The sequence below is a fragment of the Felis catus genome, chromosome F1 (assembly GCF_018350175.1).
Source record: "Felis catus isolate Fca126 chromosome F1, F.catus_Fca126_mat1.0, whole genome shotgun sequence".
In the NCBI taxonomy this organism is placed as follows: Eukaryota; Metazoa; Chordata; class Mammalia; order Carnivora; family Felidae; genus Felis; species Felis catus.
In genome coordinates, this window is record NC_058384.1 from 41,689,826 (window position 1) to 41,759,732 (window position 69,907).

General features: G+C 52.4%; 2 protein-coding genes and 1 long non-coding RNA gene across 3 annotated transcripts; 1 reads left to right on the plus strand and 2 right to left on the minus strand.

Annotated features, from left to right (window-relative positions):
• Nucleotides 1-8,438: 8,438 nt before the first annotated feature.
• On the plus strand, nt 8,439-12,626 carry BTG2 (BTG anti-proliferation factor 2). Its single transcript, XM_003999473.6, has 2 exons — nt 8,439-8,727; nt 9,996-12,626. The coding sequence occupies exons 1-2, from the start codon at nt 8,574-8,576 to the stop codon at nt 10,328-10,330; spliced, it is 489 nt and encodes a 162-aa protein (XP_003999522.2). The 5' UTR covers nt 8,439-8,573; the 3' UTR covers nt 10,331-12,626.
• Nucleotides 11,743-21,290, minus strand: LOC109495708. The gene is made up of 3 exons (XR_002739128.2): nt 20,754-21,290; nt 16,421-16,560; nt 11,743-12,749 (listed from the first exon to the last, which is right to left on the minus strand). It is a non-coding gene; the product is annotated as an uncharacterized LOC109495708 (long non-coding RNA).
• Nucleotides 21,291-36,974: 15,684 nt separating this feature from the next.
• FMOD (fibromodulin) lies at nt 36,975-47,896 on the minus strand. The gene is made up of 3 exons (XM_006942878.5): nt 47,739-47,896; nt 44,030-45,017; nt 36,975-38,779 (listed from the first exon to the last, which is right to left on the minus strand). Exons 2-3 carry the CDS (start codon nt 45,006-45,008, stop codon nt 38,628-38,630), a joined length of 1,131 nt encoding a protein of 376 aa, XP_006942940.1. The 5' UTR covers nt 45,009-45,017; nt 47,739-47,896; the 3' UTR covers nt 36,975-38,627.
• Nucleotides 47,897-69,907: the final 22,011 nt, after the last annotated feature.

Below are 69,907 nucleotides of genomic sequence, written 5' to 3' on the forward strand. Positions count from 1 at the left end.
CGTACGTACGTGCTCTTCCTCTCCGACCATCTGCCTCCCGCAGCCTCCCCTCCAGACCCCTTCATCAGGCCCTCTTCCGTCCAGCAGGTTCCCCCATAGCCTCAACCCCTCCGAGCACTTTCCCTACCTCCTGACCTTAACCGAAGCCAGCTATACCTCGAAGGCCCCCTCGGGGGAGTTTATCTCTGCGTCATACCCCACACCCCTCAGGCTCATGCAATGGGGCAGAGTCCTCCCCACTCGGGGCCACTGCTCCCCATGCCCTTCTCGGAGGTCTGCTCTGTCCCCCTGGAACATCAACTTTGCCTTCCTGCTCACGCCTCATTGACCTAAGATCTTGCCCCTGCAAGCCTCCCAGCTTTTCTCTTTACCCCAAACCCCTGCTATGCACCCCCCCCCCCCCCCAGGAAGCTTCAGCATATGCTTGAGCAGCTGAACTCACTCTGGGCCTGGGCTCTCACTCTCCAAACTCCATGTTGCCTAGTGACCGTGTCCTGCTGTCAGCCTCCAACACTCCCTTGAATCTCCAGAGCCTAGCGCCGAGGGGGTACCTGACGGATACTCCCTGAGTGAGTGAATGAATGAAGGAAGCGTGTGTCACAAGACGGGAGTCTGGAAAGTGGAAAGAGCACAGACTGCGTGGGACATTCAGGGTCTGGTCCACGAAGTTACTTCGAGACTTTGGGCATCTTTCCCCATCTTGTGGCCTCCTTTTCTTCATCTGAAGGATGAAATATTTTGTGTAGATGATTTTTTGGAAACCCTGCTTCTGACCATAACAGGAACTACAGTTTCCTGAGTATCTGGGATATGTAGGCATGGGGCGAAGCGCCCAATAACTCCGTGAAGAACTATGTCCCCGTTTTAAAGATGCGAAAGTTGGGGATAAGAGAGATCAAATATTTGCCTTGTCATAAGCTAGTGGGTGGCAGATACGGGATTAGAGTGCAGGCTGGCCAACAAAAGCGAGTATGTCTAAGGGCGCCTGGCTGGCTCAGTTGGTGGAGTATGCCACTCTCGATCTCAGGGTCGTGAGTTCAAGCCCCATGCGGAGCATAGAGCTTACTTAAAAACAAAACAAAACGAAAAAACCAAGTACGTCCCAATGAGTTTCATATCTTGAGATCAAAGAAGTCTCATGTTCAGAAGGGACCACTGTTTGCACCTCTAAGCAAGGCCTCTGGTTATTGAAGTCTCTGAGGTGGCAGGGGGCGGCCTTCAGAAATCTGGCTGGGGATAAAGGCCTGGCTTTCAGCCTTTGCAAGGGGCCTGCTCCCCACCCATTCAGCTCAGCCAACAATCGTGAAGCAGGTGCTGGGGAGGCTGGTTGGGGAGGGGGTCATTGCCAGGGATACGCAGGGATAAAGCAGCTCTTGGTGTCTGAGCAGATACATCGGATAAGTGTGGGCTTGTGCTCTGCGACAGGGCCACAAGCCGCTGCATCATTGCCACTGAGTTCTCGTGACCAGATGCCCGGACCCCTCATCGAACCACTGAATCGGAATCTGAGGGAGAGGCTGCTTCATCTGAATTTTTACCAAGTTCCCCGGGTGATTTGAATGACGGTCCTAGGAAGTCTCATGGTCTAGGGACTTGAATGCCTGATGAGAGGTTTTTAATTAATTCTGTAGGGATTGGGAAACCATCGAAGGTTTTTAAAGCCCCCAAATGACATGATATTATTCAAGGAAAATTAGTTTGGCAAGCAGTCTTCAGCAAGGGTTGAAGTGAGGGGAGCCTGGAAGGCAGGCAAAATACCAGCACTAAGCTATGGCCATGGTCTGGGGGGGACAGAAGGACGGGGGGAGGGAGGGCAATGCCCACAGCAAGGGGTGAAAACAGGAAAGACATTGCTGATGGAGACTTTCTAAGCCTTGGCAACTGATTCTCAGGGGTAGGGGTAAAGAGGTCTGCTGACTAGGGAGAAACAGTAATGCCATTGAGAGAAAAAAAGAAGGGGGGAAGAAAAAAGAGAATTTTCTTGATTTATTACATGTTGAGATTAAAATACCAGAAAAATATTTCAAAGATGCCTGGTTCTCAACCGGAAAAAACAGTTGCTGGGAGCTCCGTTGTAAAGTTGGGGTTAGAGATGACGGTTTGGGATTTCTTCTGTATCAGGAGGCGGTATAATTTTTAAAACTGTATCTCCTCGATAAATGGTCACCGCCGTGCGGCCTCTGCAGGGACGCGGCACAGAGCGGTAGGGGCCCTGGGAACCCGGGGGACACGCTCCCTATCTTAGATGCCAAGTCGGCGCTGAGCAGGAACGTGGGACCAGTGTTCACATATTCAGGTTTTTAAAGAGAAATCATAATTCGAGGGTTTTAAAAAATAGGACGCTTCCGACCAGTTAAATGTTGACACCTAATTTTTTTAAACTTTTTTTTTAAACATTTTTACTTATTTCTGAGAGACAGAGAGAGACGGAGCACGAGGGAGGGAGGGGCAGAGAGAGAGAGAGAGGGAGACACAGAATCCAAAGCAGGCTCCAGGCTCCGAGCTGTCAGCACAGAGCCCGACGCGGGGCTCGAACCCGCGGACCGCGAGATCAAGACCTGAGCTGAAGTCGGACGCTTAACCGCCTGAGCCCCCCCAGGCGACCCAACACCTAATTTTTAAAATACTTAAACGCTATGCAGGCCAGACAATATATCTGTGGTCAGCTCCACCTCAGGGGCTTCCAGGTTGTGGCTTTTAAGCTATACAGGTGGCATTTGGGAGAGAGAGTTGAGCAAATGGGGAAGAAACCCGGGACTGTGCTGTGGGGAACATGAGCCTCCCCAGCCCCGCAGCTCACCTGTGGGTGTGCCCAGGGCTTAGAGAGGCCCTGGGTGTTTTTGCCACTGCAAGTCTAGTGGGCTCCCAGCTTCGTGGCAGCAAATGGAACCCGCACCTGCCATGGCTATTTCTGTTCATCACCTGGAAGTCATGAAGCAGCCGCTGAGGTTCTGATACTTTCCAGATGCCACTTGGGGAAGGAGCCTGCGGCCTTCACCCCACCACCTCCGGTGGCCAGCTCCGCCCTCCCTGTAAAGATGTCCCGCACCTCAGAGTGTCTGAGTCCTGACCGGAGCAGGCATCTTGTTAGCATGTCCTAGATGCTTACCTTCCTATCAGGAAGTTACTCGGTTGCCTAATTTAGGTGGGTGCCTTTTGTACAATCAAATCTTTTTGCTCGGAGTTTCAGAGCAAGTGGAGGAAGGGTTACTTTTTTAGCTTTCCGACTCTTCTCCATCCCTCCAGGGGTTCTCAGAAACTGTCCTCAGGGACTTGGAAATTGTCCAGGCCTGGAGATTAGGAAGCCCTTCGCATACTTATATCTTACCAAGACTTCCTTCAGTCCAGGTGGGTAGTTTTCCACTTAACCCTCAACCCTGATCACTTTTGCATTATCTATTTCCGTTCCTGTTCTCGGTTCACCGTTGGGCTGGGGGAAGGGGTTTCAAGGCAGACCATTTGAAAAGGGCTGAAACCCTCGCTTTCACGCAGGCTTTGTTAACAGGTTTGAAGGACAATGTCATTTTCTTCTGTCTTTGTCGCCTGCTTCTTCTTGCAAAGAATAACCCCCAGACTGGCCGGCCTCGAGTTGCTCTTGAGAGATAACTTTGTGAGAAGCTGGCAGGGGACCCTAAAAGACGTCTGGACATTACCCAGCGACATTGCAGACGGTTGTGAATATGTTTGGCAGTATTTGCGCCCTGATTAGGAAGTGAGGAAGAGGCGTCTCGTCCTCCCTGGGTGGTGTTTCTTATCGGCTCTGGGCAGCAGAGCGGGGCTGTCACCAATGAAGCCTGAAAGGAGGAAAGATCAAATTAGCATCTGTACCAGCCCCGCTCAGACCTACCCCGCCAAATATACTCTCCCCGCCAAAACACACACTCCACCAAAACATCCACACTTCACGAAGTGACGTTCCTCAATATATATATTATCATAAGTGCATTTGAACATCTACGAACACGTATCTGTATTCCCTCCTACCCTCAAGCATCAGAGCACACGACACACTGAAGTATATACTCATTCAAATAGTTATGCTGCCCTCCCTATCCACACTGACACGCGCGCACACACACACACGCACAAACACACACACACACACCTATAAGAACTACACGCTGCACGGGGTGGGAGTGAGCTGATGTCATCCCCCTAGAATACCTCAGCCCAGCCTCTGCCAGCAGATCGGCTTTGCTCAACCTCAGAGTTCCACGTGGGGTCAGGAAACTGAGAGGTAACCTTGGCAATCAAGCCAAGGCCTTGAAGGCCTAACAGGACACTGGGAAAGACAAGAGTCCTCAACAACGATCTGGCTGTTCCTGACTGGGGAATGAGTGGAGAGCAAGGCCTGTGTCAGGACCCCCCCCCCCCAGACAAGCTGAGGCCTGAGGAGAGGGACCCTGTCCTGGTGGGGGGGGGGGGGGGAGGGTGGGATTTGATCTGAGCAGGGCGGGGTGGGATGCTGTGTGTCACTCTACAGTAAGTCACATAGGTGCCCCGTGCAAGTGGGCATCCAGGACCAGGGGAGTCAGTGGGTCGGGATCACATGGCACCGAAGTTTCTTGTCCAGATGAGGCATAGACTGAGGTCCGCCCCCACCCCCCCCACTACCTGCCCACTTGGCAATGGGTGGCGTCACAGGTTAGCACAGTGTATCAGGACATTTCATGTTCAAAATTCAACCCGAGGCCCTTGGGCGGAGAGGAAAGAAATGAATGAAGACGAAGAGGAGGAAGAAGAGGAGAGGGGGGAGGGAGGGACCCGCTGCCTTTATCCTGATGCTCAAATTACACCTGGACCATGCCAAGGAAAGAGAGGCAGCAGGCAACATGCAAAGGGAAGAAGTGAAATCTGGACTCTTGAGCTCGTAAGGATCCTGATCCTAGCAACTGAAGGGCAGCTTTGGAAATTTCAAAAAAAAAAATTGGACAACTGTAATGTATTTGCCCTGATAAGAAGCTGATCGAGGGGGTGCCTGGGTGGCTGAGTGGCTCAGTTGTTAAGCGTCCAACTCTGGGTTTCGGCTCGGGTCATGATCCCGTGGTTTGTGGGAGCAAACCCCTCCTCGGGTTCCTCGCTGAGCGTGAGGCCTTCTTGGGATTCTCTCTCTCTCTCTCTCTCTCTCTCTCTCTCTCTGCCCCTCTCTCCCTCTTACCCCCTCTCTCTCAAAATAAATAAATACACTGGGAAAAAAAAAGGAAACTGAGTGAGAATCCAAATCCTCAGTGATCCTGTGAGTCACCGCACAGTGACTCAGAAACTTTGAATGTGGGATGCCTCAGCCTCCTCTCCCTAGGCTTGTGAGTAGAAAGAAAAGAGACTAGAAAAGTCAGGGGAGCGTCTTCTGGTTCTTACCGATGCCCTACACGAGGTACGTCGTCACCAACGAGGAGGCGAAGACCCATCCTGAGCAACGCAGAACAGTTCGCCTCATGCTGTCGCACCGTCCTCTGGAATGACAGCACTAGAGAGATCAGGGGTCGCCCAGGCCAGAACTGTGCAAGGTCCACCACCAAGGAAGTCAGGGGAACGGGGCAGGGAAGTCAGGGGAACTGACCACGGAACTGGGGACCATTCCCCTGTAACAACCGCCCAGGGACTCCATGGGCCAATGAAAAGCGCACCATATTTGAAGTCAACAGATCTCTCCTGGCTCTGTTGAGAACTAGCTGTGTGACTTGGTGAGTGATACAAAAATCTACACAAGGACAGAGTTCTACTTCCTAAGGAAAAAAAACAAAACACAAAAAACAACCCAAAACAACAAAACAAAACAAAACAAAACAAAAACAGGCGGTCTGTCAAAATGCGCTTTTTTTTTTTTTTTTGCACCAGTTCTAGATAAAAGCAAGGCCCAGAACACCCAGCCCCTGTCGAAGACACACCCAGGAAGATGTTAAGTATTTTCAGATTCAGGTGCCGAACCACCCTGTCTATACTTTGACCCGTTCCCCTGCCTTCCTTGGCGGTGGACCTTGGACAGTTCTGGCCTGGGCGACACCTGGTCTGTCTAGATGTTGCCGCAGAGGCGATCCTGTTTCCATTCCCAGCCCTGTTTTCTGTAACACAGCGTTTTCCTCTCAGCGAGCAGAGGTGAGGGTTTCATTGGGCCCCATCCAGCTTCGGGGAGGAGCTGGCGAGGGGGCCATCTAAAGAGATGTGTTCCAGTGCGTCTTCACGGGCCATAGGAAGCATTGGAGTAGAATATTTGAAATCTAAACTGCCCTGGACAAATGTAGGACAAATGAGTATAGTAACCTGCTTTCAAGCAGCCTGCAGACGGTTGTTGAGATAAGATGTCAACCTCTACAAATACCCCTAATAACACCAAACCACAGATTATGAGTGCCACATAAATGGTATGGATAACATTAATTCTGTAGTGGGAGAATGGTCGGTGCAGGTTTTGAGAGTGGAAGACCAAGCTTCAACTGGGCCTTCGGGAGTGTGGGGGTTTGGGAGAGGTGAGAAGGAGGCAGCGAGGTGTCCAGGGCAGAATGGCATGAGCCACAGTGCGGCAGAGCCGGGAACATTCAGGCACACCTGGAAGGGGGGCTATGTTACAGGGCAGGGCTGGGGATCACGGGCAAAATGCTGGGGGCTCTGGGCTGCAGAGCCTGATGCTTAGAGAACAGCAAGGAGGATGAGCCTAGAGCACAAAGTGGCAGGAACCTGAAAAGGTGGATGGGGCCAAATTCCAAAAGATCTTAATATTAGGCAAAGGAGTCCAGATGAATGGGGGTGGAGGGTGCCTCAGAATGATCTGAGCTAAAGAGCAAGTGAATGCAGACCTGTTGGAATGCAGCCCTACTAACAGCCCGAAGGGTCATTTGGGGATGGCGTTGGACAAGTCTACTGCAGTCATCTAGATATGAAGAAGCAACTGGTCTTGGGGCCAGATCTGAGGAGCCAAGTACAAGAAGTCAGAAGTGAGTGTGAGTTTTCAGGGCGGAGTGCCTGGGGAAGGGAAGGCATCTCTGACAGCCATGGACATCAGGAAGGGAGCTGGAAAAGACCGTGGGCTTAGACTGACACTGAGCTGGTGGCTGGACACCCACGGGGCAGGAGAGAGCAGGTGGGGGGAGGAGCAGGATGAAAGGACACCAGGACAGACTATGCAGATTCGAAAGTCGGTTGCGAAAAAGTAAGCAGAGTGGACGACATGAATAGGGTTTCTGTGAGGAAGGCAAGTGGAGAGAACAGGGAGAGGAGGGAAGGGCCACAGAGAGGGAACAGGGGCAAGAAGGGGTCCAGGCGGACACAGCAGGGGAAGGAGGCTGAGAAGCCTGGTGCCAGGTGCCCCTGAAAAGGAGGAGAAACTGCTTCCTGAGGTGGTCAGCAGGGCCCAGAGTCCAAGGAAAGTGAGAATTTACAGAGGCCACTGGGTTTGACTCATTTAACAAATATATATGGGGCACCCACGTATGCCAGACTTCGGGATGTGGGTTGTAAGTTCTCTGCCCATCCAGTGGACATCTGCCCAGCGCCTGTGACCGGGCCAGGTCCTGACGGTCCTGCATGTGGATCGCGGACACTGAGGCTGGGTTCTTTCCCGCAAGAGCCCATGTTTACAAAAGCTTCAATCCACAAGGAGGAAGGACATGAGGGAGGGCTGGGGGAAGAGGGGAGGAGGAGGAAAAGGGAGTGGCCAGGAAAATGTGTGCAGTTGAGAGCAGACCACTTATTCAAAAATTTTGGCATTCAAAGGAAGGCGAGACTAAAAAAATAACTTGCGGGGACAGAAAAGTCTTGCAACACTGCTCCCACCCTTCCCCCTCAAACAGGTAAGACTTGGATGCTAGCAGGCAAGAGAAAAGGCATCGGTGCAGAGGAAGGGCAGAACATGTTTGGGGGAGACGGGATCATTGCCTAAGTAAATACAAGACTTGGTCCACATTTCCGAAGAGCCGAGAGAAACCTATTTAACAAACAGGGCCAAGCGGTTAAAAGGTGACAAAGCGTCCGAGTGATTGGTTCTGACCGTGGGCGTTGGAAAATGTGGGAGCCAGAAAAGGGGCCGCGTGGGAGACAGAGGTGTTATCAGCGGAGGCTTCTTGGAGGAGGTGGCCGGTGACCTAAATCTGGAAGGACCGGCGGAGAGGAGAGGAGGTCCAGGCATTCTGGCCGCGAACTGGACGCAGCACTCCTCCGCCCAGAGGCTTCGGCCCCTCCCCGGCTCCCCTTTTCTCCCGGCGCCTCCCTCGGCCCGCAAGCCCGGCTCAGGTTCCCAGCACTGACGTCAGCGGGCGATGACCTCAGCGCAGGGGAGGCGGCGGGGGCGGAGGCGGGGGCGGGGGCGGGGGCTAGAGGCCTCGCGGCCCCGGGAGCGCGCGGGGCGGGGCCAGGCGGGCGTCAGGCCACGCCCCCATCCGCTGGCAGTAGCCAATGGGCGCTGGCGCGGGCTCCCCCGCCTCTCGGAATAGTATGAAAGGCGCGTCCCGGGTAAAGTCCCCGCAGAGCCCGAGCAGCGGCCGAGCGCCCAGAGGAAGCTTGAGAAGCGGCACGTCCCACCGGACACTTCCCTCTCGCTGCTCCCCGCCGCTGCCACCGCCTCCTGAGCCGAGCAAGACATGAGCCAGGCCCGCTGGACCGGGAAGAGAACAGACATGCTTCCGGAGATCGCCGCCGCCGTGGGCTTCCTCTCCAGCCTCCTGAGGACCCGGGGCTGCGTGAGCGAGCAGAGACTAAAGGTTTTCAGCGGCGCTCTCCAGGAGGCACTAACAGGTGAGCACACGCCGAGGATCCTGGCGTCCGTCGACCCCTGCCGCTGGGGCTCGGCTCCCCTTCCTGCCTTGGTCGTTTTCCTCTGCTCCCAGAGCAGGGTTCCGCTCACGAGCAGCTCCGGGACTCGGTTTCCTCCAGCTCCCGGCGCAACCCGCAGTCCCCGCAGTCCTCTGGGTCTGCGCTCGGGTCTCGGTCCGTGTCCGCTCCGGTCGGGCGCGTTCGAAGGCGCAGACCCTGGCCCTGGAGTGTGAGCCGAGTCGCGGCTTTTGCCCCGGGAGAGGAGGCACCTGCGGGCCTGAGCGCGAGCTCGTTGCCCTTACTGAGACTCTCCAGGGCGCCACGGACGACCCAGCCTGGCCAGCCAAGGGGTCATTATGGGAGAAGAAGGCGCCATTGAGCCTTAACAACTTGGGAGTCTCGGCCGTGGTTCTTCCGGCAGTGCGGCGCTGCGCTGTGCCCCGGCCGATCGTTGATTCGTTCGAAGTTGGAATCCCGGCCCCCTTTGTATGCTTGGCCCCCCTTAGCCATCTGCCACCCATTATGGTCCCGAGAAAGCCTTGTAGGTCGTAACTGCGCTCTGCTGGCTTGTGTGTTGGGGGCGGGGGCGGTGTGAAACGGGAGGTGGACAAGAGATAAGCAGCCGCTGCCAGACTTATCTCCCAGCGGTTTTCCAGCCGGTTGGCCGACCGTGTTGGGCAGCGATAGCCATCTCCAAACGTGCCCACACAGATCCTGCCTTCTGTGGAGCAACATATGTTTCATCAAAACCAACCCGATTTCGACTCCCTTAGCCGCTGCTCAGGGGCTCTGGCTTTTGAAGGAGGCAGAGGGAACCTCTAGGGCCCAGGGTGGGGGACACAATGAGTCGCTATGGATCTGACAATGGTGGCAGCCTTCCTGGCCTCCAACTTCAGCCAGTAGGTCTCCAGAGGCCCTGTCTGGACATGCCCTCCCCAGTCTCACCCCTCCTCCTTAAACTGGGGTGTGCTAAAAGCACTGGCTACTTGGGACTGCCTCAGAGCTATGGGACTCCCTCCCAACACACAGACACATCCTCCTCCTAGTGGGGGGGGGGGGGGTTCCAGATTCCATACAATTATCTCTGCTACAGCGACAGGAGGGTCTCAGGAAGGTCCTGGAACTCATGAGAAACTACATTGCTTACTTAAAATCTCTGGGTTCCTGCCTCTCCTCCTGTCCCTTCATCCCCTTCCCCCACAGCCCAGCTGCTCTAACCAGGGCATCTCCCTCTTGTTCCGTCTCCACAGAGCACTACAAACACCACTGGTTTCCTGAGAAGCCGTCCAAGGGCTCCGGCTACCGCTGCATCCGAATCAACCACAAGATGGACCCCATCATCAGCAAGGTGGCCAGCCAGATCGGACTCAGCCAGCCCCAGCTGCACCAGCTGCTGCCCAGTGAGCTGACCCTGTGGGTGGACCCCTACGAGGTGTCCTACCGCATTGGGGAGGATGGCTCCATCTGCGTCCTGTACGAGGAGGCCCCGGTGGCAGCCTCCTATGGGCTCCTCACCTGCAAGAACCAAATGATGCTGGGCCGGAGCAGCCCCTCGAAGAACTACGTGATGGCGGTCTCCAGTTAGATCCCCCGCCAGCCCCACTAGGCACTCTACTGTACTCATTCTGTCGTGACAACAGGCCGCTGCATACCTCAACCTGGGGAACTGTATTTTAAATGAAGAGCTATTTATATATATATATATATATTATTTTTTTTAAGAAAAGGGGAGAAAAAAAAAACCAAAAGATTTTTTTTTTAAAGAAAAATCCTTAAAGGGAGCTGCTTGGAAGTGGCCTCCCCAGGTGCCTTCGGAGAGAACTGTTGTGCGCTTGAGTCCGGGAACCAGCGTGTCTGCCTACGGGAGGGGGGAGTACGGAAGGGGGGGGGGGGCTCTGGCTTGAGGTGAGGTGGGAGAAGCTTGGCTGGCACCCCAAGAAGATGGGGGAGGGAGCAAGCAAGGTTAGCAACTGTGAAAGAGAGGTCAGGATCTGCCTTGCGGGGAGAAAGAGGGGCTGAGCTCAAACCTCTCCCTCTCCGGAACGGGACACCTGTATCCCCTGGCCCCTCTCTTACTCAGGGGCATTCAAGCCTAGACTTAAGTTATACTATGTTGCCTAATCGTCTTTCATGTTTCTGATGAGATCCAGGGCAGAGAGGGAAAAGTCCTCTCCTGATTGCTTCTGCCCTAAGCAGCTTTTCTTGAAATCATGACTTGTTTCTGATTCTATGCTCAGGGGCCTGGTAGATGTTGCTTCCCAGCCAGGAAACAAAAGCTTTTTGTTTTGTGGGGGTCGGGGGAGTAAGGCAGGAGTTAGAGGTGATCGGGGTTGGGGCTGCAGGGAACTCTGCACGAAACCTTTGCTTTGCTGTGTGCTGCTCTGTGTGTGAGTATACGTGGTGATGAAGTTGGGGGTGACTTGCAATGGAATTTTGGGACCCAAAGAGTATCCACTGGGGATGTGTTTTTTTGTTTTGTTTTTGTTTGTTTTTTGGGGTTTTTTGGCCAAAACCCTTCTTTCTGGAATCACAGGAACGTCCTGATGCTGCTGCTGCCGCCACTATCCCTTCAAGAGTTGGCTCAAAAGCTACAGGGAACTCTAGGTTCTTTACTACTGCCTTCTTTTTAAAAGCACAACACTCCTCCCTGACTCTCCCGTTCTTCTCCCCTTCTGGTTGGGTCATGGAGCTACCCAGTTTTCCAGAACAAGAGCTCTCGACTCATTGTGCAATATGGCCTCCTGGGTCCCAGGAGAGTCTGAAGGAGCCCCAGCTCTCAGAACCTCCTGGTGCCCTGGAGGGCTTCGGGAACTATCCCTCCGTCCTCGGGACTCTGGCTGGCTGGTCGGCCTCGCAGGTATTCCTTGGCTGAATGGGAGAACTCCCCGAGTTCTGCAGGACTACTTGGTATTCTTGTAGGGCTGACACTAAAAGCCAAAATCCTGGGCATTATTTCCTCCTTGGTGCTCAGAGCACCTGTGGGGAAGTTGCTGTCTCTCAGTACAACCCAGATTTGTCTGTAGACTTGTGCAATATTTACCGTGCTGGGTCGGAGCCAGTGGAAATCTATACTGGGAAGAAATCGCCTTCCTTCGGTTTTTCAGTGACATTAGTGAGGGGGTCCTCCGAAGGCTCTGATTTTCCTAATCTCAAAATCACTTTAGAAGGACGTAGCTAGAGCGTCCAGTCTACCTGGCTACCCTCCTGTCCAGCCCACCAGGCTGTCGCCCCTTAGTGAGGAAACTTTCTTCCCTGCCCGAGGGTCCCCCACTCCACAACCAGTCCCCTTCCCTGAATTTCTTAACCACTCACTTCTGATTCAAAGGTGCTAATTTACCAAACACTGTCCCTACCCAGTCCTGCCAGTCCTGCCTCCTTTTCAACTCTAGACTCCAAGCTGCCTTCCCAGACCCTGCTTCCAGCCTTTATTGCTTTAAAGCTAACTTCAGACCCACAGACCCAAGAACTCATTTTCTGGCCTGTGGGTTGAGACAAAGCTGTGAATCACTGGACGTGGCATTGTTGCATCCTGTCTGCAAACAGATCCCTGCCTTTTTAAAAAAGAAGCAGCCTCATGGTCTCCTGCTTAATCTTTCCTCTCTTCTCTCTCTCTCTCTCTTTCTTCTTCTTATTTTTTTTTTTTTAATGTTCACTTTAAAAAACAGCAAAACACCCAGAGCTGGACTGTTGAGCAGGCCTGTCTCTCCTATTAAGTAAAAAGAAATAATAGTAGCACGTTGGTAAGCTGTTCTGACAGAAAAGACAAAGGTTACTAATTGTATAATAGTGTTTTTATATGGAAGGATGTACAGCTTTATGGACAAATGTACGCGCTTTTTTCTTTTTTTTTTGGTTACTTTAATAAAAATGTAGCAGATGAAGCCGTGTGGTGTAGAGAAGCCAACATCCTCAACTCACTAAGCGTTTTCTTCAGATGCAAATCCTTTCCTCGGTGTCTCATGGTATTTCTCTTCAGTTACACTCAGAAGACCTATAGCAGGTGGCTGGTGTAAAAGAAAAATCTCGTTATGTGACAGAGAGCCAAGAAGTATTCCTTACCTCATTCCTTAGTGCGCGTTCTCACTTCCCCGTGAAAATGCTGGACGGGACGGGGTTCTAGACTGAGCACTCTTTAGCCAGGTCTCACGCATCCTGCCCTCCCTAGGCCTCAGCTGTGTTCCCTTGTTTGTTTGTTCAGCAAGCATGTACCGTCAGTCAGTGCGAGGCATTGAACACAGGACCAATGATTAAGGCTCACAGCCTGAGTCTCAGACTGAGATGGTGAGAAGGGGGCATGGAACCCCTTGCCAGGCCGGGGCAGAATTGTTGGAAAGTTCCCGGCACAGGCTCTCTTGTCATCTCTGGGACTGCCATTTGGTACCCACCATTTTTTTTTTTTTTAAGTTTATTTTTGAGAGAGAGACAGAGTGCGAGCAGGGGAGGGGTAGAGAGAGGGAGACACAGAATCCGAAGCAGGCTCCAGACTCTGAGCTGTCAGCCCAGAGCCCGACGCGGGGCTCCACCTCACCAGCCGCGAGATCATGACTTGAGCCCAAATCAAGAAATCGGACATTTGACGAAGCCACCCAGGTGCCCCAGGACCCACCGTTCATATTAGACAAGAGCAGTTGGGCCTCAGGATCTGGGCCCTGGAACTGAATGTATAATGGACAGCCAAGGCTACCAGTCAGCTAAAGAGCAGCTAAGATTTGACAGCAAAGATTGCTCAACAGCAAAGATTTGAGAGCCAAAGGTTACCAATTTATTACTCCCTTTGTATGGATAGGATATATGAGAGGAAATAAGAACAGTCTTTATCATCCCCGACTCTTGGGTTCGGTCCATGAGGTTTTGACACAGGCTTCCGCACCCCACCCCCCACCTGCTGTCTCAGCAATTTCCGCTGAGGTCACAAGTACATCACTGACCTGGGCTAGTTTTCTTCTTGGCCAGAGGTGGGCTGCACTTAAACCACATTCTAAACACATTGATTCGTGAACAGAACCACCCCTCGCCAATGTACACGCTTCATTTCATGCCTCCATGACCCTCATGAACAAACATGCGGTTTGACCTGGGCGTCCTAGGTGGTCGGTAGGCCAGAGAGGCTGCGTGTGGTGCGTTTGGGAGGATAGCGGAGGCCGGAAATGGGGCTGCGGGAAGCCGGCTCATCTGTATCACAAACAGAATTAGTTACAGGGACACTTGTGTCAAGAGGTCATTTGAAGGAATGGCCCCGTTTTCACTTGTAGCTTCTAGCACAAATGTCCTAGGCACTCATTTGTAAGGACCCGCCTTTTGGGATGTAAGGATGGAGTTAGGGTTGAATTTTTGCCCTTCCTGGTCTGCTATTCTTACCAGCACCTACCTTCTTATTTCCTAAGAGGCTCCACTCATTGGTTTTCATATTGTTTAGTAAAAAGCCTGAAAGGGAGGGTTATCGGAGGCCAAGGGGCCATCATCACCCACCTCTGTCTCCGAGCGGGGGAGACGGCCGCATAGCAGATTGATTTGGGGATTGTTCTCGGCTCCTGGTAGAAAAACAGTCCCTCAATTTACATGGGAGTGTTCTGTGTTGCTTACTTTAGATCTGGCCAATTTCAGTAGTGGTGGGGACTACCCCTTGGCCAGCTGGGGATACAGGGGCTGTAGGCAGGAACAGTTTGAGTAGCAGCTGGTGGTTTTCACGTGTCCCGGGACCGGGCACTGGGTGGTTGGTCCATCCTGCTCCCAGCTTCCCCACTTGGTACACTGCGCCAGCCGGGGAGACCTGGGCTCCGTCAGCTATTTCTGGATGATAACACGCTGTCCAGAGAGTGTAGACGTGGCCTGGGAGCTACAGATTAAGAGCCCATCCCTGTTCCTGATAAGGAGGTTTGGGTGGGGGAGACCTTGATGTTTCAACCAGCAAGCCCAGGGGGAAGAAACGCTCCTCTGTGAGTCTGACATCGGCCCCATAGTGGCCTTCCGGGAGCACAGATAGCGAGGACTCCTGGCTTCCAGGCCAGTACTGGCACTGAGGCCCAGCAGAGCAGGATGCAGTAGAAGTTCTGGGCTGGGAGGGAGAATATATGGGTTGTAGCCCAGGTCCTTCCTAACCAGCTGTGGGAATTTGGCCAAGCCCCTCAATTTTCCTGTCTCAGAAATGAGAGAGTTGCATGAAATGACCTCTGTTCCTTTCTTCAGCTTTTGATTCTAAATCATCTCCATTATCCTGGCAGTCACTGGAGGGCAAATTAGGACAATTATTATCATTATCTTCAATTAGTTGAACTGGAAGGTCATTTGGGTTGGGAAGTGAAGTAAATAGTCTTCCCTTGCTTGAGTCCGACTCCTGCTGGGTAAAGTTTCCATTTCCAAGCCCAGTGGGGCAGGGCTGCAAACGGGTTAGCAGCTCAGGCAGGCCCCGGAGTTAGGCTGCCCGGGGGGTCTGATCTCCTCTCTCCCACCTACTTCCTGTGTGCACTCTGGAACAAGTTACTTCAACCAGGCCTCATTTCCCCATTTGTAAAATAGGACTAAGAATACAACCCATCTTGGAGCACCTGCGTGGCGCACTCAGTTAAGCTCTGACTCTTGATTTCAGCTCAGGTCAGGATCTCATGGTTTGTGAGATCACGCCCCGAACTGGGCTCTGCAGCTGACAGCATGGAGCCTGCTCGGGATTCATTCTCTCAATCTCTCTCTCTCTCTCTCTCTCGCACAATAAATAAATTAATTAAAAAAAAAAGAGTAGAGGGGCGCCTGGGTGGCGCAGTCGGTTAGGCGTCCGACTTCAGCCAGGTCACGATCTCGCGGTCCGTGAGTTCGAGCCCCGCGTCGGGCTCTGGGCTGATGGCTCAGAGCCTGGAGCCTGTTTCCGATTCTGTGTCTCCCTCTCTCTCTGCCCCTCCGCCGTTCATGCTCTGTCTCTCTCTGTCCCAAAAAAAATAAATTAAAAAAAAACAAAAAAACAAAAAAAAAGTTGATAAAAAAAAAGAGTAGAACCCACCTGAAAATGTTAAGGAGGTTGAAATGAGATCTAAACCACTTGGCATAGCGCTTTGCATATTTAAGTATGCAACAAATGAAAATTGTACTTTTAAGTAGAAGGTAATCTGAATTGGTCCTGAGCTGAATAAGGACACTGACATTCTGGTAACTGGGAGGAAACCATTATTTAAGTATTAGTCCCACTAGTGCCTCCGAGAATGGCCGCAGCGAAGAACATCCAAGCAGCCTTCGGCCTCCCCATTGAAAGATGATTTTCAATCCTTTGCTTGAAAGTCTTTACAGTCCAGGGGCACCTGGCTGGCTCAGTCAGTAGAGCATGTGACTCTTGATCTCAGAGTCATGAGTTCAAGCCCCGTGTTGGGTGTGGAGCCTACTCAAAATCAAATCAAAACAAAACCAAGAAAAATTCTTCACAGTCCAAAGAGCCCTTCCCGGCATCACCTAGCCTGTAGTAGGTACTCTGTAGGCACCTGCAGAATGAATGAATGCACTCATGTCTGATCTTGGCCGTTCTGGCTGAAATGTACCATGTGCCCGCCAGACATCCGATCTCATTGGCGGGAGGGGAGCTTTGACCTCTTGGCTCCATGGTCTGCTTGTAAATTAATACCAAACTGGGCTATGTGCCCATTCACAGGCAGAGTGGGTGGGGGACAGATTTTCCAATAACAACCTTGCTTACCTCCTTCCTGCCCACCTGTGGAATCATGCGGAATCACGTTCTCCCTTCCAGGAAGAGAGAGAAACGGGGAAGCTGGGAAGGGCAAGCCTGGTGAGTTCTGGAGAGTTCGGGCTTTTTCTCTGCACCACTTCTTTGCAGAGCTGGTATGAAAAACATTTGAACTCAGTTTAAGAGGCTACCAGGGCCCTGGATAATGATCTTGTACAAACAAGCCTTGCCCAGATGTGTTGCCTGTCCTTTCCCCGGCTTCGAGGGGGGCCCCGTTCCCTGGGTGCCCACCGGCTCCAAGTCATTTTGCTCCCAGCTGAAGTGGGTCTACTAGTCCCCACCCCTGTTCCCATAAGCAAGGGCAGGCCTTATTCACCCCTTGTCCAGCAGACCCGACAGGCTTCCCGGGGCACATCAGATAAGAGGAGGTTATAGCCGGGCAGGTTGGGGCTCCTTTATTTACCAGCACCAGCAGGGAGGGGCCGTTTAGAGTTCGGTGAGTACCAGAGGAGCCAAGGTAGGGCCAGGCTGTCAGTGAAGAAGGACAGCCACACAGAGGCTGTGGTGAACTTGGGGAGTGAGCTCAGGCTTTGTCTGAAAAAGACCCTGTTCCTTAGTGCCAGTTCACTGTCCTCCTGGGAGACCAGTGATATCAGATACTGTGATTTTTTCAAGAGAAACCTGAAATATAGACTTTTATTTCACATCTCCCTAAATTCTAACGACGGCCACTAATTTTTTTTTAAGGGGTAAACTGCTTTTAAGTACTTATTTGCATAGGCTTCCAGTTTGTGACTTATGACGCGCCTTGGACCACCTGGAAATGGGGGTGTAGGGTTTTCTGACCCCACCCCCATACTCGGAGTGAGGCTCTGCATTGAGGACATCGATGGCACACTGTCACCACGGTTGGGATCTCTCGAAGGCACATCCCAGTATGTTCTCGACAGGACAGCGAGCACGCTTGGGGCCTGTGCTTCCCCTCCAAGGATTATACTAGAGGCAACTTGCCCACCCTCAACCGGTGCCCATTAACTCATGCCTGGGACTGCAGCCTCTGGGCCTTTGCTCAATGCTCTGCCCCCTCCCGCCTACCCACTTTTGTCTGGTTAACTCTGGTCTCTCAAGATTCAGACCTCTTCCAGCTTTGCAGTGACACTGTTCCTTCCCATGTTACTCAGTCTTTTCTTCTGTCCTAGTCCTCATAACCCCGATTTTTTTTTTTTTTTACACAAGGATTTTGTTTTTAAGTTTATTTTGAGAGTGAGGGCAGGGAGAGAATCCCAATCAGGCTCTGCACTGTCAGCACAGAGCCCGACGCAGGGCTCAAACCCACAAACCATGAGATCATGATGGGAGCTGAAATCAAGAGTCAGATGCTCAACTCACTGAGTCGCCCAGGCACCCATCCTTATAACGCTGAATTTACAGTAGAATGTAAGCCAGGGACTTTACCTGAGCAGTGTTTGGTGTTGAATAGGTGTTAGTGAATATTGGCCGAACAGATGGGTCTCGAAGTTGCCAAGAGTAGAGGCCAATAGATGAAAGGAATTTAGGTAAGCAGTAGAAGAAAAAAAAAATCAAGTTCATTCAGGGTTTGCCAGTGAGGGGTCCCAGCTCAGAAGAGCTAACCTGTGACTGCACCTTTTTTTTTTTTCTTTCTAAAGCTACTTATTTATTTTGAGAGAGAGAGAGAGAGAGAGAGAGAGAGAACAAGCAGGGGAAGGGCAGAGAGAAAGGGAGCTGTCAGTGCGGAGCCTGACGGAGCCCGACACGGACTCGAACCCACAACCCGTGAGCTCATGACCCATGAGATCATGACCTCAGCCAAAATCAAGAGTCTGACGTTTAACTGACTGAGCCACCCAGGTGCCTCTGTGATTGCACCTTCTTAAGAAAACAGTCCTTTGAATCTTACAGGCTCTTAGGTCTTTAAGCACCTGCTATTGAAACATAAATGTTACTTACAGAGGGGTGGACACATTTTAAATCATAATGTGGGGGAACCTTAGTTATCAATTAACTCCCTAAATGGGTTTACCCAGACGGTAATCACACCTGGAGAGAAGGCTGGGCTGAGTGTGCGGAAGGAATTCTGACCAAGGTAGCTGGAGAGAGAAAATAGACTCTCTGTGATCCTGTCCACAGAAATCCTTCCCAATGTCTACTCTGGAGGTCAGCGGCCTGGTGGTAGAAACACCCACGGGCTTAGGAGTTGGGAAGTAGGAGCCCCAGCTTCGGGTCTGACAATAACTAGTACCTAGTACCTAGACTAGTCCCTCCTCCCTCCTGAGCCTCAGTTTTCTCATCCGTAAAATGAGTCACTTGTGCTAAATCACCTCTCACCATTCTATTTCCATTTCCATACAGGACAGGGGAAATCCCTGATTCTTCTTTTCCATTTAGGCCAGTGCCTAGCCCTGGTCCTGCTCCATCATATGGAAATAACACACAACAGCCTTCTATCTGCCTCCCTACCCCGGCTGGCCGCCAGCAGCCTGGGCAACTACAAACTTCGTTTCCATCAGGCCATTCCTTTCCTGCTGCCTCTCCTGGCCATTCTGAATGTCTAAGATGGGAATACAAGGCGCTCCCGAACTTTCCAACCCCAGACTCCCTGTGCAATGGCCTCACCGTGCCAGGATACCCCACCTTCACAACTCTCTCCTGTTCACTTTTCCTTGCCGCCATGACCACATCTGCAAGACTCCCTACTCCGCCGATTACCATGGCCCCAAACCCCTTGTCAAAGTATTTTGACATGCTTCCTTCTAGGACACGAGCACCTACTGGGTGCCGAACACCAGTGTGGCCAGGCACTCTGCCTCTCTCGCACACACAGCCTCTCTCGCACGATCTCCATGAGCACACTCTGAGAGATGGTCACCTCAAGCTCGTAGATGAAGGAAGCAAAGCACCAGTGACTGGAGGGGGAGGTGGTGGAAACAGATTTAAAATCTGGATGTGTCTGTCTCCAGAGTCCACGCTTTTTCCTTCCCCTGTTGCCTCCTCAGGATGCCTTCCCTAAATAATTCCACTTGCGTTCTTTAAAAACATTCTGACCTCAAGGCTTTTCAATGTTTGTACATATGGTTTAAAACTGCTTACCCCCTCATACGACATGCCTTATTCCAGCGCCTCTTAAATGATGTATACACATCATTTATCACTGTTTACGTGTTCATAACAAACACAGTCAGCACATCTTCACGTGTCACTTTTGGTCGATGTCTGGAGGCTCTGCAAGCTCGCGTCCCCTCTCCCACGATTACCACACACGCCTCCACAGAAGGATCCCTTGCCTTCTGTTTTTTACACCCTCGTGTGCTGCCCACGACTTGGCGTGCGACAGTCTGATGCGAGTATGCTGGCTGTTGAATGAAAAGCTATGGTTGAGTAACTGTGGTGTACCCGCAAGAGGCTGTGGGGCAAGTGCCCTCCTCTCCTGGCCCCCTTCCAATCTTCCCACTCCAGACCCAGAAAGGAAAGTGCCCTATCGGGGGGTTTCCTAAGAGGCGGTGAGGGAGCCCTGTGGGCTGCTGCTGGTACATACATACAAAGTTTCCAGCACATGGTTTATGCACCCCCAGACATGCTCTTGGGCGGATGCTGATGGTAGGGTGTCATTGACTCTCCTCAGTCAAGTCTGTTCCACCCAGAACCACAACCACTTGAAGTACTAAACGACAAGTAAGCAGATGTGGATGTAGATCTAGATAAATAAGTTTGGAAATAAATGGAGACTTCTCTTCGGAATAGACTTTGACATAACATGGGCGGCTACCTTGGTTAAGGATTCTGTCTTCACTCCTGGACATTGGGTTTAAATTTACATCGTCTAGGGGCGCCTGGGCGGCTCAGTCGGTTAAGCATCGGGTTCTTGATCTTGGCTCAGGTCATGATCTCCTGGTTTGTGAGATCGCCGTGAGATCTGACAGCGCAGAGCCTGCTTGGGATTCTGTCTCTCCCTCTCTCTGTCTGCCCCTGCCCCGCGCACAGGTGCAAGCTCTCTCTCTTGCTCTCTCTCAAAATAAATAAATAAACTTAAGTAAGTAAATAAATTAGCAAGTTTACTTGCTCCAAAGAGGATCAGACTCTCTGGCTGAGAATGAGGAGGGCCACAGAAGGGAGGAGAGGGGCAGAGGGAAAGCCCTCTGAGCAGTCTTTTCTTTACGGGTATTTGTGCCCTTGTGCTAAGAAAGCTGGCACAGGAAGGGATGATCCCTTTACTGGAGGCCCGGAGGGAGGGTGCCAGGGATGGTGCATTTGAGCAACTCAGCGACTAGGTCTCGGCAGCTGGCGGGGGGCCAAGAGAAATGCGATTAAGCCCCGGGCGCCCACCCACCAGCCTAATTCCTCCTGCAAACCCTTTCTTCTTTCCTGCGGAGGTCCCCTTGCCAGCTGCCCTCTCCTCCAGGTGTTTCCTGTGCGCTCTTTGTTTGCTGGCTGGGTGGCTGCAGGCGGGAGAGGAGTCTGTTTTGGCCTCCCGTTAGCCAATGGCAGCCGGCCTGGGGGGGGCCCGGGCGCTCCTGTATCTGGGGAGAACCGACCGCAAGCGGCAGCTTCCTCCCAACACCTGCCTTTCTGAGAGTCTGTAAACAGTGACAGGCCCAGGAAGGCTTCCTCGGCGGAGCAGGGCAGGGACTTCTGTTGGGTCAGAACAAAGGGGGTCATTGCACAAATGAAATGTCCAGAAGCTCTCCACCCCAGAGGACGGGTCAAGGCTTACAATGTGGGTCACCCCAGGAACCTCAGGGCAAAGGCCCCGTTGCCCTGGACTCTAATTCCTACAGGTAAGGGGCAGAGTTGAGCTCAAACCCAGGACTGGCTGAATAAACCGAGGAGAAACAACAAGAAAAATGAAGGCAAAACTGGACCCAGGACTTCTAATTCTTCCTGTCACCCAGTGACACCCAGGCCACCAGTGTCCTGGTCTTCTGGATTCGAGGGACTTCTACACCAAGCCCCAGTTCACAGTGCAGATAGTCAAAAAATATTCTTATATTTTTTGGAGTGGAATCTCACTCCTACACATTTTTTTTTTTTAATGTTTATTCATTTTTGAGAGAGAGAGACAGAGCATGAGCAGGGGAGGGGCGGAGAGAGAGGAAGACACAGAATCCAAAGCAGGCTGCAGGCTCCGAGCCATCAGCACAGAGCCTGACATGAGGCTCGAACCCATGAGATCATAACCTGAGCAGAAGGGGGACGCTTAACCGGCAGAGCTCCCAGGCGCCCCATGTTTATGTATCGCATTTCAAATGGAACATAAGGCCCTAGAGATCACCTGTGATATTGCTCACCATCTCCCAGAGCATCTGGAGGTGCCTGGGTATGAATTTGACAGCAAGAGAGCTGGGGGACCAGGTAGTGTAGGCTAGACGCGCCAGCGACCAACCCCTCCTCTGCCTTTTGTGTCTTTCCCGTTGGAGAGCTCTCGATCCAGTAGAGACAGACCAGCCAAATGCATTGCTTCACCCCTGCTGCAAAACACAGGAACTCCTTGTATCCATTGTGACCCACTTCCTCTCTCACCCGGCCCTGTCAGGGCGGAGGCCCAGGCCCCAGTGGCTTCTCTTGTTTGCACAAAAGGAAAATCATCTACCTGTCATCGTCACTGCTTGACCGACAGACTTCTCCCATGTCACCTCCCGGGGGTGGAGGGGAACGGAACACTGACGGTGTTGTGGGGTGAGATTCAAAGACACAAGGGCGGAACAGGATGTAGGAGCGCTTGTTAGAATTGTAGTGCTATCTGAATGTGGGGGATTAAAGTGGATCAATCGCGGCCTTGGAGTCCAGGGTCTGAAGTCTAGCACAGGGCCAGCTGCACACGACACCTTGCAAGACCTTTTTTCTGGTCCAGTTTTCTGTCTGCCCTTTTATGCCCGGAGATGGATACTTGTGAGGAGCACCGGGTTGGGGGAAGGCAGAGATGAGGATATAGGGTTTTTGGCCTCAGGGCGTTGCCAGTCCAAAGGAGGTGATGGGATAATTGCACCTGAGAGAACAGAAAATACTGACGGCATGGATTAAATACAAACAAATGGAAATTACACAGAAGGATACATTACACATAGGTTAGTGCCCAGATGGTTGTTAGACAAATGGAAGTGATCAAAGATGGGTGAGGTTAGTTTGAGCAAGGGTTGGGAAAGAGAGATGTTTTGAGAAATGTCTTTACTATCTTATGCCAGAGAGAAAAAACCCAGACCAGCTGAGCAGAGTCACCTTGGCCAACACAAACAACAGGAGGTCAGGTGGGTGGATGGAAGAGAGGGCATGAAGCCAGGTAGGAGGGGAGTCCAGAGCTCTGCTCTCTACCTCCTGCCCCCCAACCCAGCCCCCTAGCACCACCAGCTCAGCCTTTCTGCAGAAAATGCAACTTGGGGGTGGGGGGCGTCAGGTTAGCCCAGAGGCAAGCCTATGGCCTTGGAATCATAACTTTGCATATGCTACACCTTTTTTATTGTTTTAAGACACAAGGGAGGGGCACCTGGGTGGCTCAGTCGGTTAAGTGTCCAACTTCAGCTCAGGTAATGATCTCGAGGTCCGTGAGTTCGAGCTCTGCATCGGGCTCTGTGCTGACAGCGCAGAGCCTGGAGCCTGCTTCGGATTCTGTGTCTCCCTCTCTCTCTGGCCCTCCCCCACTCATGCTCTATCTCTCTCTCTCTCTGTCAAAAATAAATAAACATTAAAAAAATTAAAAAAAAAAAAAAGACACAGGGGATCTTCCCTTTTATTCTGTATTTATTGAGATCTCTTAGCCCCTTAACCTAGAGTTCCCAATCAGGCTGGGCTGAAATTGGAAGGCAGAGAGAGAAGGGAGACAATAATCGGAGATTCAGGAGACTGGTGGGGGGAGAGGGGAGGGGAAGCAGGGGGAACCTCCAACCTTATTGCGTAAAAAAAGATCTTTCCCTGCCTTAGACCTTTCTGCTTTCAGTTGCCTCACAGAAGAATAGATATGAAGTACTTCGAAAACGTTCAAAGTGCCAAGCCCACTCTACCTCTTGGGGGGCATGGGTGTGGGGACATGCAGAGTAAAGCCTCATAGATGCCCAGCCTCTTCTGTTTGTAGAGCGTGGGCTTGCATATCTGCTTATTCTCCACAGTGTTGGAGGCAGGGGCAGCCGGGCCAGTCCCTTTACCCCCAGTTGACGGAGAGGAAACTGGGATTCCGTCAGCCCAGAATTACCCACCAACCAGAGGGTGAGCTGAGACCAGAGCCGGGTCCCCTGATTCCTGGTCCACTCCTCTCCACTAGCCTCTGACGTTTGAAGGCACGTGTGGATTATTTTGATGGGATCCCATTCTAGAACAACTCAAACTTGATCATCAATGGCCGAGGACCCAGATCCCCCTGTTCTCCACCTCTCTCCAAAGCCTTGGGTTTTCCTTTTAACTCTGTTTCTGAAGAGTCGAAACAATGCCCAGGAGGGGGATTTGGCCTAATGAAAGCCTCAAAGTGCACAGCCCCAAACTACCATGGCAGAGCATTGCTGCCCCAAAGTGACGTCTCCCTTCCCAGGGCCCCTGGTTCCGCACAGAATGGGCCAGAAGCTGAGGAGGAGCATGGGGGCAGAGCCTCCCCGAAGGAGGACAGATGGGCAGGCTGGCCCCAGCGCCAGGGCTTTGAACAACCTTTTTGTTTTCCAGCCAAACATCCAGTCTCAGTCCCCCCCACCTCCCGCTCCCCTGGCAGCCCCCGCCCCATCCCCCCCCCCCCCACCAACTTGTGTATTTGGGCTGGAGCTGATGTGCTCTGGAGGGAGGAGGGCTGTTCTTTATGACTGGGAGCCGATGAAAGAAGGCTGGCAACTGTTGCCATCTGTCTCGTGGGGACGTCACCAGGGAGGTTCTCGCCCATTCACTCCTTCACGCACCACTGGGCTTGGGCCTTTTGTTTGGTTGGCTGGCGGTGGGGGGGCTTCTGCTGGGCAGTGAAGGGAGGCAGCGGGGGAGAGAAGCAGCTTCTTTGTGTCTGGACCAAACTTTCAGTGACTCACTAAGATAATTTGCATGAGGACTATGCCCAAGCCCCAAACCACTCAAGTGATCGACAGCCTCCAGCCTGCTCCCCCTGCCACACCCCTCCCCCCCCCCCATTTTCTGCCTACAGTTCCCCAGGGTGGGAGGGAGTGGCCCCAGCTCCTCTGCAGGGATGAGGAGCTCGAAAAGCCATTGGGGTCCTCTCTCTCCACTCTCTGTCCCCAACCCTTTCCCAGTTCAATGTGGGTCTGGTGTCTTCCTCCTTCCCCACCCCCAACGGATCCCTTAGAGCTCCTCGCTTTTTGTTTGGTTCCTGTGGCCTGGGCCTGGCAGGCGGAGGGGCCAAAGCAGGAGAAAAGGCCCATTAGCTGCCCGGCAGCTGAGAGCAGGACAAGAAAGGACCTGAATAGAGGCGGTGGGGTTGGCAGCCCTCCAGCCCAGCTCCTGGTCTTTGAATAACACCCCAGGCCAGGGGCTGGGATCCGAGTGGGGGAGGCTTTGGGGCATTTAATTATTTAAAGGTCTCAATAAAAGAGTTAAGTCCCTGGGGAAGGGGGAGGCTAGGCAGATGGTGTGCCCAAGGAGCTGGGAAGCGGGTGCGGGGTGGGTGAAGGTGGGGGTGGGGGAGGTGCGGAGTGCTGAGCAAGAGGTCAGGGCTAAGGGAGTAAAGAGAAGGAGGGACAGAAGGGGGTCAGGGATCTCTCTCCAGACACAAGTAGTGCCCAGCAAGTAGCCTTTCCCTACACCAGGTGGGAGCAGGGGCTCAGCCTCTCCTCCCTGAACTCTTGCCCGCCACTCCCCAGCCTCAGAGTTCATGTCTGCCCTAAGCGGGGTCCCTTCGGAAACATACAACAAAACTGTGAAGTGTGGGGGATCACCCCTTCACCTCTCTTCTGGCACGTAAGGATGCTTCAGAATGACCCAACGATGGTGATCAGGACTGGGCAGGTGGGTGGGAGGATTTCTCTCTGTCTCTCTTGCTTTGTTTTGTGGTAAAACTCCTATAACATACAATCCGCCAGCTTACCCGGTTTCATTTTCTATGGCGAGGCCGTACCGCGAGTCCGTGGAAGTATTGAGAAGGCAGATGATTGGAGTTCCTGCTCTCGGGGGCACATGCTGCTTCAGAAGGCAACCCGTTCTGGCCTTTTTCTCTGACCACATTGCAGCAAGGGCAGCGTGGTGAAGGAGCAAGTTCAGATGGGGTCCCTCGGTGGAAACATACCAGCTAGGTTCAAATCTGGCTCTGCCATTTATTAGCCCTGTGACCACAGGCAAGGTACGCCCCGTCTCAATGCCTCAGTTTTCTCACCTTTGAGATGAACATAAAATACAGTTCGCATTGAGTGTTGTTGAGGGAATTCACAGGTGTGAAGGGCTTAGACGAGGGTCTGGCTTAGTAAGTACACAGTGTTATTAAGTATTATTAGCCCCCTCACCAGCCCAGGACGCATTTATACAGGCTGCACGTTGGGAACCGAGACGAATGGGGAGTCTGGGAATTGGGTACGAGGCCAAAGGAGAATTTGGCGTGGGCATCAATTTGCTTCCACCTTTTCTCCCATTAGTAATGAGCTATGGTTGGAAATGTGGTCTTCACTGTTCCTAAGATCATAGAGCTGCTCAGGTAACCCCCTTTCCCACCTGCACCCCTCTTCCACCTTCACCAGGCTGGGCCAACAGTTCGGGTCCTCAGGCTCTGAGACCCTCGGGTCCAGACCCTCGCTGTGTGCCAGTTTAGGCATTATTGGTAGCCTCATTTTACCCGTGGAATAACCAATCCAAAAGGTTAGGGCACTTCTGCCTCCTGGGTTCCCCCCCCCCCCCCCCGTGTCTCTCCTTAGCCCCTCACAGGCCGCAAGGTCACCAGGCATGAGGTGGTCACTTGGTCACTGTAGGGCACAGATTGCAAGACAATATCTTTGTTAGCCCGTCTTCAGGTCTCAGTCTGGCCCTAACCGTGTCAGGTGGGGTTTGTTTTCCGCATCTTCCAGCGGAGGCAGTTCTCTCGTCCTCAACTCCTTTGGGGGACAGTGGAGATGCCCTTCAAGCCGGGGACAGCGGAGGATTCCACCCCGGGCGGCCTGGAATCGGACCTGCCCAGCGAGGGTGGAGACGCCAGGAGGAGGGAGAGAGGGCAGGCCTCGGGTGTGAGGGCAGGCAGGTGTCTGGCTCCCTCCCTTCTCGATGTGGGTCGAGGGAGGAGCCCTGGGCCACCCACCCACGTCCCTCAGTCCCCACGGAGCAGCTGGCTGAGACCTTGAAGCTCGACCAAACGCGCTCACTTCTGCTGTCTCCTCTCGGCTGGGGCGCCGCAGCCTCCTCCGGCTCGGGGAAGCCCCACCTTGGCAACAAGCTGCTGATTGGCTGGCCTGGGAGCAGAGCGGGCCAATCAAAGTCCTGCCTGACGCTAGAGGTGCGGCCGAGAATTTTTTTTTTTTTAAGTGGGGGTAGGGGCGGGGGCGCTAGGTAGTTGCGGAGCGCAGTTGCTCAGCAGGTTGGCTGCGGAGAATGAGGCCATTCAGAAAGCGGGGGGGGGGGGGGGGGGGGGGGGGGGGAGGAGGCAGAGGGCGGGGCCCTGGCGTGGCGGCTGCTGTGCCGGGAGCCCCTCCCGCCCGCCACCTGCTGACCGAGTGCCTCGGGTCCCTAAAGGTTGGGTGATGTCCCCATTTCGCAGCCTGTCTGCGGGGCCGGCCCAGCCATTCTTGAGCAAGTCTAGAGATTCTGGGTTTCGGAACCTCTAGTCCTTCCCGGTTCTCTTTCCAAAGGCCCTGTGGATTTGGGCATTTATTTCCCCAACTTTGTTACTCGGGTCCTCTTCGTTTTCTTCCTGTATGTCTGTGCACGCTCACGCCTTCTTCTGCATTACTAATCGCCTACCCTCCAAAACTAAGTTGACCATCACTCTATTATACTGTACCTATTGGCACCAGCCTCAGATTCTCTGATCCAATATATATTTTCTGAGGACACATTGTAAGTTTTGTAAGAGAAAAGTATCTTGAATAACGGTTCCCACACCCCAACACACGCCAACATACACAAATATATAGACGCAAGGGACCTAGCGTGGTAGGTAGCATAGAGATTAAGGCTAAAGACTGGTGGACCAGGGTTCGACTTCAGCCTCTTCCACTTACTGGCTGGGTGATCTTGAGCAGTTACTCAACCTCTCTGAATCTCAGTTCCTTCTATGAAAAATACTACTAATAAAAGCACCTGCCTCCTAGCATTATTGTGACACAATACCTGGGACACAAATGCTTACTAAATGATGCTATATCAGGTATTGATAACAAAGGAATGAGTTTTCCTTTCCCACATTGAATATCAGCCCTCCATTATTTGTTTGGCTGCTATGGAGAACTCCAGATTCTAGAGAAATTTAAGATTCCTATCCATCAAGCAATATAAGACGCAGACTAAAACTTAGTATAGGCTCAAAGCCCCCAACCTATCATGGGTCCTGCTTTTAGCTCGTGGATTTTTACCAAGGGAGAGATGTTTTGGGAAGATGGGATTCCTCTTTTCCTCAAGGAGTTTTCTTCCAAGTCCCCTCTCCCAAAAAATGTTTACAAAAGCAGCATCTTAGGATTTACAATGTCATTTTAATAAAATTTTTTTCAACGTTTATTTATTTTTGGGACAGAGAGAGACAGAGCATGAACGGGCGAGGGGCAGAGAGAGAGGGAGACACAGAATCAGAAGCAGGCTCCAGGCTCTGAGCCATCAGCCCAGAGCCTGACGCGGGGCTCGAACTCATGGACCGCGAGATCGTGACCTGGCTGAAGTCGGACGCTTAACCGACTGCGCCACCCAGGTGCCCCTACAATGTCATTTTAATAGGATTTGACATTGTCTTTTTTTTTTGCATGGACTCATGGAGTGACCTACCTCATCTCTCCATATACCTACCTTAGCACCAAATCGTGATTGTTTTTCTCACACCTCTCTCCTGGAGCCACCCAGAGACCCAGGTCTTCCTCAGACTTGGCCTCCCCACCCCCCAATATTACACACTGGCACATGGATTTTCTTCGGTGAACACAGAGACTAGGATTCGGTGCTCACAGACCCCTGGCAACCATCTAGTTCTATCACCTGCTGGGCCCTGTTGATATCTGAAGTGGGCCTTTGTTGATGCTTTGTATTGTTAAAAAGAAAAGCAATGGTGTGTGGGAGGCACCTCAGTGGCGCAGGGTGATGGGGACAGGAGGAGGGCAAGGGGCACACAGCACCTGACAGACAGTTCAATGGAAGGTAATAGACCTGGGTTTCAGTGTTGGGTCTATGCCACCAGGGGCAAAGCAATCAAAGGGGGTAGGTCTCAATTACCCTGTCTGTAAAATGGAGTGAATCATACGTGTCTCCTTACGGGGGAGATATTTTAGGAAAAGAACTGAAGTCATACAATTGAAAGCACTTTATATTTTTAGCAAAGAAAAACAGGTGTGTGTGTGTGTAGGTGGGTGGGTGGGTAATGGGCAATTAAATCCATTTCATGCCACTGTTTTCACCCCCAAAAGAATATAATCCAACAGATGTTATTTAAAAATTTTGAGGGGCGCCTGGGTGGCTCAGTCGGTTAGGTGTCCGACTTCAGCTCAGGTCATGATCTCGCGGTTCACGAGTTCGAGCCCCGCGTCGGGCTCTGTGCTGCCAGCTCAGAGCCTGGAGCCTGCTTCCGATTCTGTGTCTCCCTCTCTCTCTGACCCTCCCCCCGTTCATGCTCTGTCTCTCTCGGTCTCAAAAATAAATAAAAACCGTTAAAAAAAATTAAAAAAAAAAATTGAAACCAGCTCTGTGCTAACTCTTGTGAGCTATGTGGAGGAATCATATGACATGGTCTCTACCTTTAAAGAATTTACAATCTAACCAGGTTGCTCAGCTAACACACACGAAACATTGACGAGGCGCGGTGCGCTGACTGTGGGTTTGTAACGATGTTTCACAACCATCCTATTCAAGGCGATGAGGAAAAGATTATCTGGTGATGTGACAATGGACCCAATAGACGGGTGTGCCCCTCTTGGACCAGCACAACCACCGGCCTCCTACTGTTGCCTTTCTGTCCTTGCTGGGGCACAGGGGTCTTCCAAACCATCCTCACAGCTGTCTTCACCAGGGCTCATGAGTCATGGCCTGATGCCTTGTGACTTGGGCTTGAGGAGATGCCAGTGCCTTCCCCGGGGGTCTCCTCTCCTCATCCCTTTCCACGGTGCCCTTCACCTACAGTCACTGACACCTCCACCTCGTACCCTTTCCCCCGCCGCTGGCTACAAATGCCATCACGACTACAGTAACTGCAGCAGATGCTCTAGGGTGGCCCTGGGTGGGTCACTGCGGTGCTGTCGTCCCCATCCCGTCTGTGCTGGCCGAGAGAGGCCACCTCCCTTGCCCCTTCCACAGGAAGAAGAAGGGCGCTAGCGTATCCCTTCTAATTTCTGCATTTGCCCCAGGTGGATTAGAAAAGACGCGAGGAGCTCCCCCTTCCCCCCCAGCACGGAGCGCTGTGTCCCCTTCGGGGACTGCCCCCGGCCTAGGGTGGGGGAGCCAATTTGCAATGGGGGTAAAGGACCAGTTTCATTGGTCATGCTTAGCCTGCAGATCCCGGCTCCAAATTCTCCAGTGCTGGGCCAGCAAATTTAGCTCCTTTTCTTTTTTGGGGATTGCCAAAAAAGGCTCAGCCTAACTTCTGAGAAGGAATAGGTTGGTGTGATTGCTATCAGCTTTGAAAAAAAAAAAAAAAAAAGGGAAATGCTAATTAAAATAAAAATCACTACCGAGTCTCACCCATCAGACTGTCAAAATTACTCAAGTCTGAAGCAATATTTGGCAGTGTGGGGTGTGGGGACCGGGGGCTGTCAGGCCCCCTCGGTGCCACTGGGGAGAGCAGGTTGACGACATCTAGCAGAGGTAAACTGCTCATATGTCACAGCTCAGCAGTTCCCTCCTGGGCGTAGGTACCAGTGGTTCTTCGTTGGTGGTGCTTTTTGCCCCCCCCCCCCCCAGGGAATATCTGGAGACATTTTAAATTGCTTTGTTTTCTATTTATACCAACCCAGAAATATGTTCCCCCTTCTTTTCCTCTGTTGTTCGGTGCATCTGCGATGCTCACCTGGGACTATTTTTGCTGTGGGCAGGATGTCATCCACAGGACGTGGTCTGTGGGCAGGCCTTGGGTCTGTGGTGCCTGGGTCTCAGTGCCTGTCTGGTATTCCATCCCCAAGCCCCTGGAAACATCTGTCTGACATCCTCTGGGAAGCTTTTAGGGAAGTCCCCTGTAGATGAAATTATGGATTGAATAGCGTACCTCCAAACTCATATCTGTTCAGACCCTTAGAAAATGACCTTATTTGGAAACATGAAATTAGTTAAGGATCGGGATGAGATCATTATGAATGAAATCCGGTGACCTCTATCCTTATAAGGAGAGGAGAAGACACAGAGATACAGAGAGGGACATGTGAGGACAGAGGGAGGCAGAGACTGGAGTGACGTGGCCACAAGCCAAGAACACAGGAGCCGCCAGAAGCTGGAAGAGGCCAGGAAGGATGCTCCCCTAAAGCCTTCAGAGGAAGCATGGCCCTCGTGGCACCTTGATTTTGGACTTCTGGCCTCCAGAAATGCAAAAGGATGAATAATTTTTAAAAAAAATTTGTTTCACACCACCTAGTTTGTAGAACTTGCTACGGCAGCCCTGGGAGACTAATTCGATGGGTTCTGCAGATTGGGAAACAGACTCAGAGCAGTGCTGGCCAGAAGGAGATATTTCCAGAGTAAGAGGAAGGAGGTGTTGGCATGCGGGGGTCCTACGGTGTATGAGAATACCCTACTCGCATGTTGGTGTCTGTTCCCCAGCTCCACGGAGGCGTGGAGGCAGGTGTGGGGACCGGGGCACCTCACAAAGCTCCTCCCCCAGATTTCCCAAAGGGTGACTCTGCCATTTGGCCCCTCAGCATGTGAGCCCGTCATTTCTTATGGGTCACTCTCCCCCATGTGAGACAGCCTGCCTCCCGCTGTCGAACATGAGGTGCCCATGTTGCCCGGTCTCTTGCCCGGTCTCGCGTACTGGTAGGGCACCAGCACATAATGGTTCTGCCAGTTTAGCCTTGAGTTGAGAGTTAGTGGCACGCAAAAGCCGGGGCCTCGTGGAGGGTGACAGAGTGGTGGCAGCCCCTGCCATTTTCCACACGCAGGAGCGACAATGGCTCCCCTGAAGCATCCGTCATCCACTTTGGATGGCCTTGGTGGAGCGAGCTCCAGGGTCTGTGCCCTGCAGGCGGGGGGGGGGGGGGGGGGGGCTGTGGCGCCTTCATGGGCCTGACCTTGGGCCTTGTTTCTGGCTGCATGCCCTTCAAGCCTGCTTCTAGAATCGTCTATCAGCTACCTGATGTGCCACCCTCTTTAAACAGACAAGCAAGCAAGCGAACACGTGAATGAATGAGTTCCTTTCCTGCTTAACTCAGCTCAATTCAATTGCTCTCGGGCGCAAGCTAAGAATTGGGACTGAGACACCCAGGCCGTCAGGCAGTCTGTCTTAGGATCTGACCCTTACGTGGTTCTTGTTGATTGCATGCCTTAAACTTCCCTGGACACAAATGTTCTAAAATATCCTGTTTTATGGTCCCACAAAGACATACATATTTAGTGGAATGTGTTAGTTTTGGGTTCAGAAAATGTGATCCTTGAAGCCAGTGAGGATTGCGTTCTCATATGCCCAAGGTGTCTATAGGCCGAGAGCCTCCGCGTGTGAGGCTGGGCCAGGAAACACCCCCTGACACCCTGAAACCAGGCTGAAGCCACCAGGGCTGTGCTGAGCCCTCTCCCATTCGCCACCATGTCGCCTCCCTGTCTTCCTGAGTCACTTTTACTCCTGGGCTGCTGGTGTCCCTGTCACCCTGACCGCATAAAGCTCATTCTGTTTTGGGACTTGGGTTTTGTGGCTCCTTCCTTGGGATCGCTTTCCCCACACCTTCCTATACAAACTGCCCTTGTTGGCCCTCGTATCTGACTCAGGTCTGCCCCAGAACCGCCTGACAAAGCCTGGCGGGCATCTGTTACTGTCCCAGCCCGACGGCCCCGTAGGACACAAGTGGAGGAGGTGTGGGGACTATTGGACTAGAGTGTTTCCTGCTGGTGGGCTTTCTAAGAGCGATCGACACTAACCCCACCTGCTTTCTGATGCTTTTGCTCATGTAGGTAGGTCCTCTTCCCTCCTCCTGGGAGTCTGGCCCGTTTCCTGTTATTATTTCCACAACCGGGTCAAGTGTAATTCTGTTCTTTCTCCTTGGAGCATAGCTGGTGACCGAACACACAGGTAGGCCTGCTCATTAACGTTAGCATCCGCAGTTCCTGCCGGACCCCAGCATGACTGGGGTCCTTTTGTCCATTTCGGCCTTTCTGGGCCACGTGGGGCCACAGGCAACCAAGGAAGGACCCGCCTTCAGTCTCCCGTGTCAGTCCTTCTCAAACCACCTGTGGCCTGTCCCCCAGGGGGTTGTCTAGTTTCCAGGAAGGATGGCTTCCCTGGAAACTCAGGCTGCCACGGGATCGATCAATGCGTTTGCTTTCTTTGGGCGCTGCATGGTGGCCCGGGGCACCCCGAGTCTCAGCCAGTGGTGGGAGCCATGTCTGCCGGCTTCCATTTGTCTGTTTGAGGCAGAGGACTTTCTGGGAGAGTCTGAGAAGCTCTACCCAAGACGCCGAATCCCCTGATGACACACGTTCAGCTGTGGACCCTCCAGCAGACTGCTCGCGCAGGGGATGGCGGGGCTGGTGAAGAAAGGAGAGCTTCCAGGCCCCCCTGGGGGGAGAGGGTGTTTGGGGCTCCTCCCCTGGCTTTCCTGGCCACTCAGCCCTCATCATTTCCTCCTCTTTTTTTTTTAAAAAACGAAGAGACATTTTGTCCATATACCTCATTCGACACTTACAGCCAACTGCTTCAAGCGTTGTCAAATTAGCTGTCTTTTAAATGGCCAAGACAGGGGCACCTGGGTGGCTCAGCCGGTTGAGTGTCCGACTTCAGCTCAGGTCATGATCTCACCGCTCATGAGTTCGAGCCCCACATCCGGCTCTGTGCTGACAGCTCAGAGCCTGGAGCCTGCTTCGGATTCTGTGCCTCCCTCTCTCTCTGCCCCTCCCCAGCTCATGTTCTGTCTCCCTCTCTCCCTCTCAAAAATAAACAAAAATGTTAAGCAAAATTATTAAAAAATGGCTAAGGTGAAACACAGGTCAGTTATTACTATCTTCACCAAACTCCTCAGCAAGTATCAGGAGAGCTTTATACTCATAGTTTTATATGCGAAATACACTACTCACTTTTGCTGTATGTTTTGCATACAATAAACATTTGTCGAGTGATGGAGCCGTCCTTCTGGAGAGAAAAGACCACGATTTGCCTTCTTTTCTTGTGTTTCTTCTATCATCCACCTTTTTGCCTCTTTCCATGGCTTAACTTAGTCTGGGATCTTGGATGAGAAAATACTGTATCTTGATTTTTTTTTTTCGTGGTGAATGATTTTTTTTTATTTTTTATTTTTATTTATTTATTTTTTCAATATATGAAGTTTATTGTGAAATTGGTTTCCATACAACACCCAGTGCTCATCCCAAAAGGTGCCCTCCTCAATACCCATCCCCCACCCTCCCCTCCCTCCCACCCCCCATCAACCCTCAGTTTGTTCTCAGTTTTTGAGTCTCTTATGCTTTGGCTCTCTTCCACTCTAACCTCTTTTTTTTCCTTCCCCTCCCCCATAGGTTTTTGTTAAGTTTCTCAGGATCCCACCTAAGAGTGAAACCATATGGTATCTGTCTTTCTCTGTATGGCTTATTTCACTTAGCATCACACTCTCCAGTTCCATCCACGTTGCTACAAAGGGCCATATTTCATTCTTTCTCATGGCCACGTAGTACTCCATTGTGTATATAAACCACAATTTCTTTATCCATTCATCAGTTGATGGACATTTAGGCTCTTTCCATAATTTGGCTATTGGTGAGAGTGCTGCTATAAACATCGGGGTTGTATCTTGATTTTTCACACAGGTAACTGAAATTTAGCATTCTCTCCAATTACAAAGGTAACAAACCACTGCAGTATTTATGGTACCTGAGGTTCCGTTGCCAACTGAAATCACAGAAATTTTTATATCATATTATAATTATTGAAAATACTTCACAATGCTATTTGTGCCCATTAGTCCTTCCCTAGGACCGTGATTAGACTTATTGCTGGATCCTGTCATTTGCCACATTGAAAACAAACATACATACTATGTAAAGATGTACATATTTTACACTTTGATAACTATTTAAAAATGCAACTGGTTTCCTTTGGAATCCTGCCTATTTTAAGTCTTTAAGGAAGAGGTCCATAGTTTCACCAGCCCGCCAAAGGGTTCCACAGTACACGAAGGTCGAGACTTGTTGTTTACACAGTGCCTTCTGTGCCTTGATTTTTCGTCAGTGTCCAGAGGGCTGGTGGATCAGAGCAGGTGGCCAGAAAGTGGAGCGGACTAAACCTTTAAAGGTTTTAGAAAATGCTCTGACGGTGCAAAGTGAGATGCTGCCCACTAGTGGCTGGAAGTCGGAACTGCGAGACGGAATATAACGCAGGACCTTAGGGGGTGTGGGGTTGTGGATAAGCTTCCTGGTACAGTACTTGGGGGTGAAATAAGAGAATAGAGGCAGCGGATGATTTTGCTCCCGCCCTTATATCCCTGTCGCTTGAAACCCTCGCCCTCGTTCTCTGCTCCAGCCACCTTCGCCGTCTTTCAGTGACTCAGAAGCTTCCTCCCGCTTAGGAAGTTGGCACCTGCTGTTACCTCCGCTGCACGGCCCCTCCCACCTCGTCATCTGGATAACCGCGCTCTCCCTCCGTGTCTACGATCTGGCCCTGAACTGCCAGTCTGGGTCAGCCTCCTTGATAATCTCCATTTAAACCTGTGCTCATGCCCTTCACAGCCCTTTCTCAGTTTGTAACTACATAGTCCCCCTGCAATTTGTGTGTGTGCCATGTTGATCATCGAATTAGAGGGTAAAGACCCCGAGGCAGGGGCTGCCCGCTTTTGTACCCTCGGCGCCTGCCCAGGGATACTCATTTATTGATGAAGAGTACATTTTAATTGGAAAAGTCATAAAGGGACGGTGAAAGCTAGCAGAATGGATTTAGGTAAGTAAAAAACTCTAGTCAGACGGCTTTCCTCCGTCTATGGCACCCTGTGGACCACCAAGGGCCCTCGGCATTCCTAGCAGACCTGCTTACACCAGTGACATGGAGACGTCAGGTCGACCACAGTAGAAACAGTATAGCAAAACTGACGGGCCAAAGATCAGATCCTGGCCTCCATACTTCCTTCTGGGGTTGAGCTCAGCTTCTGGGTGCCTCGGTTTCCCCAACTGTAAAATAGCAAAAATAATAGCACCTATGGCACAGAATGGTTAGGAATGCTAATGAGGTAACGTAAGTAAAGAACTGAGCACATAATAAGTACCCACCAAATGGTACCAACCCAAAGGAAAACCACATGAGCCTGATGGATTGCCCCCTCTTGCCACCCTCTTGAGAAGCGCTGGATTTAGAAACCAGGGGCAACTTGCAGCAGGGCAGGGCCTGGCTCCTGATTCTTCCCCCTGCTCTGTCTTGGGTGGGGTGTTCACGGAGCCTGCTTAGGAAGCAAAACGAGAGGCAGAAGATTCTTCCTTGTAGCTTGGCTGGATCTCTGGCCACGTGTCTGTTTCACACGGCGTATCTGTCCGGCACTAAGGTGCGCCCAACTTGCTGCTCCTGGAGAGAGGCCTGTGGTTGACGTTAGGATTTGCTCCCGATCTTTCCCACCCTCCCATTCCTGCCTAACTCTTACTTCAGAGACGACTAATCAAGTTCGTTTACTCTGGCGTAAGTGGAGGTGTGACATTTGAAACAGTCTTGGCATAGAATTTCACAAAATAGATTAATGAGCATGTTCGGTGAGTAACATATTCAGCTCAAGAGATATCAGTTGCGGTTATTTCCCTATTATAAAACAGTGGGTTGTCCCCAAAGCGCCAGGCTAGTTGGCCGTCCTTACTTATGTAACATCTGCTAAGCATCTGGCGGCCGAAGGTTTATTTTCCTCTTTCAGGACCAACTGGGCTGTGCGGGTTTGAGTACCCTCAGTTCCGGAAGTTGCCACTAGAGGGCGGCAGCAGCCAAGACAACTACACTCAGGATCCGCCAGACCCAGAATTAATCCCCCAGCAAGGAGGGAAGACGGTGAAAGCAAGAAAAAATGTTAACAAGGATGACTGAAAACAAACCCAGGTGTTCTTTCTCTCTTGGGGACCAAATGGAAGGAAACGGGTAGCTAGCGGGGTTGAAGTTCGACTCAAAGAAGAACTTCCAGAACACCAAGTTTGCTAACGAGAAATTTTTTACAGGTGACTTTTTTTTTTTTTAACCCCTTCGCCACATCTGTGGAAGCAGAATAGAGGGGACAGTGGGCTCTTCCAGTCCAAGGCCTATGTGACCCCCGCAGGTTCCCTTAAAGTAACCCTTCTGTGTGTGTGCCGTAAATGACTCCATTCCGGCAGATGCAATCATAAAATAACTTTATTGGTCAGGTTAACCACCACTCATGCGTTTCCTGTAATAAGGATCCTTTATAGAGGCATGATGGTGTTCACATGCAGACGCTTTCTGAAGGGCCTGGGGGCAGGGGCAGCCTTGCCCCCTCACATCAGAGCTCCTTTGTTGAAATGAGCTGGTTTGGCTTTTGTGGATTTTGGAGTCTGGAGCCAAGAATCAGAATCCAGGGCTCCTCCCCTTCACTTCTCAGGGAAGCTGCTTCAAAGCACACACAGTATCAGGGATGTAATGGCATCTGGACAGGGGCCAGTTCGGCCGGTTCGGCCCCAGGCAACATCACCTTTCAGACATGGGGAGAATGAATTGCTCTCCAGCGAAGCTATAAAGCAACAGCCATCTTCAGGAATGAGGGTGTAGCTCAGAGATGTGACAGCAGAGGGTTTCATCCTCAGCACAAGCCAGATTTGGCTGCCTGGCCCGGGCTTCACAGACCCAACGAGCATCTCCAGCCGGAGCTTCCACTACGAGCTGTGGTCTCAGGACAAATCAATGCGTACAGCTGAACCACAGCCTCCACCTGTGGGCTAGCCAGGCAAGTTCAGGGCTGCCTGGACTCTGTTTCTCCCATCAGGGTGTAGACCTTTCTGCCTGGACAAGAGAGGGAGAAACTACCTTTCTCGTGCTTTGAGAACCATATGCCTTTGAGGACGAAGACCCAAGTTGGGAGCTGCTGGGAATATAGAGGGTTCTGGGCAAGGGCGAAACCCCAGGGGGCTGCTTCCTTAGTTCGGCCGATTCGGGACGTTTGCCCCCATTATGGATGCTGATGTAAGCACAGGCTGTTCTTTCCTGTTCGGAAGTCTGATCCACCTTCAAAGAACTGCCCAGCTGCTAAAATATAGCCCCACCCATTTATCAAAGCCTAAGGTTGCTTGTCTCCTCCCGCATCAGTCCCTGAATATTGTCATCATGCTGGTGACCTCCAATCTGGTGGCTTCCAAGGAGTGGAGTTAGGGACGGTGTAGAGGTGACTCCCAGTTTCCTTCCACCTCCAGACACTAGTGTGAGTTCTCTGCATAGGCCACCGGGCAGATGCCCGCACACCTTGGGCTCGCATGCCTCTGCCTAAGGCACAGAACAGGTGTCTGTGGAGCAAGGCTGAGTGGATGAGGTGGACGAGGGAGGAGGCAGTTGGGCAGAGAGGTATATTCCGAGGAGCACTGAGTGGGAGCCCGGAGTAACCACACCGTCAGCCTGGCACGCAGGAGAGTGGTCAAGCGTTGCTCACAGAGAGAGCCAGGGATTGTGGGGAAAGCACGCTATGTGCCGTTGCCCGAGTGACTTTTAGAGTCCATGGCACCAGATCATTGGGAAGAACTTAGAATAGTGAGGTTTCTGGGGTTGGGACTTCCACGGATTACTTCCTCTGCCACCACATCTGTCCTGGAAAAGAGAGCTGCGGCCGTGTCCCTCAGTAAAAGGCTGCCTGTCCCCTGATCCCACCTGACCCTGCCTACAGGGAAGAAGACTACAGAGGGAGCCCATGGAGTTCTGTCACATGGTCTGTCCCAGACCTTCCAGCAAAAGCCAAACCAAACCATCAAGCCAAATGCAGTGGGGCGCGGGGGGCTTCGGCCCCGTGCCCCGTGCAGGGGCCACTCAGATCTCGATGAGGCTGGCAAGGCGCAGGCAGAGGGGCGCGTCCACGGGCATTGCGCTGCGCTTGATCTCGTTTCCGTCCAGGCGAAGCACCTGCAGCTTGGAGAAGTTCATGACGTCCACCACGGTGCAGAAGCTGCTGATGGAGAACTCTGCGGGGACAAGAGGGGCGGGGGGGGGGCGGGAGAAGCCGGGATCAGGGACCAGGATCCGCAGGGAAGCGTGTCGGCCCCGGTGAAGCTGCTGCAACCCTTCCGAGGGGAGGATGAGACTTGGCTGGGTGGGGGGCAGCGTCTTCCGCGATCGAAGTCATACCGACTGGGACCGCTAGGGGGCAGCGCCGGGGCCACAGTGGGGGTCTCCGCCTGTGTCTGTCACTCCGCTTCCCAACCACCCCTGATCCTCGCATCACTTTGCAGACCCCGGAACGTCCTGGAGTGTCCTTCCAGCGAGGACGCGATCTTTTCCCGCCTGTAAGCGGCAGGGGGAACCAGAAGGTAGTCAAAGATCAGCTTTAGCAGTTTTGAACGACTTGATTGCCTTTGGAGAGGGAGGGCTTTGCTGAATTGCTGCGAAGGAAGACTGGGGAAATGGAGGGACCTAAATCTGGAACATCTCCTGACACTTTGCAGATAGAGTGGCAGGAAATTAAAGAGAGAAAGCCCGGGCAGGGAGACAACTGTCTTCGCGTGCCGGAGCTTTGAGGGGGTGCACCTCTTCCTTCCCGGGACTGCCAAAGGAATGATGAGCAAGGCCTTGAGGTCTAGGAAGGCGGAAATCCATAGACGAATCCGGCTGCCATGGACCTCAAAAGTCAAATAAACAATTCCCTTGCCTCCTGCAGTTAATATATGGCTCACCCCCGCCCCTTCTTTTAATCTCAAAAGAAGTCCCCCTGTTTTGAAGATATCCTCCCCTCCCCCCCCAAAAATCCCCACACAATCTTAACAGATACAATAGTTCTCTTTGGTTTTAACATAAATCCGTCTGTTTTGCCTCTGGCTGTCCTTTTGGACAAATCAGCCACCTCTGTCTCACGTCTACCGAGTTAGGATCTTGAAGGGAGAAAGCCAGGAACTCGACTGAATCTCCAGCAGGGGTGGCAAAGTCACCACAAAGAGCTGCTGGAGCCTCCACTGGTGGCAGTGTGTTGTCTGAGGGCCTCTGGAGGCGGCTCCTGTCGCAGGGGGTCCTGGTGAAGTTGCCTGTCGGAGCCCGGTAGGATCTATCTCGAGGGCTGTGACATTGGGACCCAGGGCTTGCTTTTGCTTCTGCCAGAGGCATTCCTCAGCTCGTGGGGCGGCTGGAGGAGCTGGGAGGAGGCTTTTCTGACTCTCTTCCTGGGGGTGGCCATGGAGGTCCTCAGGGAGGGTGTGATCACGGGTAGGAAAGGGAAGGTTGCAGGGAAGACAGCGTGGGGAGCTTAAATAGGCTGGTGAGCAAAGTGTTTTTCAATGAGCGCGAACAGTTGTTTCCAGTCTCTCTTAAGAACTGACCAAGAGGAGATGGGGCGAGGCTGCAGCCCATTAACTGGTTCAGCAAATATAAGACAGGAAATCCAGCCCCAAAGAATAATGGAGCTCTGGACTAGAAGGAGGGGGGAGGATAGGAGGCGTCCTTCTATGGACAGCATTCCGTGGGGCGGGGTGGGGAGGGAGCGTGGGGATGATGGAGATCTTTTGGATGCTTTTGGATGTCTCCATTCTGGTCCCGGGAAGTAGATTACATGGCCTCTGAGGGGGCAGGTTGGGGGCAGAGCCTCGGCCAGGGGCTGCATCTATGGTGGCCACAGAGAAGGGTAGAGTGGGGTGGGCTGCGGGGAAGTCAGGTGGGTCGGCTTATGGATCACTTCCAACTCCACTGCACTAGATGGGGTCTCTACCCCAGCCTCGGGCCCTCCGACCATCTGCTAAAACCCTGGCTCCCTGAGCATGTGTATACATAGGGGGGATACTGGGGCGCCTGGGTGGCTCAGTCGGTTGAGCGTCCGACTTCCGCTCAGGTCATGATCTCACAGCTTGTGAGTTCGAGCCCCATGTCAGGCTCTGTGCTGACAGCTCAGAGCCTGGAGCCTGCTTCAACTTCTGTCTCTCTCTCTCTCTCTGCCCCTAACCCACTAGCATCCTGTCTCTGTCTCTCTCAAAAATAAATAAACATTAAAAAATTATTTTAAAAATAAAAAAAAATAGGGGGGTACTTAGGGGCTTCCAGGCACACCATGCACATCGATTCTGTCCACGCAGCGGACGCCCTGTGCCCCCCCCGTTTGTCTTCCCCAAGCTCAGGAATAGGACAGAGCTTCTGCCTGGAGACTCTGGAGGACATTTTCCAGGCCAGATTAAATACTGACATAAGTCTTTCCAAATTCCTCCTGGGGTACCCGCCCAGCTCCACAGATCCCACAGCTCCCGAATAACATTCCGAGCTGTGTTCCCTGGCGGTTGCCAGGCTGGAAAAACTGAGGGGGTTGCTAATGGAGGAGGGAAGGGGAGGGAGGGGACTGGCCTGATTCCCCTGCACACCCTTTAGTTCCTGCCCTTCTTTTAGCTCCTCCCCCAGAGGGTGGCTTCCACCCCACCTTCACCACCCCCCCACCAGGTGGCACGTTGGCCCTGGGAGAGGGGCCCCAGCTGGGGGACTGGGCCTTCCTGCTGGTGGTCTGAATCTGAGAGACACTCCTCACATTCTCAGCCAGAGACACCTGACTCTAGGTCCTTGGATGCTGAAGGCCGGCGCTCAGGGTGACCACTACGCCATCTGGGTGACCCCAAGAGATGGCTACTCCTTCTCTGAAAAGACCTCTGTGTCCCCATCTTCGCAATGCAAAAAGTGAAACAAACAGGGCCCCCCGGGGTGGGGGGGAGAGGGGGCGAGGTTCAGTCGGTTAAGCCTCAGACTCTTGATTTCAGCTCAGGTCACGATCTCACGGTTTGTGGGTTCGAGGGCCACCTCGGGCGCTCCACGCTGACAGTGCGGAGCCTGCTTGGGGTTCTCACCTCTCTCCCTCTGTCTCTGCCCCTCTGTGGCTTGTGTGTGCTCTCTCTCTCAAAATAAATAAATATGTTCTTTTTTTTCAAGTAAAACGAAACAAAAACTCTGCCTGTCAACTTCAAAGTGGCAACGAGAGGAGAAAGGTAGGAATAGTTCCCGTGCGTTGCCTCTCGGTTACGTGCCAGGCCCTGGGCAAGCACTTCACATGTATTAATTCACTAAGAAAAATTAAATGCAGGAGTTGGTGTTATTTTGCCTTAAAAGGAGACTGGAAGAGACCAAAATGATAACTAGATAAGGGAATTTGGCTTAGATTACATGAGAAGGTGGGGGGGGGGGGCGCCTGGGTGGCCGAGTCGGTTGAACATCCGACATTGGGTCAGGTCACGATCTCACGGTTCATGCAGTCTAGCCCCGCATCAGGATCTGTGCTGGCAGCTCAGAGCTTGGAGCCTGCTTTGAATTCTGTCTCCCTCTCTCTCTCTGCCCCCTCCCCCACTTACCCTCTGTCTCTGTCTCTCTCTCCCTCCCTCTCTCAAAAATAAACATTAAAAAAATGACAAGAGAAGGGATTTGGGAGAGACACTGAACATTTTTAGGTGGTTTGGCTTAATGGAGAACTTTCTGGCAAAGCCTTGGGACGCTTAACGGAAATGATTCTATCTTCTGCAGAGCTTCTGGAAGGGGCGGGCCACCCTGTATTTGAGTGGCAGATGTGCTCCCCACGAAGGCGGAGGGCGACAGGATGTTGTGATAGAGCCCTGCCCTCCCCAGCTTTTTCTGACTGTATAGAGTCAGGCAATAGCTGATGGGTTCCCTCCCGTGACAGCTACTCTTTGATGTCACAATTTCAGGGTCAAACACAGCACGTAATGTGACGGTTCTGGTGTGACAATCCTCCTGGATGTGGAGTAGGGTGGCAGGTGACTTCTGGGTGGGATGACGGACAGCCACGAGCCAATGGCAGACCCTTTGCGGCACGCGACATCTCAGAGACGTCTCCGAGGACTGCCCCGCTTGGGAAGGAGAAGACGTCCCCCCCAAAAGAAAGACTTTACATAATAAAACAGTTTGGGAGCCCGTGATGGTGTCTTGCCCTTCAGACCAGAGGATCAGACACCTCTCACCTTGCCCGCCCCACTGTCGGCCTCTGGGGCCAGGTGCCTGTCTCGCTCAGAGGGCTGTGCAGCGCGCGAACGTCTTGCCAAATGACTGATCTGTTCCCTGAGCACAGCGAGAGAAAGGACGGGAGGGAGGATTTGAAGTCTCCGTCCTCATCAGTGTTTTGAGGGTGCCATGTGCTCACAGCAGGCTCCACTTCAGAGCCCTTTGCCAGTGGTCCTTAATGAGTCCTTTCCCAGAGACGGGGGGGACCTTGCTGCCTGAGGAAGGGAGGTTAAATGCTGGCTCAGTACCTTCCAGCTGGGATTAAAACATCAGAGGCCCCCGGGTAACGTAAGCACATTCGGAACACAAGATCCTGAGACGGAGCTGAAAAGCAACTAGATGATTCTCTCCGAAATGAATATTTTAGTCCTGAGAGGCAAAGAGGCAGGCTTTTCGATTCCTTGAGGCATCCGCTGGGAAGTGCTTGGAAAACAAGAGGCCCGTGTCCTTGCCCACCACCCCGGGGCCTTGTGGTGATAGGGCTCCCATTACCCCGGGGACCTCTGCCCTACCACCGGGGGCTCCTTGTACTCCAGGGAGAAGGGACCAGAACAAGTACCGCATTCAGCTCTGAGAGGCTGCACATTCTTGTCCAACAGCTGTTAGGTTTAAAAAATAAATAAACAGCCAAAACACAAGAGTGACTATAGAGGCAGGAGTAGAGCATGTGGAAACAGAGCGCTCATCCTCTTCTGGCTCAGGAAATAAGTACAAACTCCATGGTTTCTGAACAGCCCGCCTTCCTCCCGAGACGGACCCTAGAAACCCCACTTAGATCCGCCTGTCTAGGAACTGCTTTCATCCCGACCTCTGCAAGCTCACCCCTCACTGCCCCTCAACATGCCAGCCCTTCCTCTCAGACACCCAGATTTCCTGGCTGTCCCCTGCAGGTGGCCTGTTAAGTGGCTGGCCCCTTTGTGGCACTCCACTTCCCAGAATGGCTTGGTCCCGTTCCTCCAGCCCACGCTCGCCTCTCTCTCCAGTCTTAGATGGAAGCTTACCCCTACTGGGAAGTCTTCCTCCAAGCCAACCCACGCCCCCAAGGAATTTTCCAGCACTGCTGTGTAGTCTAGGGGCCATTTTGTCCCCCTTGTACGGGGGTATAGCTTGGACTGCAGGCTGCTTCATTCGTGACCTTTGTCTCCCCTACTTCTGCGTCTTTTGCGTTGCTACTGGCACCCAGGACAGGGGTTTTCTAACGGAACAGACAGCCGCTCCCCACCCCCCCTTTGTCAGCGTCTCACCATTGATCCTATTGCCTTGGAGGTAGAGATTCTCCAGGTTGGTGTTGACCGGGGGGATCTTCTGCAGCTGGTTGTAGGAGAGGTCAAGCTCAAGGAGGCTGCTGGAATTGAAGGTGTTCGAGGCCAGGCCATTGTTGGTGAGACTGTTATGGGACAGCCGCACATAGAGCAGCTTGGGTGACCCCCGGAAGTAGCTGTCAGGGACGGAATAGACGTTGTTGTGCTCCAGGTACAGTTGCTCGAGGGCTGAGGGCAGTCCATCGGGCACCTTCCGCAGGTGGTTGTAACTCAGGTCCAGCAAGATCAGTGACCGGAGGCCCCTCATCGCACTGCCCACTTCCTGGATCTCGTTGTGTTGGAGGTACAAGGCCGTGAGGTTCTCCAGCCCCTCCAGAGCGTTGTTGGGGACCCTGGAGATCTGGTTGTGGTCGAGATGGAGCTCCCTCAGGGATCGGGGCAGCGGGCCGGGCATCCGGGTCAGATTGTTGTGGTCCAGGTACAGCCTCTCCAGGTGCCTCAGCTTGGAGAAGATCTTCCTGCCCACCTTATCGCTGGTGATCTGGTTGCCATGGAGAGCAATCCAGAGCAGCCCCGTGGCGTTGTCGAAGACACCTTCCTGGATGGACGAGATCTGGTTGTTCTGAAAGTAGACGTACTTCATGCGGGACGGGACGAACGGCAGGTACTTGAGGTTGCGGTTGTCACAGTACATGGCTGTGGGGAAGTTGGGGGGGCAGTCGCACTCCTGGGGGCAGTCGCGGGGCTCCGGAGGGGGCGGAGAGCCGTAGGCATAGGCTGGACCTTCCTCCACCCCATAGGGGTAGGGCTCATAGGGCTCGTAAGGGTAAGGGTCATAGGGATCGTAGTAGGTGGACTGCTGGCTGCGGAGGTAGTGGAACCACCAGTGGGGGTCTTCGTCATACTGGGCCCGGGAGAGGGAGCAGAGCCCTGCCAGCAGCAGGAGGGAGGCCCACTGCATTTTGTCTCTCTGGAAGAGGGGAGAGAGAACAGAGCGAGCAGGCATGAGTGAGACAGTAGGGAGGCAGGACGACGGGTCGGGAGGGGGCTGGGGGCTGGGGAGCCTTGGGCTGGGAGCTGTGCAGATTTCACGGGGAGCCCCGTTCTCACTTCCTGCGTGCCTCCCCTCCCCCAGTGCCGACTCCGCACACGCGGTCCGGCTCGACCGTGGCCACCTGGGGGAGCTGGGTCCGTTTTACGGAGTCACAGAAACAGAGCCTTCAAGATTAGAAGGAACTTGAATGGGGGGGGGGGGCACTGTATTTTTTTCTAGGGGCAGGTCCTTAGGAGCCTCTAGCGACCTGAAGGTTCTGGTGACAGAGCTGGAGAGCCCACGGCAATCATCCCTGTGGGGGTGGGGGTGGGGGTGGGGGTGGGGGTGGGGGTGGTGGGTGCTCTTCAGGCGCGAATTCGTATTCAGTCTGCATTTCTCGGGGATATGATATTTTCCAAGAGTCCAAGGAAAAAACCCTCTGGTTCCTTCCATGTCTCTGGGAAACCTCCAGAAGCAGCTTGAGACCTCCAAGGGGAAGGTCTGAATTACTTCTGGAAGATCTTTTGGTCTCTTGGGCAGGCTGGGGGTTTCGGGTTTCCAGTCTTGGGGGAGGGGCGTGGCCCCCCTGCAGTCACCGCAAGGTTTGGGCTACCCTCCAAAGCGCCAGTGTCTGGAACAGTCTGCTGGGTGAGGAAACTCTCCGGTGGGCAGTTTGTGGCTACACACGCAGGCCGGCTGGCACAGGTCTTCATGTAACACAACAGCCACAGTCCCCTCCAGACGGGGGACCCTGACGCCAGGTATGGCACTTGTCTTCCGGTGTGTGGGGTCTGGGTCTGTCTACCCGATGTGGTCTGTGCTGTCTGGTAGAGTGTTAGCCCCCCCTCACGCTCCACCATGGACATTATGCTAGAGCCACGTGAGGCCCAGAGAAATGAATGAGGAACACTGAAAAATGGAATCGTAATTGAAGACACTTGAGTGTACCCGAGAGAACGTGGCTTTGGAATGGGATTCTGGCCTCCCTTCTCCCACCCTAAGCTACCTGTGATGCCATCTGGATCACCAGCCTCCTACTAGGCCCCCACTGTGCCAGGCAGCCTGTTGCCTTGAGCCTGTGAGCCAGTGAGATGAGAACAGGGCAGGCTTGGAGAGAAAGGTGGGTTTGGTGCATGCTGGGAGGGAAGCTGAAGGTATGGGGGGACCAGGGGCTGGCATATCAGGCCTGGGCACCCTGCTCTGAATACCTATAGCCAAGGCACCAGCTAGCCCTGGCCAGCAGTGGGAACCTTCTGGAGCTGTGAGTGTCACCCTTGTTCCGAGGAACCTTAGAATCTTTCTTGGTCCCGGAAGGGTCACATATGTCCCTCACATTGCCGTTGTGCCTCCTGGGACGGGCAACTGCACACAGGAGAAAGAAAGGAATCTAAAAGTCAGCATCAAATCCAACGAACTGATGGGAAAAGACCCTGACTGCGGCACTCAGTCTAGTCACCTTCTGCCACCGTTCCTCCCGGGCCCCCGAGCTCTCTGTTTCCTGGAAGTGATTCCCTTAGGCCCTCTTCATTCCATTAGCCTCTGGGCTGCAGAGGAGAGGCACCTGGCTCATCCTCAAGCGGCCTCAGGCCTCAGACAAAGAGCCCACAGTGTTTCTGAGAAGCCAACCCAACTGCCCACTGCCTGGGCACGCTGGCTGGGCCCTGGATCTGGCCAGGAGGGAAGACGGATGGAGTGGCCCACTGCCAATGGCGCATTTTTCCATGCACAGCCCTGGGCTGCTGCAGGACCAAGGTGGCACAGTGAGCCTCTGTCTCCATGTCTCCTTCCAGACCGGGCATCTTGGCAGACAAGAGCCACCTTCCTCCTCAAGACCCAGCTTTCCAGGGGCTGTGCATCCTACCCACGTCGGCCTCTCCTTAGGAGCCATGAGTGCTAAGAGGGCTGGATGGGAAACTTCTGCCTCTCCTCTCTTCCGAGTCTTAGCAGTGTTCCTCCAGGGTCGTATGCTTTTCAATCCCCCTGCCCACCCTAATGGTAGAGACCCTCCTGTGCTCAGAGATTTGTGAGGTGGAAAGTTTCTGGGATTGGGGCTCCATGAGTTGTGGGAGGCTGACTCAGGAGTTTGTGCTATTCTTTTATGCCTCTACAGCCTTTCCCTCCTATCAGGATCCAGGAAGTCAGACCAGAAGTCATCCCCTCAGCTGGGTTGGACCCTCCCTCACAGTTCCCTGAACATGGTCAATTCTCAACTCTTCTCTTTATTCCCTCCCTTTCCCCCCAGCAACACACACACACACACACACACACACACACACTCACACTCACACTCACACTCCCTCCATCCTTCCCCTATAACAGCACTTAGGTACCACAACTTGCCGACAGGACAGACTGGAGGGCTGAGTGGTGGATGATGAGTGCTGGCTTCCCTAGATACCTAGGTCCTCTACTTTTTCATGCCTGAGAAATGGAGTCCCCCTCTCCCCCCAACAACCAGAAAGAAACCGTAGGACAGAGTAACATGTTCCCTCTCCTCCTCCTTTGCCCCTCTCGGCATCCTGGGGTCACGGCCCAGATGGGAGAATGAGGAATGGTTCCTCCCTGCCAGCCCCTGTCCCCACACGCCAGCCCCTTTCCTTGATTCCTGTTATGGAACCACAAGGGACCAAAAAACTGAAGTAAAATGACTAAACTTACCTCCAGTTGAACCTTGCAGAGAGTGACCACGTCCCTCTGTCTGGCCTCCTTGGGTTGGAGAACGTGTGAGAGAGAGAGAGAGAGAAGACAGAATGTCTACTGAGAGTGTGCGGGTCTGTGCCAGGCCAGGGTCCCGCCCCCAAATTCCTAATCAAATATTGTGAAGAGAGGGACTGAGGAGGCCGGATCCTGGCTTTTTCGGCTCTGCTGCAGGGGCGGAGCTCACACTCAACCAGGCAAAATTCTTCTGTCCGCCTGACGTTATAAAAACCACCTCTTTCCACTCACTTATCTTCCCTAAAGCATTGGCAGCTCTGAGTCTCTTTCTGCTGAATGAGTTAGTGGCGCCTTAGAAGGTATTTGTACAGTCTCTTACCAAGTGCCTGGATTTCTCATTAAACCCACAGGCCAGATGCAGGGCTGGGGAGGGCAGGGATTTGGGAAGAGGCATCTTCACGCTTTTAGCAACCCATGTGTCCCCCCAGAGAGCCAGGACTACTTAGCCTTCTTGGCTCCCCCTCCACGCAGGTGGTCAGATGAGGGCGTTAACGGCGCATGACACAGGACGGCTGGCTCTGGCTCTAGTTCCATCCCTTACCAGTGTAGACTCGTCTGGGCGGCAAGTATTCCCTCCTCCATCGGAATTAACGGAAAGGAAGGGGATCTCACGTTGGTTGATCACTTATTGTGCGCTAGCATCGCGCACTGTCCTTTAATTGCCTGGCAACCTTTCTGCTTGCCGTCTCTGTGAGTTTGACTAGTCTAGAACCTCGCATCGGTGCAGTCGTCCGGTGTTCGTCTTTTTGCGGCCGGCTTGTTTCGCTTAGCACGGTGTTCTTAAAATTCCTCTGTTGTGGGGTGTGCCAGAGTCTCCTTCCTACCGCATTCGACTGTGCGTATTCGCCGCATTTTGGTTACCCAGCGATGGACACTTGGGTTGCTTCTGCCTCTGGGCTCTCGTAAATAACACTGCAATGAACATGAGGGGACAAATATCTTTTTGAGACCCTGCTTTTGATAATTTTGGACAGATGCTCAGAAATGGAATTGCTGGGGGCGCCTGGGTGGCGCAGTCGGTTGAGCGTCCGACTTCAGCCCGGGTCACGATCTCGCGGTCCGGGAGTTCGAGCCCCGCGTCGGGCTCTGGGCTGACGGCTCGGAGCCTGGAGCCTGTTTCCGATTCTGTGTCTCCCTCCCTCTCTCTGCCCCTCCCCCGTTCATGCTCTGTCTCTCTCTGTCCCAAAAATAAATAAACGTTGAAAAAAAAAATTAAAAAAAAAATAAATGGAATTGCTGGGTCACATGGTCATTCTGCTTTTGAGTTTTTAAGCCACCCTACTATTTCCCATAGTAGACGAGAACACCAACAGTGTGCAAGGGTTCGAGTTTGAGACGCTCCTGATGTCAAAAAAAAAAAAAAATGCATACCGATTGAGAAAGCCTCAGATTTGAATTAGAAGACTTTCGGGGGGGGGGGGGGTCAAGGCAGATGTGACTTCTGGTTGCTCCCATCGGTCTGAACCGTGGAGGCCATCGGGAAGGTCTTTGTCAGGAACCCACTCTTCTCAAGACTTGTGAAGAGTCTTTTAAAAGATTAAACGTAACGAACGGTTGCTGACCACCTGCTTTAAGCTAGGTGGTTTCCTTATGTTATTGCCTTTAATGATCACAGGGGGTATGTTGTTTTGGAAAAGGAGGTGTGGGGATGTGGTGTGCCTAGCTAGAGAGTGGTGAAACAAGGATTTGAACCTTGATCTGCCTGATTCTAAAGCCCACAGACTTTCCCACATCCCAAGGCCAGAGGACTGATGGCGTGGAGGGTGCGATCACTGCCCTACTGTCCCAGTCGGACTCAGTGACTCTGGAGCCCAGCTAATTATAGTGGCCCAATCTGCTGGAATCTGGAGACAGGGGAGGATAACAATGAGAGGGGGCTGGGATACAGAGCATCTCTTCTGGAGCCCACACATATTTCATTTCAGTTTAACAAATATGAGCATGTACTCCACGGCCGGCGTGGTCTTAACTGTTGGGCACACATAGAAGGTTCCCATATAATGCCTACTCACAAGAAAGCAGGAGCCTGTGTGGCAAACTCTGATCTCGTGAGTGAGGCAGAGTGGCCTTAATATGAAGATGGTTTTCAATAATGCATGGATAAGCTTCTCATCAGTTTTGAGTCCAGAAAGCAGACCCTGGTTTTGACAACAGGGCCCAAGAGACACTTCTTAGAGGGGCCTAGACAGCCGGGCACATTCGCCCACTGGGCACAGATGGTTATTGTTTTAAACTGCAGCATGATGAACAATACTGCATTTGCTAACAGTGAAAGTCAGGGGAGCCTGGGGACCAACCACTGACTGGGATCCTTCCCAACAAATCTCCACCCAAAAAGGCAGTATCTCCATGTGTTGTGTGGACCATTTCTAAAGCTGTGAGATTTGCACCAAGTCTTTAGTTATCTGTCCTGTTCCAAGGTGGGCTTGGGAGGAAGACAGAAGAGAGGATGACTGGGACCAGGTCAGGAGGCAGGTTCCAGGGGCCCAGCCACTGTTCAAAAGTTCCTTTGTCAATGGGCTCTAATCTCCATTTGGACTACCTCTGCTCTGTTTGCCTGGGTCCTGGATCTAGGCCCTCGGAGCTTGGCTTCAATATGGGAAACCAAGTAGGGGATACTGATGTCCTCTAGATTGCCGAGGGAGTCCACATGTGAAAAGGGTTCATTTGGGACACTGGTGCTCTCTGGGAGGCGTCGAGCCAGCCCTAGCCAGTCACCAAACTGCAAGCAAACTAAAAAGAGAGGCTCTGTTATTCAGTTATGTAACCCCTAGCTCCAGCTGGGCACACAACGTCTGGTGCTTAGTAGGTAATCAGCAAAGGGTTATGGAATGAATTGTATTTTTGGCTCCCTACAGTCTGCCTGTCTTCAGTACCCAGCGCAGGGTGGAATAAACAGCACCAACAAGGCCAGGAAAACCGTTTGGCCTTCGGACCTATTTGACTTTCCAGGGGTTCAAGCCACTGCTATTTCCTCTCTACCCAGAAGAGTACAGGTTAAGCCACAACCGCTAGGCAAAGCTGATTGTCTCTGATGTTGGACCCACCCTGTCTGGAAGGGATGAAATGTGTTCTGATTCAAATCCCTGTCCGCAAAGACACCGTGATGCTTCAGTGGCCACCACCCCCTTCCTCTTCCTCCATAAGACCCAGTACCCCTTGTTTTTATAACATAGCCTCTGATCCCCAACAATCAGGGGATGGAGGGATACGGCTGGAAATCCACCCAAACAGAATTAGTGAGTTGAATATAAAGAGGTCAGTGGAAAGATGATCATGGTGGTACAATCCAGACTCCACTGCTGCCCCATCCCGAAAGCTCTTGACGCCAGAGAGGGATTGTTTACTAGTCTGATGTTTTGATGGAAAGTCTAGGCTACACTGGCACCCAATAGGAGTGTTCCGAAGTTTCCAGTGCAGATGTTTCTCTTTATTCCCTTAGTATTGAGGGGTCATTAGAAGTCCTCACCATGGACAGTCTCCTCTTTCCAGAAGGATGAGACAAAGATATTGGAGCTGGAAAGACTCGTTTTCTTTCAAATGGAGTTGAGGGCTTCAGAATTTTCTTCTAATAAGCTCCTTAAAATAAGACAGAGAACGTTTCTCTTTTAATGGATAGCATCCCTTATTTTTACCGTGTATTTACTACACGCTTGGTGTTGTTAATCTGATGATGATATGATGGATTTCAGGAGATCGCCTTCTAGAAAGTATGAATGCATTTGAATTGGGAAATCAGGGTTGGCTCAGGGAGAAAAACCTAAATGAGGAAGGAGGCAGACGAGATAACCTAAAATCTGAAGTCTGGAGGTGACTCCGTGTATGACATACTTCTTGTTCTGCAAATGAGCTAAGAATTAATGATGTTCCTCGGGCTGTACTGGGGAAGAGAACCAATATACGACAGACCAGTTCCAAGGATGCTGGCACTTGCTACAATTACCTGACTTTGGTAAGACCAGGACTCGATATTAGCTCTAAAATACCAGCTACCATTTCTGAGATCCTCACCACAACCCCATCCAGTAGGTATTATCATACTTTATGTTTACAGATAAGGAAACGGAAGTTCAGAATGTCTCACAGTTCGTGAGATCAAACCTCACGTCAGGCTCTGCACTGACAGCACAGAACCTGCTTGGGATTCTCTCTCTCCCTCTCTGCCCCTCCCCTGCTTGTGCTTGCATGCGCTCTCTCTCTCTCTCTCTCTCTCTCTCTCTCTCTCTCTCTCTCAAAATAAATAAATAAACATAAGAAATAAATAGCAGTCACCTTTGGTTATTTTAGTAGATTGCAAGTTCCCTGGGGAGGGAGGCAATGTCATTAGTTAGCATAATGTTTGGCCAAGTACCTGGCACTTATTAGGCCCTTTCTAAACATTGGTTGAATAAATGGAAGGCGTGAAAGCTGGATTTTGCCGAAAGGTAGTAAATCTACTTTCATAACTTAAACCAATCAGAGAGAAGCTAGCCAAGGATAGAGGCGGGACTTTTGGTGGCTGGCAATTTCACCCCTCCTCCCCCAGCCTGCCAAGGAAGAACGAGAAAGGCGCCTGCAAGGTCAGTGTAGAACTGCAGATCTGGAGAAATATCTTTGGTGGGAGTGGGGAGGGTGGGGGCGGAAGGTCAGGATTTAAGAGCCAAGTACAGAGCAGCTCAGAAGTGGAGATGTCTGGCTCCTTCTCAGACAGAGTTTAAGAGTCAAATTTAGGGTGGAGAGGGGGTAGAACAAGAATACTACCTAAGGAGTAGCATCATTCTGAATCCCTTTGGGCTGAGGAAAGAGATCGGTTCCTACCTGAGGATGGACAGGGCTAATTCCTCAAAGCAAGAACCAGTGACATGGGGCCATGCAAAGGTTTAAGGACTCAGATCTATTTCTACTGGAGTTCAGAGAATAATGGAGAATAATGATCCTTAGTAATGTGTGCGATGTCTTGAACTCTGGTCCATTCTATTGTCTGCTTACCTCTGTATGGTCCCTGTAGTAAAGTAATAGTTTAACAATGAAATAAAAAAATAAATAAGGAAAACTCCTTAAAAACAAAAAGAAGTGGGGCGCCTGGGTGGCTCAGTCAGTTGAGTGTCTGGCTTCGGCTCAGGTCACGATCTCGCGGTCTGTGAGTTCGGGCCCTGCGTTGGGCTCTGTGCTGACAGCTCAGAGCCTGAAGCCTGCTTCGGATTCTGTGTCCCCCTCTCTCTCTGCCCCTCCCGCACTCATGCTCTGTCTCTCTCTGTCTCAGAAATAAATAAACATTAAAAAAAATTTAAATATAAAAAAAAACAAAAAACAAAAAACAAAAGAAGTTTAGGAAAGGTAATGTCTTGTCATTGTCTTGGAAAAGGCATGGATTTTGAGTCAGACGGAATGGCTTTGAATCTCAGGAATTTAGAGTGTGTTCCTTAATTTCCTTGGTCTTCGGGTTCCTTATCTATAGAATGGGAATGATTAACACCTAGCTCATTAGGGTGTTAAAGCAATTGTAAGGGTCTAGGAAAGCACCTGACACGTGGGAGACACTTAGAAAAATGGCACTTCCTTTCCTCACCTTGGGCATTTGTCCAGGAACTGGTTGGGGTCGGGTTATAGAAAGGAAGACTTTATGTCCTGATCTATTGGCAAGGTTGGAGAGAAGGTGATTTTAGTAGGACTTGGGTGATGGCAGCTTGGAAGGAAAACAGACGAAATATCTGACACTTGTAAGGAAAATAGAGAACTGGAGGTTAGCAGCCCCGCAGAGTCTGGGATTCTGGCAGTACAGCTCTCCATTTGAGGGGACCGGTGCTTAACCCTAGCTGCACAGGGGGAGCCAGTGGGGCCGCTTTGGAGAGCACCCAGGCCGAGGCCCCACTCCAGATGACTGAAATAGGATCTGTGCAGATGGGGCCCAGCATCTTTTCATTGATTAATTGATGGTTTTCTCGTGTAGCCAGGTTTGAGAGTGCTATCTGGAGGCAGGGAGATCGACATGATGACCTCTAAAATAGAGGCCGCCGCTGAAGCATCTGTCTCTGAAAAGAGGGGCTTTCCAAACTTTTCTTTATGAGGTATCCAGAAAAGGAGAGAAGAATGAAAGCATGCCCTCCGGTGATCATCCTCCAAGGGCATCATCCAAAGTTGCCCCTCAAGCTGAAATCTCACATTTGATGTTAGAAAGTCATGCAAATTTTGCATTTTGTTCCATGAGACATTCATGTTTATTTCAACAGCAATCCCCCTCCTCCCCGTGAAAACTCCTTGGGTGAAGACGGTGCTGTAGATACATCATGCATCTCCAGGGGCTCTGCGGACCCCGGCAATGGCAAATTGAACAGCCATTCACCTTGGCTGGCGAGCTCCCTGGTCACTGGAGGGACAGCTCGGGGAGCCGCCCCTATGCATCCTGGAGATGCCCCCTGGCTGTGGAATTCACCAGGGGCAGGAAGAGATAGCCCCGCTCCCTCTGTCTGTGGCTGGATCACGAGGAGGGGACACTATTGCTTCTTCGCCACTTTTGCTGTTGGAGAAACTGCCAAATGGGTCCCGGCCAGGCGTCTTGGTAAGCTTTGCAAAGAAATAAATTCCCTTTCTCATCCCCAGGAGGCTATATTTCTAAGGGAGTTTGCAAGAATAGAAATTGTTTTGATCTTCAATCAAGATACAGAAAGATTCACTCCCTCCCCCTACCTCCCACTTCTTTGATCCCCAACCACGTTAAGTAACACACCCCTCGTGGGAGAATTTGCTCCTCCCCCACCTCCCTGCCAATAGCCATCCTCACAAGGCAGCAAGGCTCTCTGGTTCTCTGACCTCACCCCCTGAGGCATTTCTGCCAGGCCCTCGAGGTTTCCTTCCCACCAGCCCCTCTCTCCTGATCCATTGCCCTCTCTTCCTCCAACTCTCCGTTTCAACAAAGGAGCATCTTCCGCGAGCCAACGTGTTTTGCTTTGAGGGGATAACTGGGGTATGGGGCACCGGATTAGAAGAGACTGCCTTCTTTCCGGAGCACCAGAGAAAAGAAGAAGGGACTGATATTTTTTAGGGTTCTAGGCTAGGCTCTTCTACATACATCATTTAAGCTTCGTAAAACCCTGAAGCACAGTTACGATTACTTCCATTGAACACAGAAGGCAGACTGAGGCTCGAAGAGGTAAACTAAGACTTGAACACAAGCCCAGCCTGTGGCGTACTGTGCGAATGAGAGGTCGACTAGGTGAGCGGATGAGTGAGGAGATCAAGGCAACTGGGAAGCAAAATCTCACTTCTTCTGGCTGTCATCTGCCCAAGGGTCACCAGGAATTGCTGTTGTCAGAGACACCCCGCCCCTTGGAGAAACATACGGATGGAGATTCTCTGGGCTTCTCGAACGCAATGCCAACTCCTCACCGTCCTCGTTTCTCTTGCTGTGGAGGGTCTCCCGCCGAAGGCAGACAAGGGCGACGGTGAAGGAGCTCAGCATTTGCCCCCCAAACCTGTATTACAACCCACGTTTGTCCAAAGCGGTCTTCTGGACCCACCTGGGAGTATTAGAAAAAAAGCTCTCAGAAGGCCCCAACTCTGGAAGATCAACTTCTGGGGTCTCTGCCCCGGAGTTGGGGATGGGACGTCACCTGACGTTCCGCAGCAGGCCCAACTCACTCACCCCGTCTGCCCTTCTCCCGAGCCAGGCTTCCATGAGAACCAAGCCTGAAGGGTATGGAGGTGACTGGGCTTTCTTTCTTTCTTTCTTTCTTTCTTTCTTCCTTTCTTCCTTTCTTCCTTTCTTTCTTCCTTTCTTCCTTTCTTTCTTTCTCTGTACTCTTGCCTAGTTTTCTCCGGCTTTGGCCCTGGTTTGCACTGACGTTGCTGAAGGAACAGCTCCCCCACAATCCCGCACCCATGCTTGAGGCATTGTGGGTATTCCGTAAGGTTTGCTGAATTGCGTTGAGTTGACAGCTGCCAGACGGGGCAGCTTTGCCTCCACAGGAGGAAGGGGAGGGAAGCGGTGCGGGGAGGAGGGAAGCCGGAGGAGGCTGCCGAGGTAGGAGGCTTGGTCTTTAGGTGGCTGCTGTGGGTTGGTTGCCCGAGAGGCGCTGGCATCACCAATTACTGGGATTTGACGTGAGCAGGTGCCTTTCTTTGGCAGGGAATGAAGACTGGAAAGGTTAGGAGCCGGGAGATGGTCTCGCCTGGTCATACTGCTGTTCCTAGAGCCCCGTGTCAGCGACCCCCGGCCTGGGAGCCCGTCGGAGGCTCAGAGCCGTGCGGAGGGGTCATCAGGCGGCATTTTTAGGGAGTGGAAAAGGCGACTGGGGCTCAGACACAAAGTTGATGCTTTAAGTAGCATCCTCTCCTCTGCTGTGCGGCGGTCTTTTCTGATTTACCGCAGCAGGAGGTGGGGGGGGGGGGAGCGGTGTGTGTGTAGAGGGCCGGCTGGTTGCAGGTAAAGGAAATTCAGATTCTGTTGTTTTTTGTCCGAAAAGCGCTGACCCCCTTCTGCGTTATTCTCCCGCCTTTGTTGAGCGTCAGTTCTCGCCGGTCATGGGTGTGGGTGTGCGTGCATGCACTGGGGAGGGTGATGGGTGCAAACGGTTTGATGGGCGTGTGCCGGCCCCCTCTCCCTTCCCACAAAACCTTACTCAGGCTGCTGTCTGCACCCCGATGGAGGGCCAAACATGTGGAAGCTCTCAGGCTGGGCACAGTCTTCCGGGCTGCCATTGGCTTCCCCTGAAGTGCCAGTACCTCCCAGGCCCAGGGGAAATGCAAGGAAACACTAAGGAGCCATTACCCAAGGCTTCCAGCATCCGGGATTTCAGTGGGCTTGGCTACCACGAACAGGGAGCTTTGAGTGGCGCCGGCTGGGCCCCTGGAAGCGCCCATGCTAACTGCAGCACCGACTGGGGGCCAAGGAGCCCAGCGGCACAAACTCACTTCCACTCTACACTCTACATTCAGAGAGATCACCTGGCTCCAGTCCCGTAGGGTCATTAGGGACGTGGCCTCGGGGCAGCAGCTCATCCAGAGGTTGGTGACCCGGGGCCTGCTGGGCCTCCACATCCTCTGGGGGTCAGAGTGGGGGATGGATGGAGGAGAGCTGGGGGCCCCGCCTGCTTGACCGTCTAAGAAAGGAGCTTTTTCCCGGTGAGCTCACAGCACCCGAGACCGTTCTCTCCCCACCACACACGATACTGCTCTGTCCACCCAGCCCTTCTGGGATCTTCATGCAAAATAATAAACCCAGGACGATCGGCAGAGGAGGTCTGGGTGCCGACGCGGAGGGCAGTCCCTCCTTCCCTATGGTGCACATCTAGCCCCACCACGCCCTCTGGCCTCTGCCTCTCTGGAGATGATCCCCAAGGAGAGCAGAGCCCTTTTAGTGCTTGGAGATCAGCCCGGAAAGAGGCACTAGGTGGGTGTGGGGCGTTGTTCATCAGCTAAAAGCAAGTCCTGCCTGCGCATTGCATTATGGCTGCTACCCCCGCAGCCTCCCACGACGCACCGGCCTGCCGCCACTCGCTATTGTCTCTGTCTCAGCTTTTGGTCACCGCTCTGTATGGGGAGGGCTCGGTGCTAATAGGAACCCATTGTATTTGCTGATAATTCCCCGCCACCCGAGATGGGTGCGTGGGGAGCTGTGGGCACACTCCTCCCTACAGAAGAAGGAATGCCGTCTCCACGCGGGAAGCGTGTACCCTGTGGAACACCGCAGCCCACAGCCGATCGGGGCGTGCATGGATCACATACGCCTGTGCAGTTTGGCGACCACACTGACCCGGGAGGTTGAATCCAACCACATGCAGAGAAGCGTGGCTACATTGTGCTTTAGAGGAGAGCCAGGGCAAGCTGCCTTTATCCCTTCTCATTTTAGAGGAGTAAAGCTAGCCAGAGGTCACGTACACCAACGACTTCACACACGGCCGTGACTTCCATATTTATGTATGGATATGTCTTAGTAGATGAAAGTCACATGATACACAATTAGCCATTTTAATTTTTTTAATGTTTATTTATCTTTGAGAGAGAGAGAGAGAGAGAGAGAATGGGGGAGGGGCAGAGAGAGAGGGAGACACAGAATCTGAAGGAGGCTCCAGGCTCTGAGCTGTCAGCACAGAGCCCGACACGGGGCTCAAACTCACCAACCGTGAGATTATGACCTGAGCCGAAGTCGGACTCTCAACCGACTGAGCCACCCGGGCGCCCCCACGATTAGCCATTTTTAAGCGTACAATTCAGCGTCATTCGGCGCATTCCCAGCTGTGCCGCCACCAGCCCTCTCTGGTCTCAAAAGACTTTTGTCACCGCAGAAGAACACCCTTTACCCATGAAGAAATCACTCCCCATCGTCCCCATCTCCCGTTCCCTGGCAACCATGCATCTGCTCCCTATCTCTAAGGATTTGCCTATTCTGAGTATTTCATACAGAAGAAATAATACAATATGTGATTCTATGTCTGGCCTCTTTTGCTTAGCATGATGTCTTCCAGGTACATCCATGTTGTAGCACGCATCTGGTCTCCATTTCTTTTTATGGCTGAATAATATTGCATTGTGTGAACGTACCACATTCTGTTTACCCATCCACCCAATGGTGGACGTTTGGGTTGTTTCCACCTTTTGGCTTGTTGTGAATAGCATGAAGTGCTGTGAACATTTGTGCGTAAGTATTTGGTTTCAATTCTTTGGAGTTTATCCCTAGGAGTGGAATTGCTGGGTCATATGGTAATTCTATGTTTCAGTTTTTAAGGAAATACGTTTTTTGAATGCTTATTTATTTTTGAGGGGAGGGGGAGAGAGAGGGCAGAGAGAGAGAGAGAATCCCAAGCAGGTTCTGTGCTAATAGCACAGATGTGGGGCTTGAACCCGTGAACTGTCAGATCATGACCTGAGCCGAAATCAGGAGTCAGATGCTCAACTGACTGAGCCCCCCGGCGCCCCAGGAAATACATTTTTATTTGATCCTTACAGCATCCCTGTGTGCTAGATAGGGTAGATATTAGAGAGAATGCATATTAAATATCTAGCTCATTACCCTGCGCATAATATGGGCTCAGTAAATTGAAACATGTTATTATGATGACCAGATGTGGAAACTGAGGCTCAGAGAGTGGAAGTGACTTGCTCAAGCACGCTCTAAGTAGTAGGATCAGAATGAAACCGGGCGTTTCCAGTTTCTAGTCTATAGAGCCAATGTCTTGGAGCAGATTTCAGAATCCAGGCCACCGTTTTGCCCAGAAAACAACCCCAGTGGGTACAAATATCCCCATGGGTGCAGAGACTGCCTCCCCCGCCCCGGCCCAACACCCCCCATCCCCGGCCCAAGCAGAGAGAGCCCTTCCAGTCGGCTCTCCCAACCCGCCGCACCGTCCTGCCTTCTCCTGGTGCCAGGCCTGACAGCAGATAGAGAGTGGCACTGATGGTAACGGACAGCTGGCTGAGCAGTCACTTCCCCTGAGCTCCTGTTGTCTCTAGGAGCCCCTCATGGCTGCCTGCATTGAGCCACCCCCTCAGGCAGCCCGGCGGGGGGGGGGGGGGGGGGAATGTGTGACCCAGAGGCTTGTCCTCTGCAGAAAGATCCAACTGCTTGTCGCTTCTCATCTGGGAGCTCGACTGGACATCTCGTGTCTGCACTGCTGTTAACTCACTACCAACCCCGGAGGGCCTCAACCGGTGCCCTTGCTTCAGAGGGCTTGACCTGCAGCCCAGAAGACTTAAGTGACTTTCCAGAAGTCAGGCAAGGGAATAACAGCTCAGTTTCCTGGCTGACGCTTTCTGACTGGCCCCTAGTCTCTTGCTCTCCCCTGTTCCTGCCCTGCTCTGGGATACCGAGAGCCGGAGCCCAGGATCCCGGAAGAGAGAGAGAGGTCACAAACTCAGGCCAAGGAGCGGCGTGGTTTACCTCTGCCTCTGGGCAAGATTAGGCCCAAATCCTGAGGATCAGAGTGACTCCGGCCATTTTATAGCAGAGACATCTCTGACGGGAGGAGGGAGGGAGAAGTGGCTGCGGACAGCCAGTCCTGGGAGACTTGGTCATTGTTTTGTTTCTTTAACCCATCCACTCTCCCAGCCCTGGGGCCTATCCTGCTGCCCTCCCTCCTCCCTCCCCTCTTGTTAAAAGTCTGTGGTTTGACTCCTTCAAAGAAGTGGCTGCCACTCCCAGGTTTTATGGTTCTGAAAATGTCAAGACCAGTTAGGAGTTGTGTGTGTGTGTGTTTTTTCTTCTGAAGAGAAGGACGGAGAAGAACCCTAGAGAGGCATGGCTGCAGGGAAATGCTGAGCCTCAGGTCTGGAGGACTTTCCTAGGACAGAGGCTTCTGACCTTTTACTATAGCCTCCATTGATTCTTAATGACACAAATGTCAGAATGGAATGTGTGGTCTCGTGAAGAGAGAGCGCAGGGCCTGGCAAAGGACAGCGGTTACCTGGGGGAGGAGGGAAGGAAGAGAGATTGGTGGGGGACGCCTGGGAGGTGGACAGTGTTCTAGTCCTTGACCTAGATGCTGGTCACGTGGGGGTTGTTTTCCTCGAGCTTTACATTTGTGTTTTGTGCATTTTTATGTATGTGTCTTGTAATACGTTGCAATAAAAAAGTTTAAGGATAAAGAATCCCGGCCGAAGAGGCGGGATATTTGGGTTCAATCTTGTCTCTTCCCCTTGTTTGCCGTGACATCATAGGATGATCTGTTCGATCTCTCTGGCCCTCGGTCTCCACGTCTATAAAATGGGGTCAACAGAACAAAACTCTCAGGCAGGCTGTGCGGACGGAGTGAAAACTTGGATATTGTTGGCTGATGAGAGAGCGTGGGGCAAGCTGAGGGCAAAATACAGGCTGGCAACCCCCGCCCCCACAACCAGATGGAACATGTGTGGTATTCCTCGGACACTCCGGGCTACCCAGGAACAAAGGAAAGGTGCTTGCCATGGTGACGTGGGAAACTAAGGCAAATGAAAAATTAAATTCCCTTACTGCCTGTAGCCCACTGACGAGTCCTTGACACAGGCAGAGTGACCTCCCTCTAGGAGCTCATCTGCCTCGATGATGACACTTTGCTGGGGGCAAAAGAGAACCTTAGCTTAGCGTCATCCCAACCTTGAGGATCCTGTAAGTCTGCTTCCTTTATCTCAACTCCCCCAAGATCTATGTGGCAATCATACTCCAAGCTTATGGCCCCCCGATACACATCTAAAGGGTCTCATGACTGAGGTTTTATTAAATGGCAATAAATGGCCATGGGAACAGCTAGTCCCTGAATGTCCTGGAAACCTTGCTTCCAAATACCTTAGAGACTGGCACTATCCCTGACCCCCTCCCAACCTGAGGGTATGTAATGAGTTACTCATCACCACCCCAGTGCAGTTCTTCCTGTCCACGAGTCCTGTCCCCATGCTTTAATAAAATCACCTTTTTGCACCAAAGATGTCTTCAAGAATTCTTTCTTGGCCGTCAGCTCCAGACCACCCACCATCGCCCCAAAACTTCATCATTGCTGCCCTCTAAACTATAAAGCATGATTTCCATGTAAAATACTTCTTTGTTTCAGAGAGAGCCAGATAGAGGTGGATATCCCTAGGAGAGCAGAGGCTGCTGATAAGAATGGGGCCAAGGAAAGTTCAGTGGCCATACTCTGGGGGGGAGGATGGAGTACTAGTTTCCTAAGACTGCTGGAACAAATTACCAAAAACTAGGTGGCTTCAAACAACAGAGATTTATTCTTGCACAGTTCTAGAGACCAGAAGTCCAAAATCAAGGTATTGACAGAGGTATATGACACTTCCTCTGAAGGCTCCAGGGAAGGATCCTTCCTTGCCTCTCCCTACTTTCTGGTGGCCCTAGCTTGTAGGGCACCCTTGGCTTGTACTTTGTCACTCCCATCTCTGCCTCCATCTTCCATGGCCTCCTTTGTGTATCTCTGTTTCCAAATCTCCTCCTTCCCTTATAAAGACACGAGTCGTTGGCTTTAGGACCCGTTCTGGTCCAGGGACTTCATTTTAACTTGGCTATATGTACAAAGATCTTATTTCCAAGTAAGGTCATGTTCATGGGTACTAGGGCTTAGGACTTCAACAAATGTTTTGGGGGAGCACAATTCAAATCACCACAGTGGTATCTGGGTGGAGAGTCAGAGAATCCAGACTTGGCCCCACTTCCACCATTTTGTGGCTTTGAGTGTTGGCTTCTCCAGTCTAAAGGAGAAAGTAAGTAGGACATTGGAATTTGTTGAATGCCTGTAGTGTGATAAAAGGGCGTGGTGAGGTTGATGGTGTCATCCCTACTTTGCAGATAAGGAGATAGAGGCTGGGAAAAAACATGAAGGTTACCCAATCCCACCATAATACGAATGGTTTCCAGGAATATACGAGGTGATGGAATGCATACTGACCCCTTCTGGGTTCAAGTTCAACGTAGTCAAAATTGTATTTATGATTTCATAAAATACCAGAGAGTTGATTCTTGTCCCCTGGTGAATTACAGGTTAGAAGATTTAAGACATCAACTGCAGATGAAACCAGAAACCAGGACTCCTATGGCCTTGTGGAAATGATTAAGTGTGCTGGACCCCTGAGACAGGACTCACAGCGATGTGATTCCCTCTGTGCAGTGGCCGGTTCAGCACAGAGCCCTGCTTTGGTCAGGTGACATGGACCACCAAGAATAGGACAGATTCAAATCTCTGCTCTGTCTGCAACTATAGGGGTCCCCAGTGCCAACCCAAAGTGCTCTGACCCTTGAGGGCTATGACGTAGCTTCCCGTCTCGGTTTTAATGCTGCTGCTGCATTATCTGTGGGTGGTCAACCTGACTATGTGTCCCCCTCAGACTGAGAGACCCCCAGAGACCATCTGGTGAGCATTCAGCACAGTCCACTACTCAGGCTCCTTCTAAATGTAAGCACCGTGCTAGGGATATGCGTGAGAGATTGGTTTTCCCACTCCAAGGAATTGGCCCTGTTTCCGGGAGACATTTCCTCTTCCAAACCCGCTGGCCAGCTCCTTCCCTGGGGTCCATCTCCTCAGCAGGTGAGAATTGATCTTCTCTTGCCCTGACCCTTTCCTGGGGCCACCGCTGCAGCTGCCAAAAGTTCTGGTCACAGCCCCAGGTGCAGGGGAAAGGAAAAAAGCGGTGGTGTTTACTCTTCTAACAACTCTGAATAGAACCTTTCAGAAGGGCCTTCGGCTGGCTGGCTGGCAGCCGAAACTGCTGCCAGGTATATCAACAGCCTCGGAGACGTTGTCCACTGCAACATTTCCCTTGCAACAGAGAGAAAACCAGAGATGTCCTGGTCTTTGCTCCCCACTTCGTGGGCTGCCCTGAGTGTGCCCAAGGGAGCCACAGCTGGAGTCGGAATTCCAGAGGGCCTCTTGGATCAATGGCTCCCCAACTTAAATGTGTCTCAGAGTCACCTAGGGCAGGGGAGCTCCGACTTCCGTGCGCAGCTGTATCACCAGGAGGATTGTTAAAACAGGACTGCGTGGCCCCGTCTTGAGCGCCACTAATTTGGCGAGTCTGGGGAAGAGGGAGAATTTGCATTGACAAGTTTCCAGGTGTTGATGACGTGGTCTGCAGACCACATGTCAAGGACACTGGTCGAGGGCCAGAGTCTCAAGCCCCAGTCCAGGGGATTCTTGGTCAGAATAGAGTGGGGCGCAGGAATCTGTGTGTTTAACAAGCTTGCAGGTGACGCTGAAGCACGAGGTTTAGGAAACCAATGCCTTAGGGGCGCCTGGGTTGGTGCAGTTGGTTAAGCGTCTGACCCTTGATCTCCGCTCAGGTGATGATCTCATGGCTCATGAGTTCGAGCTCCACGTCGGGCTCTGAGCTGATGGTGCGGAGCCTGCTTGGGATTCTGTCTTCTCTCCACCCCTCCCCCGCTTGTGCTCGCTCTCTCTCTCTCTCTCTCTCAAGGTAAATAAATAATTTTTTTTTTAATTTTAAAAAAGGGAGCCCGTGCCTTAGATCTGCATTGTTAAGCCAGGGCCCTAGGGCCCCCAAAGTCATACTCAGGGGATGCTGAGGAGATGGGCTTTGAGCCCACTTAGGTCAAGGACAGTGTCCTAGAGACATCTCTGTACTTAGCAGCTAGAGCTGGAAAAAGTTGTGAAATGAGAGTTTATTGCGGAATGAAACCTGGGGCCCCCAGGTAAATGGCGATCAAATACCTTCCTTTTTTAACAGCGGTGACATCAGATAAAGCTGGCAGTCCTGCTTACATTCCAGGACTTTGCTCAGCCTGACTAAGGGGGGGGGGTTCCCCCTTTGAGTTCGGAACCAGGTAAGATGCTCGTACCTTCCTTCTCCCCCAGTTCTCCTCTTCCTAAAATGGGTAATGTCAATTTCCCTCTGAGATTCGGAGGGAAAAGGAGCTGGAATCCTAATTAGCAGCTTTGAGCTTCTTATCCTATTTGGGGTCTGGCCTGGTGAACTGCCACAGGACAGAGGAGACAGAACTGAGCTGGGAATCTGCCCCTGGGCTGGGTCAAGCACTTGCTAGGGGAGCCAGCTGCAGGGGCCGGTGGGGATCTAGACTGGCAGGCAGAACATAGTGTGGGAGAGGGGACACAGCAGGTGGTGGTCCAGGGAGGACCACCTTAGAGCTGGAGGTCCCAAAGCAAAATGGCCGGGTTGTCCCCGCAGGTAGGACACAGCACAAGAGACGTGGGGTATACAGACGGATGTGGAAATTGTGGCAGCCCAGTCCGTTGAGGGGCCTTAGCTGCTGTCAGAACTCTGGGTTCTGAGGGAGAAATGGAAAAAGCATTTACCCAGAGAGGGTAAATTGGTGTCCACTCCCATTCTAGGTCTCTTGGGTTGGTAGTGACCGTCTGGAGGTCTGGGTCAAGGGGGATTTTAAGTCTGGCTTCGGCAGAAAAAGGAGGAAAGAGCAGTATGATTGACAGCAGCTACCGTGGGCGTCTAGGGGGTATTTGCCATCCCTGGGCAAGAACAGACAACTCCCAGAGGCAGGGATTCAGTAGAAGACTGGTGGGGAGGCCTCGGTCCTCCGGATATAAGAAACAGGGTCTCAAGAGCAAGGCCGAAAGCTGGCTGTCACAATTACAGCCTGAGGTCAGAGGTGGATGAACAGCCAGGGGCTTGATGCAGGCACCGAGGGCACTGGGTTCCAGCAGCTTTAACAATGGCTCCCACCCAGGTCCAGGCCTGGGACACAAGACCGTGGCGTGGCATCCTGCTGGAGTGGGAACCAGGCCAGGCCACCTGTTGGGCCAGCCTGGACGGACTCGTTCCAGAAAGAAGACAAATGGCTTCCTCGGGGCTCCTGAATCCTGTCGGCGGTGCTGACCTCTCAGCCCTGACCTCATCCTCCTAGGCTCTGCCGAGGGACTGGCCAGGCCTGGATGAGCCATTTGGGAAGCGTCTGAGATCAGAAGAAAAAATAAAACAGCCGGGATCTGGGAGATACATTAACTTTTCCACCCTGTGTCCTGACACCAGTTTTTCCATAGGGAAACTCGTGACATGCCTCTGCCTCCTTCTTGACCTTTGTGGCCCTGGCCGGGCCCCCTGACCTCGTTGCCTCCTTTCGTCCATCAGAGGACGGCATCCATTCAGGCATGGCTTAACACCAACTTCTCCCACCCAGGCCACACTCGCCGGTGTCTCGTTCCCCTTTCCCGTGCAACACGGTTTGCGGCTTCCAGCCTGTGCACATTCCTATCTGAGGACAGAAGGGGTCGTGATGGGCTCACAATTAAGTCCTTGAGCCGCAGCGTGGAGCCAGTTAGTATGGAAGGCCCAAATGAACGTCGTGCGTGCGGCAGCCTGGGGGGACACATCTGGTCTCGGGCTCCTGGGCTCTGAGCAGGCCTAGGGGGTAGAAGCAGCAATAGCAAGGCTCCCCCTTCCATTCACCTCCCCCCCAGCCCCCACCCCCCCAAAGAGCAAAGCTATGGAGAGCAGCCTTGGACTGGCACCCAGGCATAAAAATCACCCACTGGGGCACTGCCTCTTCCCAGGCTGGTTCGCTGCGGACCCCCTCATTTCTTCACCAGGGGCCCAGGGCCCCTGTCAAATTTTCTCTCCTCCTCAGTGCAGCTGGGAAGTGACCGTTCTAGGTCCCCCTCCCTCGCTCCTCCCATCTTCCATAGGTCTTTCTATTTCCAGACGTCTCTCTGGAACAAGCTGATGGTTACGGGGGGGGGGGGGGGGGGGGGGGGGGGGTGAAACAGATGAAGGGGATTAGAGTGCATTTGTCCCGATGAGCACTGAGCAATGGAGAGAATGGTTGAATCACTACCTTGTACACCGGAAACGAATAGAACGCTTCCTGCGAACTGGATTGGCATTAAAATTTAAAAAGAAAAAAAAAAAAAAAAATAGGCGGCAAGCAGCCAAATCGGAAATAAAGGCTTTATTTGCCACAAAATTGTACAATCGAGATTGTCCATCCTCCGCCTCAAAGGAATAAAGGATGAGAGTAGAAAAAATAATAAAATAAAATAAAAAATAAATAAATTAAAATAAAATAAAATAAAATAAAATAAAATAAAATAAAATAAAGACATCTCTGGGGAAATGGGCAGGCGACAACAGAATCACAGGGAATATCCCCAGAGGTTTTTTTGTTAATTTTTTTTTCAATGTTTATTTATTTTTGGGACAGAGAGAGACAGAGCATGAACGGGGGAGGGGCAGAGAGAGAGAGGGAGACACAGAATCGGAAACAGGCTCCAGGCTCTGAGCCATCAAACCAGAGCCCGATGTGGGGCTCGAACTCACAGACCGCGAGATCGTGACCTGGCTGAAGTCGGACGCTTAACCGACTGCGCCACCCAGGGGCCCCTCCCCAGAGGTTTTTAAAACCCTTTCGATCGGGAAGAAAAGAGAAGCCGGGCAGCGGCTGACTCCCAGGACACAGCAGGCCCGTGATGCCTCCGATTCTAAATTTTCTTGGGGGCGCGTCTCCTTCTCTGAACCGGATCGGACATTTCTTGCGATGAGAGGCAGTGTCTGCACGTCCTGACAGATCCACGGGGTCTGCTGGTGTCTGCCTCCCAGTAGGTGCTAAGTAAAAAATGTCTCACTCCCTCACTCGCTTTTTCTCAACGGCGTTTGTTGAGTGTTCTTATGTGCCAAGCATGGGGACCTCAGTGACATAGAGGACTGTTGGAGTCCCCGCTTTCAAGGAGCACACGGCTAGAGAAAGATGTGAACACATAAAATTGCAAAAGAGAGGGGGCGCCTGGATGGCTCAGTCAGTTAAGCGTCGGAGTTCAGCGCAGGTCATGATCCGGCCCTCCTCCAGTTCGAGTCCCGTGTCGGGCTCTGTGCGGACAGCTCAGAACCTGGAGCCTGTTTCAGATTCCGTGTCTCTCTTTCTCTCTCTCTCTGCTCCTCCCACACTCATGCTCTGTCTCTCTCTCAAAAATCAATAAACATTAAAAAATTTTTTTAATTTCAAAAAAGAGTCATTGTGGGCTCTGTTGGGGTGAAGAGTTACCTAAGGCTTCCCAGGGGACCTTGAAGGATCAGGAGGACCGTGTCAGGTGTCGATGAAGAAAAGGACAGGGCGGGCAGAGAAAGCAGACTTTGCCCTTCCTCGGAAGCAGGAGGTCGTTACCCGAGTGGCCCGATCAAAATACAAGTGGGGGCCTCTCTTTCTTGTCACCCTCCCCATCCCTTCATTGTCCACCTCTTGCCGGCATGACAGGGACAGGTGGCAGGTAAGATGGAGCTCAGTGATCCTTCCCCGCTTTGGCCTCTCAGTTCTTCTCTCGAATCTTTCTCCCCTTCCAACCCCCACACTTCCTGGGAAAGGAGAAAAGGCCAGTTAGGACGGGGCGATTGTTGGGCGTAATGGCTGAGCACAGAGACTTTGGGGCACGACTTTCTGAGATCAAATTTGGACTCTGCCGCTCGCTTACTAGCTATGTGGTCTGAGGAAACCCCTCCCCGTGCCTCAGTTTCCCAATCTGTAAAACGGAGAAAACGCGAGTGCCTACCTCATAGGGTTCCGGCGAGAAGGCAATAAAATGTGAAGCATCGAATTCAGGGGTTCTGGCTTGAGGTCCAGGAGTTTGTAATGGTAACAACTTCGCCGGGTGTTTCTGATGGCCCTCAAGGACGGGGAACTTTATGGAGGCCAAGTGGGTCCCTTTCGGGCTCAGGAACCTGACGTTTTCGGTCTATCACTCCTGCCACTCAGGGCTGGGTTAAGTGGGACTCTGTTCCCTCAGAGAAGCATACCTGTGGCGGGGACTTGCATGTATTTGCATCCAGAAGGGATGTAGCCCATTTGGTGTGATGGGGGAGGGGGGGGTCACACCATAACCTTAGCTTTGGGTGCTCCAGCCATGGTGGAAATGTGGAAGTGTGGGGGCGGTGGCTGGGTTTTAGAAGGGGCTGGTCAATCAGAGGCCCCTGATGAGATTTCTTTATCACTTTGATAAGACACCGTCTGGCTGCTCTTCTTGTCCTCAGCCGCCATGACAGTCCCCCCACAGCAGGCTGCTTCCTGAACCACAGCTGGCTCCCTGGTCCCCTCCACCGCTCAGTGTTGCCTAGGTCACAGGGCTGCCTTTGAGAGCCTTTCATGGTCCGTTCCTTCTCCCCGATCTTACACAGGACGGTTCTGCTCTGCAAGTCAACTGATATTAACGAGGTAGGTAGAGGCTGAGCCCAGAGGGGTAAAGTAGGCCGGGAAGGGGGAACAACACCGCGCGGGTGTCGGCACCGGCCATCGAAACACACAGCCACGAGGGAAACAGACACAACATAACGCTGTGGGGGCAGGGGCCGCCCAAAAATGGAACCGGTGCCACCACACCTGCTCTGTCAATCCTGGCACTCAAGGGTCAGTGAGGGCTCAGAACGCTTCTCGAGACAATGCCGAGGGGCCACTCCCACGTATTTGGAAGTGACGTGGAGATGACGTCTAGCGACCATCCCTGGCCGGAAGATTGAGCAAAGCAGCACAGCTTCTCTGAACAGTAGACCCTGCCTTACCCGGTGTCCGGTGAAGATGTCGCAGGCAAAATAGTAAAGCAAGAGAGGCAGAGGTGGGTGGACAGCTACCCTACCTACGCCAGCCTCCCTGGGGAGGCCCCGTGGCCACGTGACGGGGCTCCGGCCAACGGAATGAGGGGAGGCTAAGGGCTGCTTCCAGGCCTGGTGCACCGGGGTCTCTGGCGCGAGGCCCGTGTGAGCCTCCCTGGCACGTGGGGAGCCAGGGGGAGCAGGTGGTGGGGCCAGAAGGATAAGGAAACTGGATGCCAAGCACTGCTCCGAGGAGGGCCGCCTGCCAGTCCAGAAGACCCAATTTGGACTTTATGCGAGCAAGAAATAAATTTCCACCATACTGGAGCCACGTATATTTTTAGGTTTATTTGTTATAGCAGTTAGTGTTATCTGACCCAATACAGGGAGTGAGGGTAGGACGTCCAGGACCCCAAGCCTGAGGGGCCTAGGGGTGAAAGGCAAGATGCAGCAAGGTCTAGGTTACAGGGGGAAAGTCCTTTCTTGTCCAGGGGTCGTGGAAGAAGAAGAAGAAGACGAGTAGGAGTGTTAGGGTGGGAGCAGAGTAGAGGTATAGGCGAGCCCAGAGCAGGGCAGGGAGGGGGAAGAAGGGAGAGAGAGATGCTGAGATACAGGTCCGGGGAGGGACACAACAGCCCTTCCGCTGACATCTCGGGTGTCCCTTTTCCTCTGCCACCTCTCCATTTGTCCTCCCTTTTTGGGTCCTGTGTTTCCTCCCATTTTCTGCTGAGAAGAGGCCTTTGCCTCTTCCGTGGAGGACCAGAGAAGACCTTCAAGAATGCCAGCCCTAGAAAGCAATAACATAAATGGATTCAAATGTTAGCTGATTCAAATATTTGCACCAACAAATGTTAAGCAAATCAATCACCCTCGGGGCTGCTCCTCGGGGGGAGGAAAAGGTGGAGGGGAGGGGAAGGAGCAGGATTTGTGATCTAAAGCCAGGAGTTTTAGCTGAGAGTTGGGAGCATTTCAAGGGGGAAAATCCTTTCGTTAAAAGCCTAGTGCTGATCCGAAAGGAAATTGAGCCAAGAGAACTACAAAGTCATTTCTGACCTTGGGGAAATAGAAGGCAAAAGCCAGCCAGGCCCCAGGCCTAGAGGGAAACACTGAGGTGATTATTGAAGTCCTTGCAGATTCTGTTCACCTCAGTAAGATGGTAAAGGCAC

Bases quoted from the DNA above. Each gene is read 5' to 3' on its own strand.
- BTG2 (XM_003999473.6), top strand. From the start codon at position 8,574: ATGAGCCAGGCCCGCTGGACCGGGAAGAGAACAGACATGCTTCCGGAG. The intron at 8,728-9,995 runs GTGAGCACACGC...CCGTCTCCACAG, and splicing joins TCTCCAGGAGGCACTAACAG to AGCACTACAAACACCACTGG.
- FMOD (XM_006942878.5), bottom strand. From the start codon at position 45,008: ATGCAGTGGGCCTCCCTCCTGCTGCTGGCAGGGCTCTGCTCCCTCTCC. The intron at 38,780-44,029 runs GTGAGACGCTGA...TTGTCCCCGCAG, and splicing joins CCAAGGCAATAGGATCAATG to AGTTCTCCATCAGCAGCTTC.